The following is a 72,089-nucleotide window of genomic DNA, read 5'->3' as shown; positions in this document are numbered from 1 at the left end:
CCAGGATACAGCAAGTGCTCACCTCCCAGCACACGTGCACACACACACGTGCTCAATCTTCAGAGGCCCAGTCCCAGGGCTAGACCTCCCCACAGGAGCAGCTCCTCTGGTAAAATATATGTCTTCCACACGGGCTCAGTCCAAACACCAATAAAAAGTGAAGACACATACAAAAAAAAACAAAGAAAACTAGAGTCCAAGGGCTAAGCCCTACCACAAAATTAACATTATCCTTTTCTCAAAAAGGAGTGAAAAGAGTAACACACAGGCTGTAACCAGCCAGTGAAGCAACAACCCCCTCATGAGAACTGAGTTACACCTGAAACACATTATGTGCATCAGGAGTTTAACAATCAGTCCTCACTAAAAGGAATGTCAGTTAACAAACTGGCTAAATAATTCAGCCAGTTCAGGAATCAGGTTTCCCCCCTCCCAAAAAGGGAAGCAGTAACTCACAGTAACGCACTGACTGTAACACCAGCCAGCGCAGAGTCAGTCCCCTGAACTGAGGAGACTCTGAATCTCCTGTTTATTTTTTTTTGTTCTTGCTTTTGTTGCTACTTTATTCCCCTCCTGTACAGGTTAGCACAGCTACAATTAGGCGGCATTTTGTCGCTTCAATTGGATAGAATGTTTAACACGAAACGGGTGTTTTATTCCCATATTTGGAGATCAAAATCTTCTCTAATTCAGTCAATTTAATCTCCAGAGTGATTACTTTCTTTAACATTTCATCCTGAATGGCAATTTTTTTTTTCATAGACTTCATGTTGTCGGCACTGTCTCCTATTTATTTTTTTTAATTTATTTTTTCTCTTTTTCTAAGTGAGAGACACAAAGTGCACAAATCTTTATTCAATTTCCACCACCAGGAAGATAGGAAAACACCCGAGTGGCCAGTGACAAGCAAAGCCCTTGTCTCCTGTTTATTTTTTTTTTCCCTTTTTTTCTTTTTGAGACACAGTAAGAACAGTCCTTTTATTTTTCTTTTTTTAATTTAACCCCCACACTACCACCTAAGTGCACTGCGGATGGCGGTGGCCACGTACCGGACGTCTACCGCTGCCCTGCCTGCTATGTCCTGCGGCAGCGTCCAGCCCAGGCCCCCGGCACCCAGCACGTCCCCGACCCTGGTCACCCTCGCCACCGCGGCCCTCCCCTCCGACAGCCACTTGAACCCGCGAGTACGGAGGTGCGGATTCCTGAGCAACGGCTCCCTGACGACAGCCGCTACTCCAGCCGGAGGGTAGGCACGACGCGATTCGACCATGTTCCAGACAGTGATCAGGTCCTGGTAAAAGACAGGCAGCGTCTTGAGGGCGACCTCCAAACCGTCACGGTCGACGAACAGGAGCTGCGCGTCGTAGTTGAGGTTTAGATTAGATTAGATTAGATTACTTACAGTGTGGAAACAGGCCCTTCGGCCCAACAAGTCCACACCGTCCCGCCGAAGCACAACCCACCTATACCCCCACATTTACCCCTTACCTAACACTATGGGCAATTTCCCATGGCCAATTCACCTGACCTGCACATCTTTGGACTGTGGGAGGAAACCGGAGCACCCGGAGGAAACCCACGCAGACACGGGGAGAACATGCAAACTCCACACAGTCAGTCGCCTGAGGCAGGAATTGAACCCGGGTCTCTGGCGCTGTGAGGCAGCAGTGCTAACCACTGGTGGAAAAAATACGTCGCCAGGGCGCACCACCTAGGAGGAGGCTCGACGTAAAGGTATCGCCGCAAGGTCTGAAGGCGGAACGTCGTGACCTGGGTGCGGACGTTGTCTCCTGTTTATTTATTTTTGGGGAGCAGTCCTCTTTGTTGTTTTTTCTTTTTTTTCCCGACACTCCTGTTTAAAATTTTTTTTTTTCCTTTTTTATATTAACCCCCACACTACCACCTAAGTGCGGTAGTGCTTATTTTTTCCCCAGCACCCATGGTGTGTGTGTTCAGGTGTGAGACACAGTGAAAGACACAAAGTGCACGAATCTTTATTCAATTTCCACCACCAGGAAGATAGGAAAACACCCGGGTGGCCAGTGACAAACACTGCCCTTCACATCAAAGGGCAGTGCTGTGTGATCAAAACAGTGAAGGGGAGGGTAGGGACTAAATCAAAATAGAGTTGGAGGGAGAAATGACGCATTCCACTCCCTGCGGCACCCACCTCTCCCTGAACAACTCCAGGGTGTTGGTGGACACCGCGTGCTCCTTCTCCAAGGACACCCGGGCCCTAACGTAACCTCGGAAGAGGGGCAGGCAGTCGGCCCTAACGATCCCCTCCACGGCCCGCTGCCTGGACCTGTTGATGGCCAGTTTGGCCAGGCCCAGGAGCAGACCCACGAGGAGGTCTTCAGACCTGCCCTCCCTCCTCCGTACCGGGTGCCCAAAGATCAGGAGCGTGGGACTGAAGTGCAGCCAGAAACAGAGGAGAAGGTTTTTAAGAAAATCAAAAAGGGAGTGCAAACGCCCACACCCAATATATACATGGTCCACGGACTCCACAGCGCCACAGAACAAGCAGTTGGGCTGGGAGTCCGTGAACCACTGCAATCTGCGGTTGCAGGGGACTGCTGCGTGCAGCACCCTCCACCCCAGATCCCCAAGAGAAAGGGGGAGGACTCCCGCGTAGAGAGCCCTCCACTGGGGATCCCCACCGCCCGGTGGCAAATGGGCACGCCAAGGTGTGTCCGGACGGTGGATGAGGGAGAAGAGGTGGACGGTGTGCAGCAGCAGTCTGTACAGGGCCCGCAGTGATACATCCCTGAAGGGGACAAAATTAAAATTTCGGAGGCGGCTCAGGTTGTGGGGCACAGGCTCCTGCGGGAAGTACGGGACCTTGGGGCCAATGTGAAATTCCGTCCGGGCTGGGGTGAGCGCGGACGGGATCCCACCACACACCTGAGCGTCCTCCAACTGGTGCACTACGTCGGGTCCGAGCACCGCCATTTTGAGGCGTCGGATGGCGGTGGCCACGTACTGGACGTCTACCGCTGCCCTGCTCGCTATGTCCTGCGGCAGCGTCCAGCCCAGGCCCCCGGCACCCAGCACGTCCCAGACCCTGGTCACCCTCGCCACCGCGGCCCTCCCCTCTGACAGCCACTCGAACCCGCGAGTACGGAGGTGCGGATTCCTGAGCAACGGCTCCCTGACGACAGCCGCTACTCCAGCTGGAGGGTAGGCGCGACGCGATTCAACCATGTTCCAGACAGTGATCAGGTCCTGGTAAAAGACAGGCAGCGTCTTGAGGGCGACCTCCAAACCGTCACGGTCAACGAACAGGAGCTGGGTGTCGTAGTTGAGGCTACGCACCTGGCGGAAAAAATACGTCGCCAGGGCGCACCACCTAGAAGGAGGCTCGACGTAAAGGTATCGCCGCAAGGTCTGAAGGCGGAACGTCGCGACCTGGGTGCGGACGTTGTCTCCTGTTTTTTTTGTCTACCAGGGCTCTCTGATTGGACCAGCATGACAGCCCCAATCAAGGAACTCAGATTCTGTGAGGGGTACCTGGCTGACTTGGTCACATACACTCCAGGCACAAGGAGCGAGCAGTGAATAAAGCACACAGTGTGCTCAGCTTTATTAATAGGGGCAGAGAGTACAAGAGCGAGGTGTTGATGGTGAACGTGTACTAGACCCTGTTTGACCCCAGCTGGAGGACTGGGGACAGTTGTGGGGGCCACGTTATAGGGAAGATGTGAGTGTATCAGAGAGAGTGTGGGGGTGATTTACAGGAATGGTTTCAGGAATGAGAAACTTCAGCGATGAGGATCGATTGAAGGAGTTGGGAATGTTCCCCTTGGAGAAAGGGGGCTGAGAGGGGATCTGATAGAGGTTTTCAAACTCATAAGTAGAATAGATAGATGGAAGTTGTTCTCACTTGTAAAAGAATTGAGAACAAGAGCAGTATAGTATTAAAATAATGCGCAAATGTAGCGAGGATGATGTGAGAAAACATTTTTTGACCAAGTGAGTGTTAGAGTGCTCTTTCCAATCCTCCCACTTCCTCCAAACGTCTCTTTCCAATCCTCCCACTTCCTCCAAACTCTCTTTCCAATCCTCCCACTTCCTCCAAACGTCTCTTTCCAATCCTCCCACTTCCTCCAAACTCTCTTTCCAATCCTCCCACTTCCTCCAAACGTCTCTTTCCAATCCTCCCACTTCCTCCAAACTCTCTTTCCAATCCTCCCACTTCCTCCAAACGAAAGGAGTAACCATGGGCACCCGCATGGGCCCCAGCTATGCCTGCCTCTTCGTAGGATATGTGGAACAATCCATCTTCCGCAACTACACTGGCCCCACCCCCCACCTTTTCCTCCGCTACATCGATGACTGTATCGGCGCCGCCTCGTGCTCCCACGAGGAGGTTGAACAGTTCATCGACTTCACCAACACCTTCCACCCCGACCTCAAATTCACCTGGACAGTCTCAGATTCCTCCCTCCCCTTTCTCGACCTTTCTATTTCTATCTCAGGCGACCGAATCAACACGGACATCTACTACAAACCGACCGACTCCCACAGCTACCTGGACTACACCTCCTCCCATCCTGCCCCCTGGAAAAACGCCATCCCATTCTCCCAATTCCTTCGACTCCGCCGCATCTGCTCCCAGGAGGACCAGTTCCAAAAACGCACAACCCAGATGGCCTCCTTCTTCAAGGACCGCAATTTCCCCCCCGACGTGGTCGACGATGCCCTCCACCGCATCTCTTCCACTTCCCGCTCCTCCGCCCTTGAACCCCGCCCCTCCAACCGCCACCAGGACAGAACCCCACTGGTCCTCACCTACCACCCCACCAATCTCCATGTACAGCGCATCATCCGCCGTCATTTCCGCCACCTCCAAACGGACCCCACCACCAAGGATATATTTCCCTCCCATCCCCTATCAGCATTCCGTAAAGACCACTCCCTCCGTGACTCCCTCATCAGGTCCACACCCCCCACCAACCCAACCTCCACTCCCGGCACCTTCCCCTGCAACCGCAGGAGGTGCAAGACTTGCGCCCACACCTCCCCCCTCACCTCCCTCCAAGGCCCCAAAGGAAACTTCCATATCCGCCACAGATTCACCTGCACCTCCACACACATCATCTATTGCATCCTCTGCACCCGATGTGGCCTCCTCTATATTGGGGAGACAGGCCGGCTACTTGCGGAGCGTTTCAGAGAACACCTCTGGGACACCCGGACCAACCAACCCAACCACCCTGTGGCTCAACATTTCAACTCCCCCTCCCACTCCACCAAGGATATGCAGGTCTTTGGACTCCTCCATCGTCAGACCACAACAAAACGACGGTTGGAGGAAGAGCGCCTCATCTTCCGCCTAGGAACCCTCCAACCACAAGGGATGAACTCGGATTTCACCAGTTTCCTCATTTCCCCTCCCCCCACCTTGTCTCAGTCTAATCCATCGAATTCAGCACCGCCTTCCTAACCTGCAATCTTCTTCCCGACCTCTCCGCCCCCACCCCAGTCTGACCTATCACCCTCACCTTGACCTCTTTCCACCTATCACATTTCCGACACCCCTCCCCCAAGTCCCTCCTCCCTACCTTTTATCTTAGCCTGCTGGACAAACTTTCCTCATTCCTGAAGAAGGGCTAATGCCCGAAACGTCGATTCTCCTGTTCCCTGGATGCTGCCTGACCTGCTGCGCTTTTCCAGCAACACATTTTCAGCTCTGATCTCCAGCATCTGCAGACCTCACTTTCTCCTTAGGGTGTGGAAAGCACGGCCTGGAAGTGTAGGGGAGTCATGTTCAATTGAGACATTCAAGAAGGTAATGGATGATTATTGGAGTAGAAACGTTGTGTAAGAATATGGGGAAAAGGCAGGAGATTGGCACAAGGGGATAGAACTGATGCAGGCAGGATGAGCCGAATGGCCTCTTTCCGCAGTGTAACTGGGAGCTTGGGGAAGTGGGCACATTCAGGTCCTGCTGGGCCTGTAGTAGCTGATGCAACCAAGCTCTGTCACCCAGGAACAGAGCACCCCCTCCCCAGTTTATCACCCACTTCCCCCACCTTGGGAAATGGCTCCCATTCCTGGGTTCCTCAGCACCCAGCACATCCACCCTGCCAACACCAAACCCCACCCCCACCGCCCCCAAATAGCTGCTCCATTTGGATAGAGCACAGCAGTCAGGATGATGCAGCACCCCCTGTCTGTAATACACTGCATGGCAGGCAACAATACGGCACGCCGGACCCTTGGGAAGCTGCACGGAAAACGTTTCACCTTCAGTCAGCATTAGCCTATTATAACACTCTCTGCTGCTCACCTCAACACCACTGAGATGTCCCAGTTCACTTTGCAAACCCCAATGACACGTTACAAATCACCTTTGACTAGCACCTGGTGCCTCAGTACCTTCACTCTGCATGGAGAGAAAATGGGTAATAAAACGATTACACATTAAATATAGCTGGACTTTGCAAATGGCTGCTTTGTGTATTTATTGTTTCAATGCCTTGGTGTCCCATGGCATCCCGCCCGCCCCCCCCCGTCCCCAAGTCTGTGATGTCCTCTTTTACCTTGCTCTACACTGACAGCCCGTTTCAGCCTGTTGCACATCCTCCACCCACCACCAAGTGGAGACTTGCTAGCTGTCCTCCTGCTCCTAAACCCTGACATTACACCCTAATGGTGCCCTCCCTCCCCATATGTCTGAGCTTCCCTTGTCGAGGTGGTGGTCACACTCAATAACCAGCTCCTCTCCTCTTCCCCTGCCCACACCAATCTGAACATATTCTCCATGTCTCCCTCCTATAGGATGGATACTCTGAAACTTGAAAAGATTTACAAGGATGTTGCCAGGATTGGAGGATTTGAGCTATCGGGAGAGGGTGAATAGGCTGAGGCTGTTTTCCCTGGAGCGTTGGAGGCTGAGGGGTGACCTTATAGAGGTTTACAAAATTATGAGGGGCATGGATAGGGTAAATAGGCAAAGTCTGTTCCCTCGTGTCGGGGAGTCCAGGACTAGAGGCACAGGTTTAGGGTGAGAGGGGAAAGATATAAAAGAGATCTAAGGGGCAACGTTTTCACTCAGAGGGTGGTACGTGTATGGAATGAGCTGCCAGAGGATGTGGTGGAGGCTGGTACAATTGCAACATTTAAAAGGCATCTGAATGGGTATATGAATAGGAAGGGTTTTAATTGGATGTGGGCCGGGTGCTGGTAAATGGGACTACATTAAGTTACAATATCTGGTCAGCGTGGATGAGTTGGATGGAAGGGTCTGTTTCCGTGCTGTACATCGCGATGTCCTTTCTTCACCTTCCTTTTGCTCACCTCTACAAAGGCCTCTGCTTCCCCACCCCTTGCACCCCGTTGCCTGGATTCCCCCATCACTGTGACAGACACCTCCTTGAACATGCCTCATGGATATTCAGTGTGAGGACCAGACTGATAATGACAAACAGCTCTCCATGTGACTGATTGGTTCCCTGACTGCCCCCTGTCTGCTGCTGCTGGTCCTACAGGACTGACCGCTGATCGCTCCCATTGGTCAGTACTGGCATAGTAAAGCTCACCATCTTGAAGCCCATGGATCGTGTGTTGACTGTGTCCCTGTGAGTGTCTCAATGCAGCAGCATGGAGAGCTCTCGGCTCCAGCTGAGACAGCAATGCACTGAGCGGCGTGCCGGGGTGAGGCAGGAATACTGGGAGCCTGCAGGGAGGTGCTCAGTCTGTGTCAGCCAGCCTGGGCCCACTCTGTGAGCTGGGGCCTGTCCCTCTGCAAGATGTCTCTCACAATGCCCAGCGAAACTGAGTGAGCAGCCAGTGGATCAGAGAGTCCTGTGATTGTGGTGACAGGGGTTGGCAAAGACTGGATACCAATGTCAACATGACAGGTGCATGCTGGGCCACGTTTGGAATATTGTGTTGCAGAGGTAAGTTGATAAAGGTGAACATGATGTTGAGAGAGATAGACAGAATGGATGGCTAGAAATGGCAGAAATGGCTATCACAAGGGGACATAATTTTAAGGTGATTGGACATGTCAGAGGTAGGTTCCTTACGCAGAGTGGTGGGTGCGTGCAATGCATTGTCAGCGATGGTAATGGAGTCAGATACATTAAAGACATTTAAACGACTCTTCGATAGGCACAAAATGAAGGGTATGTAGGTTAGTCTGAACTTAGAGTAGGATAAAAGGTCAGCACAACACCAAGGGCGAAGGGCCTGTACTGTGCTATACTGTTTTATGTTCTAATCACCACGCTATAGTGCTATGGATAGGCCAGACCACTCAAAACCTTCTTAAACAATCAGCCCCAGACCATAACATCCCAATTTGTTTCGGTAAATGTACAGTGAAAATTACCCAGAGTAAGTTAGCGAGGTTGACTACTACGTTTTAAAACTGGCAAAAGTTTATTCACAAAATTACACAATGAAACACAAAGAATAGAATAAAGAATTCCTACAGAACTCCGTCTATCCAAACTAGACTTAATTTTGCTGTTCCGAATATACACAACAGTCCCAATAAGCAAACTCCCTTTAAAACCCAGTATAAATGAGACACACGCTTACAGGTTGAAGTTGAAGGGCAGAAAGAGAGAGAGTTTCCACACAGCTCCCTGTTGAACTTCCCAGTTCAGGACCGAACTAAAACTGCTCAGCTCAGCTAGAGAGCTGACCGCTCCCCTTTCATTATACAGGTCACTTCGAAAGCATGACCACTTTGGCTTGAAGTCTCATCAGTTTACACACAAACAAAACGCCTCTCAAAATCCTTTTCAACTCTGTACCAAGCCAAACTGATTGGAGCTTGGTCTGGTTTATTACCCCCTGTTGGAATATTGCATGCAATTCTGGTCTCCTTCCTATCGGAAAGATGTTGTGAAACTTGAAAGAGTTCAGAAAAGATTTACAAGAATGTTGCCAGGGTTGGAGGTTTTGAGCTATAGGGAGAGGCTGAACAGGCTGGGGCTGTTTTCTCTGGAGCATCAGATGCTGAAGGGTGACCTTATAGAGGTTTACAAAATTATAAGGGGCATTGGATAGGATAAATCGACAAAGTCTTTTCCCTGGAATCGGGGAGTCCAGAACTAGAGGGCATAAGTCTAGGGTGAGAGGGGAAAGATATAAAAGAGACCTAAGGGGCAACTTTTTCACGCAGAGGATGGTGCGTGTATGGAATGAGCTGCCAGAGGATGTGGTGGAGGCTGGTACAATTGCAACATTTCAGAAGCATTTGGATGGGTATATGAATAGGAAGGGTTTGGAGGGATATGGGCCGGGTGCTGGCAAGTGGGACTAGATTGGGTTGGGATATCTGGTTGGCATGGACGGGTTGGACCGAAGGGTCTGTTTCCATGCTGTACATCTCTATGACTCTGAAAAAAGTCAAGGACAGAGTCTCCTTGAGTCAAGGAACAGCTTTTAGAAAAAAAAGGGACTAGCTTTGTGACAAAACAAAGGCTTTGGAGAGGGTACAGAAGATGTTTACCAGGATGTTTTAGCTAGAAGGAGAGGTTGGACAAACTTGGATTGTATTCGCTGGAGTGTTAGAGACTAAGGGGTGACCTGATGAAAGTATATAAAATGATGAGAGGTATGCCCCTATTCTTACTTTCTCCCCATACCCTTTGATCCCTTTAGTTCTAGGAACTACATCTATATCTTTCTTTGGCTTCAACAGCTTCCTTGGGCAGAGAATTCCACAGACTCCCCACTCTCTGAGTGAAGATGTTTCACCTCATAGAGTCATGGAATTATAGAGATTTACAGCACGGAAAACAGACCCTCTGGTCCAACTTGTCCATGTCGATCACTTTTCCTAAATTAATCGAGTCCCCTTGCTGTCCACTACACCTCCAATTTTGATGTCATCTGCAAACTTACTAACTGTACCCCCTATGTTCACATCTAAATCCTTTATATAAATGACAAAAAGCAGTAGACCCAGCACCGATTCTTGTAGCACTCCACTGGTCACAGGCTTCCAGTCTGAAAAGTAACCCCCCTCACTACCCTCTGTCTTCTACCTTTGAGCCAGTTGGCTAGTTTGGCAGCATTATGTAAAGAAAGAACATAGAACAGTACTACACAGTACAGGCCCTTCGGCCCTCGATGTTGTGCCGGCCTTTTATCCTACTCTAAGAACAGGCTAACCTACATACCCTACATTTTACTATCATCCACGCACCCATCCAAGAGTCACTTAAATGTTCCTAATGTCTCTGACTCTACTCCCACTGCTGGCAGTGCATTCCACACACCCACCACTCTCTGTGTAAAGAACCTGCCTCTGACATCTCCCCTAAACCTTCCTCTAATCACCTTAAAATTATGCCCCCACGTGATAGTCTCTAGCTATCCACTCTATCAATGCCTCTCAACATCTTGTACACCTCCATCGAGTCACTTCTCCCTGTATTCTATGAGATCTAACCTTGGTAACCACTCTCCCATGGGGAACCTTGTCAAATTCCTTACTGAAGTCCATACAGATCACGTCCACTGCTCTGCCCTCATCAATTGTCTTCATTACTTCTTCAAAAAACGCAATCAAGTTAGGGAGACATGATTTACATGCATTAGCCATGTTGACTATCCCTAATCAGTTCTTGCCTATCTAAATATATGTAAATCCTGTCTCTCAAGTTTCCCTCCAACAACTTGCCCACCACCGAGGTCAGGCTCACCGGTCTATAGTTCCCCGGCTTGTCCTTACCGCCCTTCTTAAACAGTGGCATCATGTTTGCCAACCTCCAGTCTTCCGGCACCTCACCTGTGACTATCGAAGATACAAATATCTTAGCAAGAGGCCCAACAATCACTTCCCTAGCTTCCCACAGAGTTCTCGGGTACACCTGATCAGGTCCTGGGCATTTATCCACCTTTAACTGTTTCAAGACATCCAGCACTTCCTCCTCTGTAATCTGGACATTTTGCAAGATGTCACCATCTATTTCCCTACAGTCTAGATCTTCCATATCCTTTTTCACAGTAAACACTGATGCAAAATATTCACTTAGTATCTCCCCCATTTACTGTGGCTCCACACAAAGGCTGCCTTGCTGAATTTTGAGGGGCCCTATTCTCTCCCTAGTTACCCTTTTGTCCTTAATGTATTTGTAAAAACACTTTGGATTCTCCTTAATTCTATTTGCCAAAGCTATCTCATGTCCCCCTTTTGCCCTCCTGATTTCCCTCTTAAGTATACTCCTACTTCCTTTATACTCTTCTAAGGATTCACTCAATCTATCTTGACATATGCTTCCTTCTTTTTCTTAACCAAACCCTCAATTTCTTTTGTCATCCAGTATTCCCTATACCTACCAGCCTTCCCTTTCACCTTAACAGGAATATACTTTCTCTGGATTCTTGTTATCTCATTTCTGAAGGCTTCCCATTTTCCAGCCGTCCCTTTACCTGCGAACATCTGCCCCCAATCAGCTTTTGAAAGTTCTTGCCTAATATTGTCAAAATCAGCCTTCCTCCAATTTAGAACTTCAACTTTTAGATCTGGTCTATCCTTTTCCATCACTATTTTAAATCTAATAGAATTATGGTCACTGGTCCCCAAGTGCTCCCCCACTGACACCTCAGACACCTGCCCTGCCTTATTTCCAAAGAGTAGGTCAGGTTTTGCACCTTCTCTAGTAGGTACATCCATATACTGAATCAGAAAATTGTCTTGTACACACTTAACAAATTCCTCTCCATCTAAACCCTTAACACTCTGGCAGTCCCAGGCTTTGTTTGGAAAGTTAAAATCCCCTACCATAACCACCCTATTATTCTTACAGATAGCTGATATCTCCTTACAAATTTGTTTCTCAATTTCCCTTTGACTATTAGGGGATCCATAATACAATCCCAATTAAGATGATCATCCCTTTCTTATTTCTCAGTTTCACCCAAATAACTTCCCTGGATGTATTTCCAGGACAGCTGTAATGCTATCCCTTATCAAAAATGCCACTCCCCCTCCTCTCTTGCCTCCCGTTCTGTCTTTCCTGTAGCATTTGTATCCTGGAACATTAAGCTGCCAGTCCTGCCCATCCCTGAGCCATGTTTCTGTAATTGCTATGGTATCCCAGTCCCATGTTCCTAACCATGCCCTGAGTTCATCTGCCTTCCCTGTTAGGCCCCTTGCACTGAAATAAATGCAGTTTAATTTATCAGTCCTATCTTGTTCTCTGCTCTGCCCCTGCCTGCCCTGACTGTTTGACTCACTCCTTTTCCCAGTTGTACGAGTCTCAGATTGATCCCTTTCCTCAGTATCTCCCTGGGATCTCCCTGGGATCTCTCCCCCCCCCCCCAACTTCACCTCCCTAGTTTAAATCCTCCCTGAGCAGCTCAGGCAAATCTCCCTGCCTGTATATTAGTCCCCTTCCAATTTCGGTGCAATCCGTCCTTCTTGTACAGGTCACTTCTACCCCAGAAGAGATTCCAATGATCCAAAAATGTGAATCCTTCTCCCATACACCAGCTCCTCAGCCATGCATTCATCTGCTCTATCTTCCTATTCCTGCCCTCACTAGCTCGTAGCACTGGAAGTAATCCAGATATTACTACCCTTGAGGACCTCCTTTTTAAATTCCTGCCTAACTTTCTATAATCTCCCTCAGAATCTTATCCTTACTTACTATCTGAAATGGCCCACCCTCTACCCTTGAACTGTGACCTCTGGACTTGGGAAGATGGCAGTGATTCAGTAGGACTACTGTGGATGGCTCTGCCTAACATGTTGATGTTTTTTTTTTACCATGGAGGAATTATATGGAGCAATTGTTCATTTAAAAATTTGGAGAACACATATTCATTGACAATTTGGAGTGGGAAGGATGCCAAAAGGAAGAGGACCGAGCAAACAGCTGCAGGGAGCGGCTGGAGCAGGTGGAGGGTCAAACTGAGGCCTCGGAAGCGGTGATGGAGTCCTCATCCAGGCGGATCCAGGTACTGGAGTGGGAAGTGCGGGCCTTGCGAGATCAGGTCGACGACCCCCTCGAAAACCGAGGCCGGAGGACAAATCCTCGGGCTGTCGGACTCCCGGAGGGTGAAGAAGGTGGGCAGCCATTCAGCTTCTTTGAACGCTGGCTGCCGCAGTTCCTGGGCCCTACAATCGAGTCTGGCAGGTTGCACATTGAAAGGGCCTGTCGGGCCGCTGTGCGCAGGTCTGGGCCGGTACAGCATTCCCGCCCGGTCCTAGTGCACTTCCACACATACAGGGGCAAGCAAAGAGTGATGAAGCCTCCAGATCCCTGGGAAAAGATCCGCAGGCACTGCTGTACAAAGGAGTCAAAAATCATGTTTTTCCGAAAGCTAGTGTGGTTCCAATGAAACCTGTTGGACTATGACGTGGCGTTGTGTGATTTTTAACTTTGTACACCCCAGTCCAAATCATATCCTGACTTTGTCTTCTTTAGTTGACTGAAGGATTATCTCCTTGTTTATTTACATTGGTTTTGCCTAAGGCTGGGGCACAGTCCAGGCCTGAAGGAGCTGTGCTGGAGGGGCTGGGTAGGGTGAGTTCATCTATGGACAGAGGGGGGGAAAGAGTCTCCCATTCAAGGTTTTATAGTTGGTTTTCTTTGTAGCTTTTTGGTAACAATAGTCACTTGTAGTTATGATAGAGTAGTTTTTGTATACATAATTCTGCAACTCTATGAGTCTCCACTTAACTTGTGCTCGGTGCATTACAAGCAGGATTCTCCCTCCAGCGGGTTCAGGGGTCTCTGGAAGAGGATATGGCTAAGTGTCTTGTTAAATGGTACACCTGCAACATCATCTTGACACCAAGTACAGCTACGTAAGAATCCTACTCATTGACTCCAGTTCAGCCTTCAACACTATTATCCCCTCAAGACTGATTACTAAACTTAGTGATCCCGGACTAAGCCCCACTCTCTGTAACTGGATCCTCAGCTTCCTGACCCACAGGCCACAATCAGTGAAGATTGGGAACAATATTTCATCCTCACTAACACTCAACATTAGAGCCCCCCCAGGAGTGTGTACACAGCCCCCTACTGTACTCACTGTATACCCATGACTGCATCGCCAAATACCAGACTAATGCCATTTACAAGTTCGCTGACAACATCACCATAGTCGATTGAATCTCAGATGGCAACGAAACAGACTAAAGGCGGGAGGTGGAAGACCTGGAAAAATGGTGCACTGAGAACAACCTAGCTCTCAATGCCAGCAAAACCAAGGAACTCATTATTGACTTTTGGCAGGATATTACTCATGTTCCCCGACACATTAACAGCACAGAGGTGGAATGAGTGGAGAATGTCAAGCTCCTGGGAGTGGTCATCCACAACAGGATTTCTTGGACTCTCCATGTGGATGCACTGGTTACAAAGGCCCAACAATGTCTCTTCTTCCTCAGGCAGCTGAGGGAATTTGGCATGATGGTGAATACCCTGGACAACTGTTATAGGTGCACCATTGAGAGCATTCTGTCTGGATGTATCACTACCTGGTATGGCAACTGTGCCATTCAAGATCGGAGATGGTTACAGAGAGTGGTGAACTCGGCCCGGACGATCACAAAGGCCAACCTCCCATCTATAGAATCCATCTACCAGGCCCCGCTGTCAAGGAAAGGCCGCCAGCACTCTCAAAGATCCATCCCACCCTGGCAATGTTTTTCTACAACCTCTACCATCGGGGAGAAGGTACAGAAGCCTGGTCACATACACCAGCCAGTTTCAAAACAACTTCTACCCTACCGTTGTTGTTGGAATACTGAATGGACTCACAAACTCTTAACATTTGCCTATATCTGTGGTGTTGTTTTTGCCGCTGTTTACCTATTATTTACTATCTATGCTACTTAACTCTGTGATCTGCCTGTATTGCTCGCAAGACAAAGCTTTTCACTGTGCCTCGGTACACGTGACAATAAATTCAATTCAATTCAATTCAAGGGAAGTCATTCGCCTGTTAAAAGGAAAAAAGGTGCTTTCGAGCCTTAAGAGGGAAAGGGTTGATATCACTTTGTTGCAGGAAACCCATCTTGATGATGGGGAACACCTGAAATTACAACAGGGGGGTTATGACTGGGTATTCTTTTCATCCTTTACGACTAAAAGTAGGGGAGTGGCGGTACTTATCCAGAAAAATCTGCCGTTCACATTATTGGAGCAGGTGAAAGATGAGCAGGGATGGTTTGTGATACTTAAAGCCCTGATACATTGGGAGGAATATGGTATTTTAAATGTCTACTGTCCTCCGGTGCATCCCCTCAAATTTTTGATTAGTGCCTTTTCTAAGTTGAGTGCTTTTGGAACACGGCACATTATTATAGGGGGGGCGGATTTTAATTGTCTTTTGGATCCGACTGGACAGGATGCCTTGTGGGCCCTCACTATCCCTTCGCAGGCCAAGCAGGTGGCTGACTGATGTGAGGAGTTGGGGCTGGTGGATATTTGGAGATGTCCTCAGCCTACCGGCAGGGACTTCACCTTTTTTTCAAACCCACATAAATGTCACACAAGGATTGACCTCTTTCTGGCTCCCTCGGCCCTTCTGGATTCGATTATGGGTTGTAAAATTGGGAATATAGCTATCTCTGATCATGCGGCAGTATATTTGGAGGTTAAGGCTGGGTGTGTGGCACTGTTTTCTCCTCAAGGATTCCAAATTTGTGGAATGCTTTTTGAAGGAGTTTCAGGAATTCTTGATTGTCAATACAGGCACGGCTAGTAGTCCATCCATGCTATGGGAGACTGCTAAGGCCTTTGCTAGGGGATTAGCTAATTCCTATTCGGCTAGCCGGAGACGACAGAAGGAGGAACAGCAGTGTCTACTTGAGACACGGTTGAAAGCTGCTGAGGCGGCACGTTTTGCGCAGCCCTCGGTGACCAAGCTACAGCGGATCACGGCCCTCCGGGCTGCCTTGAATTCAATACTGACACAAAACACAAAGAAAGAACTTGCTTTTGTTAGACAAAGGCTGTTCGAATATGGGGATAGGCCAGGAAAGTATTTCGTGTACCTGACTAGGAAAAAGCGTGCTCCCTAATCCATTACTGCAATCAGAGATAGCGCCGGGGACCTTACATACGATACTAAAAAGATTAATGAGGCTTTTCAGAGCTTTTACTCTGAATTGTATCGGTCTGAGGGGGACAGGAGGGCTAAAGTGGAGACCTTTTTTAAGAACCTGGACCTCCCAGGGGTAACCTTGGAACAGGCCTCACTCCTTAATGCCCCGTTGACAGTTCAGGAAATACAGGAGGCAGCTAGGCAACTTCAGAGTGGGAAAGTGCCTGGCCCTGATGGTCTTCCGGGTGAGTTTTATAAGGAGTTTATAGGGATTCTGTCAGGGTCGATGTTGGAGATGTACAATCACTCCTATATGCATGAATACCTACCACCATCTTTGAGAGAAGCTAATTTTTCCCTAATTCTTAAGAAGGGGAAGGTTCCTGAGGATTGTGCCTCATACAGGCCCATCTCTCTATTAAATTCAGATTTCAAGATTCTGTCTAAGATTCTGGCGCTGAGACTGGAAAGGGTGTTGCCCCATATTGTTAAAGAGGACCAGACAGGCTTTATAAGGTCCTCTAATAATATTAGAAGGTTGCTGAATGTGGTCCAAGTTTGTCAGCAACAATCGATTCAGGGGTTGGTGATTTCCTTAGATGCAGAGAAAGCATTTGACCGGGTGGAATGGCCGTATCTTTTTTATGTCTTAGAACAGTTTGGGTTGGGTGGAGTCTTTGCTCGGTGGGTGGAGGTTTTATATCGCCACCCTCTGGCCGCGGTCATCACCAACGGGGTGAAGTCGGGAATTTTAGGATTGGTAGGGGTAGTCGGCAAGGCAGCCCCCTCTCACCTGGGTAAAAACAAGGACTGCAGATGCTGGAAACCAGAGTCTAGATTAGAGTGGTGCTGGAAAAGCACAGCTGGTCAGGTAGCATCCTGCTCCTCAGATGCTGCCTGACCTGCTGTGCTTTTCCAGCACCACTCTAATCTAGCCCCCTCTCACCAATGTTATTTACGTTGGTAATAGAGCCGCAGGCAGAGGCCATTCGTCCGAACATCCACATAACCGCTCCAGAAGTGGAATTAAGGGCACCCAATATTACACTGTATGCGGATGATGTCCTTCCGTTTTTATCAAACCCGATGACCTCCGTACCCCATTTGATATAATGTATCAGTTCATTGAGGGCTATTTCAGGACATAAGATTAACTTTACAAAATTAGAGGCTATGCCTTTGGGGAACCTTAAGGATGTGCCAGAAGTTGAAGGTGGCCCTAGGTTCCCTTTTAAGTGGTCACAGGCAGGATTCCAATACCTAGGCATTTTTATTACCCCAAAGTTTGATCTGTTATTTCAGACTAACTTTGCTCACTTGCTTGACAATATTAGGCAAGATCTCCAGAGATGGGAGGCTGTTCTAATTTCATGGCAGGGCCGAATATCTCTCATTAAGATGAATGTTCTTCCTCGTTTGCTTTATCCCATGTGTATGCTCCCTATAATGTTTCCCAGGTCAACGCTGCAGAAGCTTATGGGATGGTTTGGTTCCTTTGTCTGGCATCATGGGCAGCCCCTCATCAAACTTACTAAATTGCAGTTGCCTCAAGGAGGGGGAGGAGTTGATTTCCAAGACATCAGGAGGTATCAATTGAGTTCCCTGCTGTCCTTTGTCTGTGATTGGGTAGGTAATGATCCAAACTCAATATGGCTGGATACAGAGGCCTCCCAGGCAAAGTGCCCTCTTATTAACCTGTTTTTCATGGATAAGACGAGGACAGTAATGGCCCACTGCCGGAACCCCATTGTCATTAGTACAGTCAAGGCATGGAGGGCGAGGCGTCAGAGTGAGGGTTGTTTATCCAAGACTTCACCACTTACACCCAGAGTTGGCATGCCAGGGTTCCGACCAGGGATGATGGACTCAGGGTTCAAACTATGGGCAGTGAGAGGAGTTTCTAGTTTGGGAGACTTGTTTGAGGGGGAGGTTATGATGTCGTTTGAGCAACTGAGCTGCAAATACGGGTTGCCCAGCAGAGATCTTTTCCGTTTTTTTCAGGTTAGGGATTTCATCCAAAAGAAGACTACGCTTCTCACTAAGCTTATAAGCCTGATACAGAGAGGTTGTTGCTACGCTCCATAAGCACCCTTTCAGTTAGTGCCCTCTATCGTCTGCTGGGTGGCAGGGCCTAGCAGGATATTAACCGGTTATGTGAGGTCTGGGAGCAAGAGCTGGGAGTGGAGATCTCTTCTGAAACATGGGAGAACATATGGGAGAATACTGGAAAGATCTCAATCTGTAATAGGACATGCGCTACGCAGTTAAAAGTTTTGCACAGGGCTCATCTGGCACCAGACCCTCTGGCGAAGTTTATAAAAGGGGCACCTTCAATGTGCCCCAAATGTAAAATAAGTGTAAGTACTCTTACCCATTGCTTCTGGACATGCCACAGGCTCCGTGTTTATTGGAGCTCTGTGGCGGGAGAGATAGGGAGGGTATTGAGGACTGAAGTCAAAGTAGACCCGATATCTCTCCTCTTAGGTCGACCGAATTTACCATCTTTAGACGGGCATGGGAAGAAACTATTTAATATTCTTGCATACTGTGCACGGAAGAATATTCTGATGAATTGGGTGCCTGAGAACCCACCAGTTTGTTAGGATGGTGGAAATTAATTTTGGAGCACATTCCTTTGGATTTTTTCACAAAAATGGTGCATCACACAACAGACTTTCTTTATAAGACATGGCGGCCCTTTTTAAGTTATTTGGACACAGATCTGTCTGCTATCTTAACTCGGGTGTTCGTTTAACCAGGATGGTGAGGCTTACTGAGCCCTGGGCCCTGGAGGGGGGCCTGGCTTTTGCCCGAAACGTCGGGTTCGAAGCTCCTCGGATGCTGCCTGAACTGCTGTGCTCTTCCATCACCACTAATCCAGAACCTGGAGGGAGGTCTCCTGAGTTAATACAGATATACACACAACACTCACGTTTATTGTCTGAATTGAATTGAATTTATTGTCACGTGTACCCGAGGCACAGTGAGAAGCTTTGTTTCATGAGCAATACAGGCAGATCACAGAGTTAAGTCGCATAGATAGTAAATAATAGGTAAACAGTGGCAAAAACAACACCACAGGTACAGGCAAATGTTAAGAGTTTGTGAGTCCATTCAGTATTCTAACAACAACGGTAGGGTAGAAGTTGTTTTGAAACCGGCTGGTGCGTGTGTTCAGGCTTCTGTACCTTCTCCCCGATGGTAGAGGTTGTAGAAAAACATTGCCAGGGTGGGATGGATCTTTGAGAATGCTGGGGGCCTTTCCTTCACAGCGGGGCCTGGTAGATGGATTCTATAGATGGGAGGTTGGCCTTTGTGATCGTCCGGGCCAGGTTCACTACTCTCTGTAACCATCTCCATACCAGGTAGTGATACATCCAGACAGAATGCTCTCGATGGTGCACCTATAAAGGTTGTCCAGGGTATTCACCGTCAAGCCAAATTTCCTCAGCTGCCTGAGGAAGAAGAGATGTTGTTGGGGCTTTGTACCCAGTGCTTCCACATGAAGCTTCCAAGAAAGCTTGTTGTGGATGACCACTCCCAGGAGCTTGACACTCTTCACCCGTTCCACCTCTGTGCTGTTAATGTGTAGTGGGGGCATGAGTAACATCCTGCCGAAAGTCAATAATGAGTTCCTTGGTTTTGCCAACATTGAGAGCTAGGTTGTTCTCAGTGCACCATTTTTCCAGATCTTCCACCTCCCGTCTGTAGTCTGTTTCATCGCCATCTGAGATTTGACTGACTATGGTGGGTGTCATCAGCGAACTTGTAAATGGCATTAGTCTGATATTTGGTGACACAGTCATGGGTATACAGTGAGTACAGTAGGGGGCTGAGTACGCACTCCTGGGGGGCTCCAGTGTTGAGTGTTAGTGAGGATAAAATATTGTCCCCAATCTTCACTGATTGTGGCCTGTGGGTCAGGAAACTGAGGATCCAGTTACAGAGAGTGGGGCTTAGTCCTGGATCACTAAGTTTAGTAATCAGTCTCGAGGGGATAATAGTGTTGAAGGCTGAACTGTAGTCAATGAGTAGGATTCTTACGTAGCTGTACTTGGTGTCAAGATGTTCTAAGGGAGGAGTGAAGGGCAAGGGATAGGCATCCGACGTGGATCTGTTGGTCCGATAGGCAAATTGGAGTGGGTCAAGAGGAGTGGGAAAATGTCTTTATCCAGAGAGTGGGGAGCCTCTGGCAATCTCTGCTACAGAACATAGTTCAGGTCAAACCATTAAACGTTTCCACGAAAGAGTTAGATCCAATTCATAAGGATAAAGGAATCAAAGGCCATGGGGAAAAAAGCAGGAACAGGAAAGGTGTCAGGAACAGGAGTAGGCCATTCATCCCTCTAGCCTGTTCCATCATTCAAATGAATCATGGCTGATCTGTGGCCTAATTCTATATACTTGCCTTTGGCCCATATCGCTTAATACCTTTGCTTAACAAAAGCTTCTCTCTCTCTCTAGGGTTTAAAATTAACAACCGATCCAGCATTCACTGTTCTTTTGGAAGAGAGTCCCAAACTCCTCCCACTCTGTGCATGGAAGTGATTCCTAACATCTGGCCCTCATTGTCAGACTATTCCTCTATTTCTGGAATCCCCAACCAGTGCGAATAGTTTATTACTGTTTTCTCCTGTTAATTGGACAATTAGTCATGATCATATCAAATGACAGGGCAGGATCAGAGAATGGAATGGCCTATTCCTATTTTCTAATATTTGTTCTCAATTTGTCCATTGATGCTGTGGATTACGGATCTTTTTAAAACAGTACTATAGACTTGAACAAGAGGATCATTTGTGATCAGGAGCAGGAACCCTGGCTAATTTCCCTTAATTAAATGCCCCCTTAGCTGCCATAGACAAACTGAAATATTCACAAACTGTGGGCAACATGGTCATGGATACCATGTGACTTTGCACAATGCACTCTTGGTATTGACAGAGATTTCTTGAGGTAACATCGTGACTTAAAAAGACGTCAATTGGAAGGGAAATCACACACAAGCAAAACAGAAAGGACAGACATGTTGCGTTGGTGATAAGGTAGAAAAGAATTGTGGAAGCCTAGTGCTGACAGGGAGATAACACTCTGGGCCTCGCTGCAGGATACAAATCAATGAAGGAAAGGAAGTGGTACTTGCTGAGACTGCAGTCATGTGACCTCTCATAGGAAATGGAGTTGATTGGTCACCTGACTCAATTGGACCAAGACAGGATTTAGAGGCAGCTGTGGGAGTTGTGAGGTATGGTCAGTTGGACAAGGGTCTGGTAAGTTGTGTTTCTCTGAGCTGAAGGCTGTGCTACCTTGTTGGGTTACTGATTCAGAAATGTGTTTTTGCCTTGTATATTAAGAAAGGATGTTTCTCTCCCCCCCCCCCCCCCCCCCCCCCAATGTTGTAGTTAACCCATTAGCTGTAGGAATGAAATTTACTGACTTGTGAGCTGATATGGTGAGTTGTTTTCCTGACTGTTGTATCACTCTGATACTCCTTCAACTGCAGTCTACTCCATATCTCTTCAGTGACTCATCCTGTTGCTTTCAAGGCACTAAATGACTTGCCTTACACAGAAGCTAAAGTGGCAAATAGTATCTTTATTATATGGTGGTTGATGGCAGTAGATGGATTTGTAATTGACCTGCTTAAAATTCTCCCAGGATAATTTTCCCCTCTTTGCATCCACCTCTCAAAGTGCACTTTCCAAACTACTTGATGTAGTCCTTCAAGTATGGCTTTTTTCTTTACACTTTAAAGAGCCTAACTCTTATTCCTAATCTTGCCTGGATATGGTGGGATTCTGCTAGTGACCACCTGTTTAAGAATTTAAAACCACTGAACTCCTGTAGCTTTCCATCCCAAGGGATGGGTAGTGAATGTATTGACAGATGTGGTTGAGAGTTTAGAAGGCTGGGGGTCTGGGTCAATACTCAGCATTGAGGCCTAGATAGTGTCTCCATGGAGAGGCTTTTCTCCCCTCTTGGAGAAGCCAGTTATTTGATAGAAGATAGTGAATCTAGGACTTCTTTCCATGGAGGAACACCTCATTGTGTCCTAAGGCAGGCTCTTGACTTATGGGGGTTAAGCCTTCTGGGAAGCAGGTAACTCAATGGAGTGGAATAACATCTACTACTATGACTGAATGGTAGAGCAGACTTATGGGCTGAAATGTCAGATTCTGCTCCTGTCCTGTTCTTATACTCAGGAGAGTGAATTAAACACTACCAGGACAAGGAAATATCATCCAAATGAAATGGGGCTCTCTCCATAACCATCCCTGAGGATGTTACTTGCATCCCTGATGGTCAGATATGTATAGATTTAGTACTCTAATTCTAACAAATTTAGTCTGAACTGGCTTCCATTGGAAGGACTGTCAATTTTCCTTATCTTATCACTCAGGAATGTGAACTTTATGAAGCTTTCTTTGGAAAGACTAACAATCCAATTTTATAATCTCCTGTTTAAAAAATACTGAAGTGTTTTGTCTAGAGTTCAGCAAAGTCAACTGTTCACTTGACACTCAGCTAAGATTTGCAAGTAGTTTTGTTCACTTTGAATCTTGGTCAAGTGCCATATTAACTGTCCAGTTTAATCTTAGCCTCTTAATCACTCCTTCAGGCTGACAGACTGAAGTGGTTTTAGTTTGAACTTTGTCTGTAATATTTCTTAGTCCAGTGTTCTGTTATTTCAATAATGAACTTTTTAAATCATTGAAAATTGAGCCAAAAGTTGGCCTCTTGGTGACAATCAAGTTGAGAATCACTTTGTTCATGAGTCATCTCCTCTTCAAAATTTAGATCTGGCCAAGAAAGCATAACCTCATTGACCTTGTCCCAGCAGTTAGAGTGGGGCAGTGAATCCTGGCCTAGACAATGACCTGTTTATGAACTAAGTTAATCTCACTCCCAGAACCCTAGCACATGCAGCTTGTGTCCTGACTTGTCTCTGCAGGGACCATTCTGTCTAAATAGACACTAGGCCACCCTCCTAGGACCTGCAATAGGTCTAATTTGCTTATTGAAGTTAAATTTAACTCCTCACCCATCTTTGGGTTGGTTTCAAGTGTACTTAACACCAATGTGTTTGAACATACAAATTCAAGTCTTATGAAGTTTGAATACAATCCACTTTAGCTGGCTAGCATCTCTAGTTTTGCACAGGATCTCAACTTGGCAAAATTTTAGCTCCCCCTCCTTTCTGATTCCAGCTGTTGCCTGGATACTGGTCAATTTTGACAAGATCTACCCTCCATGGTGCAGGCTAGAATAGATCACTGAATAAAGTAACCTGTAGCCAATGGCTATAGAAAAATAAGATTTGTTGCTCCAGCTTTCCTTAAATGTTTGCCTGAGGCAATAGCAATTCATCAGTCTCTAAGGGGCATTGTCAAAGGACTGTCCACTTCTAGTGAAACTAGATTTGGACTCCTCCCCTCCCTGAGGATGTTCACTCATGAATTGCTAACTTATTACAATTTGGCAGCTTTTATGGTCATACTTTGAACTTGAAGTCTGCGTTTTTGGTATCCATTTCACAACCCTCTTAAGAGATTTTGAATCATCACTCTGGATAGTCTGTCGTTAGACTTGTTTATTGCCCCTTTGATTTTTTTAAACCTCCTGAATAAGCTCTTTTTGTAAAGAGCCCATTCAGTTAGGGCCAACAGCTATTTTTGCTGTTATTTACACTCCTGAAGGAGTGCAGCCTAACATTGGGGTTATAAGTCAGCACACTCCTAATCCTGAATATTTTCAGGCATGGAAAATGTGCATTCCTAACACTGAACTGTAAGCACTGTTAAAGGCAGTGGAGCCAGAGCAGTCTCAATCATGTGTTACCCCTTCAATTCTCAAGGGATACTGACCCACAACATTTTTACATGTAAATCTTTACTGGGACTTCTTCAGAATTTGTGTGGTGATAGGAAATGGTTGTATCATACAACTAGATACTGTTAGAACATCCAACTGTGTCAGTTTAACAAAATTCTATGTCAAACACCCCATGGTCCTGGGCACTGACCCTCCCCTGCATGGATTGGACTACTTCTGAGGAGCAGTCTTTTGTTTTTTGCAATTGATGTCATAAATCACAAGCCATTCAGCCCACTATTGTTGCATCTCAAAGATATAATTTGTCAGATGTACAGCATCGAAACAGACCCACTGGTCCAATGTGTCCATGCTGACCAGATCTAGTCCCACCTGCCAGTCCCTGGCTCATCCCTTCCTATTCATTTACCCTTCCTTCTAGATGCCTTAAATGTTGCAATTGCTTCATCTGGTTTAAAATTGCAACTTTAAAAGGCATCTAGAAGAGTATATGTACTGGAGGGATATAGGCTGGGTACTTGCAAATGGAACTAGATTAGATTTGGATATCACATCAGCATGATGCATTGGACTGAAGGGTTTGTTTCTGTGCTGTAAGTCTGACGCTCCCTAACTGACAGCACAATGGTTTCCATCCCCTTCTGTGGGGACAACACTCAGTGGTGTATTGGTTGGGTGCATCCCATTCATCTCTATTCCAGGGTGTTCTATACAATAGGCTGTTGCATCTTTCAAACTGAAGTGTCTATAAATGTTTCCTGGTCATGCTGTACCACAGCAAATGTGGCTGTTCTTTCTTATACAATCGCTTGGCATGCTGCTATTTAATCTGAACACTGCAAATTCAAGTAATAACTTGGTCTCCCATTGGGTGATCTGCAATCTGAATTCTAGTCTTGCTGCCTCACACCTTTGGATGTGTGACTTTCCTGTCTTCGCCAGGTTCCCAGTTCAAACCATATGTTCATCTGTCTTCAGAAAGACATCAACTTTCCCCTCCAGGTAAAACAGCTCCATCTCCTGTAGGAGCTGACCAGGTCTTGGCATAAATTGTCCATCTCAATTGCCCACCTGGAAGTGATGGTGACACCAGGATCTGCCCCAGATGAATACTGCATGGCTGCTGAGCTCCAGTGAGCTTCATAGCAGGATTTCTCCTCTGGCTGGAGACAGTTACCTTGACTGAGGTTAACTCTGGGTAGCCACCAGAACCCCCCAGCACAAGGATCTCTTCAATTTGGATGTTTTAATGGGTGACTTTACTGAAGGTTCACCTCTTTGGTTACGTGGGTCACGCAGACTTGATGTAACCTCTGGAGACCATCCTCCAAGGTTAATACTTCATTTTAAATCCTGCAAGTGGCTTTTGTCCAGTTATCTGCCTCTTGCCAATATTCCTTTCCTGTTCATAATTGAACAGGCACTATCCCATTCAGCCCTACAACTTACCCCACCCTCAAATGATCATGTCAGTCCCTGGTCCTAACTTATTCCCATGCTCTTGAGCCCTAGGCCCCAAGTTAATCTAACTAAAACAGCTGATGTTTCATCCTACCACCTTCCTTGCAGAATTCAAAGTTCACTTCTCCCCAGGTGAATGAACTTTTCCTAAATAGCCTGCTCAAGATCCTTAAACTGAGCTTGACTAACACTTGCCAACATGTCACTGACAGGGTTAACATTACTTTATAGTAATTCATTCCTTTGAATTATTCAAAGCAAGGAATGCTGGGGGAAGGGCCCCACTACTGCATTCCCCTGTTCTGTCAAAAGTATGAATAGTTATGAAACCAGACCATGCTCAGCTCCACTTAATTAGTTTCCAGATGAAAGCTGGAGCTGATACCTACCAGTGTCAAAAGCACAGCGCACACCATGGCATGTGCTACAAGGCTTGTACTGTGTGCTTGTGGCTGCACTCCAGTTTCCTGTACCTATTCTGCAGGAACAGGATACAAACCCTCCTTTGTAAAGACTCAGTTTCTGTAACTGGAGTCTGGGTTGTTAAAACAGCCATCTATGCTAAAATTCTTCTGGGAGAATCTAGGAGTTCCTACAGCTATCAGGACAGATTAGAAGGTAAGTCTTTGTTCATCCAGCTCCAGTTTAAACTGAAGCAGGAGCTACAGGCTTAGCTTCTCCAAGCTAATCTTCACTTAAGGGCAAGTCTCCAGTGCATGGCTTGTGTAGTGTCTCTTTCTCCCTCAGCAAATTCCTAAAACAAGAGTCCCACAGGATCTGCGGGATGACCAGTCTTGATACAGCAAGAGCCTGTATCCCATTCTCTATCCACAATGTGGATACTAGTGCCCAGGGCAAAATTATTTCTCATTCCTAATCTGACAGCTGAGGCCAGTCCATTACAATGGGTCTGGAGTTGCATCTCTTCCAGACCAGAAGGATGGCAGATTTTTCTATTAGAATTTAGATATGCCAGTTAATGACACATTGTCATTGCAGTTTTCATTTTCAGTGAAATCAATCTCTTTCCAGAATAGGATTTAACCTGGCATTCTCGGATACTAGTCTAATGACATTACCAATGCCCTGGCTAAGTAAACATCCCCTGGATGTAGCCAGTGAGTGACAGGTCACATTCAAATTTGGAAACCTCTCCAGGGAGCAATTCAGCCACTTCAGCTGAAAGCCTTTTTCAGGAATGCCCCTTGGGACTGAAATTACCCCTAGAAATGTTGACTCTTTTGTTCACTAATGTCTGCCCTGCTGTGCTTTTGTCCAGCACCACACTGATGAACTGACTCTCCAGCATCTACAGTACTCTCCTCCCAGTCTGCAACTTGACCCTGACTATAGAAACACAGTAATAGGAGCAAGAGGAAACCATTAGCCCTTCACCTGCTCTCCCCCCACAATGATTGATTGTGGCTGATCATCCAATTGTCCCCAGTCTGACCCTGTAATGTGACTTCCTTGCTCAAGGTCACCTGAGCTGTATCAGTGTCATCTGCTGTTTAGATTCCAGTTGGGTGTGGACACACTGGCAAGTGCAGAATCAACTGGCAAGAACTCTGCCAGGAAAGAGATCCCAGCTGAAGTTGGGATACTTTGGAGAAGGCTGAGGAAATTCTGGGCTGGAGGGGCCCCTCCCGACATAGGGAGATGCTGTTTCGGATCTACTCCAGTTAGTGTTTGAATTGTAGAAGCAAGAGTGATCATAGCGATGAAGGATTGGAATGTACTGCCTGGAAATAGGGAGGTAGGCTGAACTCTTACTTTGGATGGAAATGTGCAGGATATGGGGAAGGCAGGAGTGGCACTGGATGGAACAGGTGCTGGCATTATGGGCTGAATGGCCTCTGCTGTAACAGTTCCTTCAGGGAACCAGGGGGCTGGACAGTTTCCAGACTCGACTGGCGTTGTAACAATCTCCTCTTCCTTTCCCCCCCGGGGTAGTCCAGCTCCCAGCCTGATTTCCCTCCCTCCAGCTGAACTGGGTCACCCCTTGCCGCCTTTGTGATTTTTAAACCGAGCTGCATGGGAGAAGAGCTAAGCACGTAGCAGCTTCCACTGCTGTTTAATTCTGAAATCCCCAAGAGTTGGGGACCACTGTTACCCACGGGGTTCCCTCACTCAGGAGGCGGGGGGGGGTACCCGGGCTGAGCTGTCTGCAGTGGCAGTGCAGGGGTTAATGCTGAAGGCAGGGTTAATACGGGGAGGGATGTTCCTGTTCGGACTCTAGTACATCCTCCTGAGCTGCTGGGAGCCCTCCCAGAGGTTGGGGGGTGGGGCTCAGTAATCTCTCACCCCCTCCCTCCTGCAGCTCTTCCAGCAAACCTCCCCGGAGCTGTCTGCTTCCTAACTCCTGGGAGATGGGGGTCATTCCCAGTGACTCGGGGCTGGCTGGTAAGATCTGTTCTCTGACCCTCTTCCCGATGCAGTCGCTTATTGCATTAGCTGGAGGAGTTTGCCCCCACCCACCGCCCCTGTTATCTGCTGTCTCTCTCTCTCTCAGCTCCGTCTCAGATACTGCCCCCAACCGTGTCGGGGGGGGAGGGAGGGTTGGCCAGTGCTTTCTCTGGAAAGTGTTTGCTGTCGCTAAGTGCGTGTCAGTGGAGGGATTGTAGCTGTTGCTAGTGTCTGCCTGCCTGCAGTCACTGTTTCTGCTTTAGGACTTGTGCTCAGCGGGGTGGTCCCATGCTGTGCTTGGTGTGACCTGTTCTCTTCTCCCCCACCCCCTCTGGGCAGGGGAAGGATGTGAAGGACAGTTTCCCCCCCCCCCCCCCCCCCAAGTTGTAAAGGTTGTCTCTCTATTCTGAGCAAGGCTCTTGTTCCCCTCTGCACTGCTGAGTCCAGGCACCTCAGTAAATGCAGCCCTCCTCGGGGCAGGAGGCCAGTTTGAACTGTAAGACTTTGACTTCTGTTCTGAAATTCACTCGGTCCTTTAGGAATTTTCAAGCCTACTCCTCCCAATCGGGGGGGGGGGGGGGGAAGGGAGAGAAAGAGAAACGTGAGGGCTGCAGACTAGTCGTGTGGTGCTGGAAAAGCGCAGCAGGTCAGACAGCATCCGAGGAAGAATAGGCGTTTTGAGCAAAACTCGTGTTTTCCACTGCCCAGTATGTTCCCACCTCACCTGTATGGATGAATGAACTTTCCATTTTCCTTTAAGACTCTGCTGTTTGTCTGACTTTGTTTTAAAAACCACAAGTGACTTAGCTAGTCCACTTCCCCTGGTGTAGGTATTAACTTCTAGTCTAGGCAGCAACTTCAACACCTGTTGAAAACTTCAGAACCCTTCTAAGTTTAACTTGAAGACTTACAAGTGTGTGCTAGAACTGGAGGGTTTGAGCTATAGGGATAGCCTGAAGCATTTTGCCACCTCCATTGGAGACTGAGGGGGTGACCTTAAGATTATAAAATCATGGGCATGGCTAGGACAAATACCCAGGTCTTTCCCCTGGGGTGGGAAACACGGCTAGAGAAGAGGGCTTAAATTTAGGGTGAGGGCAAAGATGAGACCTCACTCGGGTGGTACATGGAATGAGCTGCCAGAGGAAGTAGAGGCTGGTACAACTATATTCAAAATTCATTGGAATGAGCATAGGAAGAGTTGAGGGATATGGGCCACATGATGGCAAATGGGATTGGGTTAGGATAACTGGTTGGACTGAGTCTCTCCTGTATGTAGGATTCTATAAAAACTATCCACAACAATCTACTTTAATGGGGGGGGCATAACACCTAACCTGTTCTGGGGCTCAAATGTTGATAAGTATAACTTTTTTTAACCTAACTTCAAATGCTGGCATTACTATGCAGGCAGCATTTTAAATTAATCTGAAGACTAACTGGACTCTGCTTTTTCTCCTTGGAAGCTCAGACCTGCGTTTCTTCCATTAATGCAAACCCTATAATGGGTTCAACCCAATGAAGTTGGGTCTTGTGGGATTCAGGGTGAGCCTGCCAACTTCCTACAAATATTTCTCAGGAGACAGAGCAAGGTGGTGGAAGGTTATTTGCCAGACAGAAGGCTTATGACCAGTGGTATTCCACAGGGATCAGTGCTGTGTCCATCTGTCACTTGTATTGTCAAATCACTTAGTTTGTAGATGACCTCGATTGGTGTAGTGGGCAATGAAGGTTAGCTATGACTTTAAAACACTGATCAATGGACTGAGTGACAGATGGAGTTTGGATTAATGTGAGGCATTGCATTTATTTAAATATAGGACTTGCACAATTAATGGTAGGGTCCCAGGTAGTGTTGTACCTGAAACCCAGGTCTCTGTTCCTGCCCTTGTGAACCTTCCTGGCCCAGTTATCAAAACTGGGGCGTAAGCTCCCACTCTGAGCCATGCCAACTATTCATAATCAAACCCTAACTTTCCAAATGCATCTATCTCCATCTAGTGTAACTTACCCACAAATGTTACACTTACTGGTCTATAGTTCCCAGGTTTTTCTTTGCAGCCCTTGATGGCACAGCATTCACTACCCCTTTCGCCCCACCCCCCACCCCCCACAGTTGTCTGGGACCTCACCTGTGGCTAATGATGCTTAGCTTATGGGGCCTAGCTAATTTTTTTGCCTCTTGCAGTATTATCTGGTCAGGATCAAGAGACGTATCCACCTTCATGTATTTTAATATATCCAATACCTGTGTGGACTGTTCCCACAACTACAATTAACTTCCCAGTCATCTTTCACATAAGAAATTTATTGCAAACTTCATATCTCTGGTTTCTACACATGTCCATTTTGGTCCAGAGGGGTCCTTTTTCTCAAGTTTTTCCCTCTTTAATATACTTGAAGAACCACTTTGAACTCGCTCTCCTCAACCAAGGCTCTAATGTCCCTTTCACCATCTTGATTTCCTTCAGTGAACTTTTTTCCCCAAACCTCCAGCAATCTGTACTGAACCATGCCTCCTTTTGTAGTCAAAGCCTCACTACCATCCAAGGTTCCCTACTCCTGTCAACCTTGCCTTTCACCCCCTCAGGAACATCTAGGCCTTTTAACTCTAGCATCTCTTTAGAAAGCCTCCCACTGGAGATTTCTAAGAATTCACATGGGCTAGTGTCAGGCTAAACATGATCAGGTGTTGCCAAAGATTCCTTTAATGGCACAAGGGGTAGTCCCCATGGAAGTTACTAGAGTTACTTCAGAGCTCAGTATTACCTGAGGCTCATACAGCTTCATGCTAAATTGTTGGATCTGCTTGGGTTCACACTACTCCCATGGGCACTTCTACTGGGCTTCAACTCAGACTTGTACTTTCGTAAATCAAATTCTCAGCCTGCTCAGGTCAGCAGGAACTGAGCTGAACTTCAACACTCCAATCTCTAGCTGCTCCAGAATGCTTATTTATAGCAGTCCCCCTCATTTTGACTTCATCTGCGAGTTAGTCATGGACTAAAATAGTTTGTCTTAACCTATTTTTAAGATGTGTCAGCAGTAATTGTGGTTAAATGAAGTCATTGGAACAAATCCTTGTCCTGCCCCTCCCTTCTGAACTTTCACTGAACTAACACTTGAACCTGGAAAGTCAAGATTACAAATCCATTCACCACATCCCTGTTTCAGAAAGGAGCTAAATATCCTTGTTCTAAATGTCTATGGTAGCTTTTTCTCCACTTTGCAAGACTGACCACCTCAGCCACCTGTTAACAATCGCCTGGCTTACATTCCTCTCCACACTATGGTGCTGGTCTCCACCATGTACTTTTGGTCCTTCAACTTTAATCCCTATCACTGGCAGTTAGTCTTCAGATGCTTAGTCTAGCCATAACCAGACTAGGGCAAATTTCTGATCATAGGTTCTAGTTGGCACCTGGCCTCCTGATACAAAGGGGGGGATGATGTAATACTCCATTTCTGGAGAGCAACAGATTCTAAGCCCTTACTCCCAATATTATCAGACTTTGTTTCACTGCAGATACTCGAGTTGAGGTGATAGTATCTGCTTTCTCAGTTGGAAATCTTGAAGATGACTACCAATTTAGTTGCCGCCTGTGCAAAGATCAGTCCTGGCTCCAGGAGTTCCCAAAGATTCTGATACAGCTGATCATTCAGCTGCTTATGATCCTCTCTTCCCCCCCTGCCCCCCCCCCAATATCTGAACTGCAGATGTGTACTCGGTGCAACTTGACAATTCTGACACTGAAGCAATAAATGTCTGAATGCAGCACAACCCAGAATTAAGGCTTGGGGCTGAAATAGACAAAGGCCACAAAATGGCTATAAGCATCTAACCACATCCCTTGGCATTATCATTGAATTCCCCTGTCAACATCCCAGGGATTGCCACTTTTCCAGAAACTCCACTGGTCCCAAGAGCAGGTCAGAAGTTAAGAATATTGCGGTAAGTAACTTACACTCTCCTCTGAAGGTGTTTATGCTTTCCTTTATTGGTCACTGTATTGAGTACAGGAGTTGGGAGGTAATGATGCAGCTGTACAGGAAATTGGTTAGGCCACTGTTGGAATATTGTGCAATTCTGGTCTCCCTATCAGAAGATGTTGTGAAACTTGCAAGGGTTCAGAAAAGATTTACAAGGATGATGCCAGGGTTGGAGAGGCTGGACAGGTTGGGGCTGTTTTCCCTGGAGTGTCAGAGGCTGAGGGGTGGCCTTTATAGAGTTTTACAAAAGAGGGGCATGGATAGGATAAATAGGCAGTCTCCCCTGGCATCAGGGAGTCCAGAACTAGAGGGCATAGGTTTAGGGTGAGGGGGAAGATGAGATATAAGGGGCAACTTTTTCACAGGATGGTACATGTATGGAATGAGCTGCCAGAGGATGTGGGGGTGAGGCTAGTACAACCTCAACTCTTAAGAGGCATTTGGATGGCAATATGAATAGAAGGGTTTGGAGGGATATGGGCCAGGTGCTGGCAGGTGGGACTGGATTAGTCAGCATGGACAGGTTGGACCGAAGGGTCTGTTTCCATGCTGTACATCTGACTCTCCAAGCCTGTCCACTATCTACAAGCACATGCCAGGAGTGTGATGGAATATGGCCAACCTGTCTGGATGGGTGCAGCTCCAAGCACCATACAGAACAAAGTAACCCAGTTGATTGGCATTAATTTTCTGATCAGTAACAAAGTTGCATCTCCAAGATGCACTAAAGAAATCCAAAGATCCTTGGACAGACCATTCCCAGCCCCTGAAATGCCACCTAAAATGGCATGTGGGAACACTACCTGCATTATGCCTTTTGAAGGCAGCTAGGATTGGAATAGGTGCTGAACCAACCAGTGGTGTCCCACATTCCCATGAATTGGTTTAAACTAAATTGGCACTAAGACTTTAAGCTGAATGACCCTTGTGCCCATCTTTAAGCCTTGATCTTGATTCCCTCCTCCCTGGATATATTGGTACATTCTGATAGTTCACATTGTGAAATGCTAGGTCCTGTTAACATCAATGACTAGACATTAGTGAAACAGGATTGATATGGAAGGGATTAAGTTTGAATTGTTGAACCAGGGACAGTTTAGAGGGCTATCTATCAATTGAAAAATAATCCAAGGCCAGCAAAGCAGTGATAGCATGTGACTCCAGTCAGGACAGAATTGAATAGGCAATCCTTTACCAGATTGTCAAGGGAAAGGAATTGTAGAAATGTAGCCATTTGGAACTCCTATCACAGGATGTGGTTAAAGTGAAGAATAGCCTAATTTCCCTGAAGGGACAGACTAACAAGGGAGGTTAAATTGAGTCAGTTACAATGATCTCCTCCCTCAGATGGGCAAAATTCACTCTTCTTAGAGCTGAGTGACCTGCCACCAGACAGGCCTTCAGCTATTTCCCCCACTACCCACAATGCAGTAAAAACAAGTTTTAATTCCATCTTTGTCCTGACCATGATAGTTGACATTCCCATGTTGGAGTGTGAACTCCCTTCTACATGAAAGGATAGGGTCTGTCTTCACTCTAGATCAGTGGTGCTGGAAAAGCACGGCAGGTCAGGCAGCATCTGAGGAGCAGGAAAATCAATGTTTCAGGCACAACCCCCTTCATTCTGAATGAATCAGATGTTGCCTGACCTGCTGTGCTTTTCCAGCACCACTCTAATCTAGACTGATCTGCAGCCCTCCCTTTTTTGCTCAGTCTGTACCTTAACTGGTCCTTGCATGAAAAACCATGCCCCTGTATCACCAGCACTATTAATCTTAGCTAGTTTCTCCCCTAAAGTGATCCCTGCTGGGGTGAATGCTAGGAGTAATGCGAACCACTGGCACTAAAGGTCTCTGGTTCCAGATGTCGATCCCCTCCAGTGTCCTACCCTCTGATAGGGATTCCAGGATCTGGAATTTGATAGATTGACAGATGGAATCAACCAGTTTGTGGCTGAACTAGCCATTCATAAATCAGTGGGGTCAGACTGACCAGTGAATTTGACATGCTACTTTTAGTGACAAACATGGAATAAACTAACTAACCTGTGCTTATTATTACAAGCTTCAACTTACTGGTCCTTGACCTGAAAACCTGTACTAACTTCAGTGTTATCAACTTGATTTAAGTCTGTTCTTTGCTCACTTGTCTATATTTTAAAAATGCACTGACCTTGAGCTGTTATCTTTGTATTCAGTGTTTTGACTCCCTAATATGCTTTTTTTTAAAAAAGGGCTATAGCCAACATCACTTGCAGCATGCTGCCCCTGGCAGCCTATGCTTTTTTTTTGAGCTTTCTGGAGTGTGGTTTCTCAAAGCTATTAAGTGGGACTTCCTGATCAATGTCAAGGGACTAGTGATGCAGAATCTCAAACCCTGGAGACATTGCCTTGGTGGATTCAAACCAGAAATTTCCAGTTTTAATAGAAGTTCACCTTTTGTAATCACTAGGTTGAAATAGATGGTGTCCTATTCCCTTCCCCATAAACGGCTCTTGCAAGTCTGGAGCCAGGTCTGGGTGTTGCCAGGGAGCCCACTGCCATGGCTATAAATCAAATGGATGAGATTGTGCCCCATCCTGGGCTGACCTGGCTTCTCTAGTCAGTAATACTGAATTGGACACCAGTGAGTTGTCTAACCTCCTCTTCCCTAAAACTTTCATGACTCAAGATTTGATCATCTAGTGATTACTACTACAGCCCTAAGACTCTATTACAGAGTTTCACAAGATTGACACTTCCTAGTCAACCTGAACAGGTTTACATTACCCACCTCCAGCAAGTGGGGCTTGAACTCCAGCTCCTGCCCCTGCTTGGAGCATGGGGCCAGGGTGCACCAGCTGACTGTTCCTATCCCAATCATTCCCATGCTTCAATCTGGAGGTCTGAAATAGGGATGTCGACCAAAAGTCACTTTGCAACTCTCTAGTGAAGCAATACATGTCCCAATACAAGTGGCCAGTTTATTAGATGAACAGCATGAACAGATCCTTCAGTCCAAGTGCCCAGGCCTCTGCCACTTTAAAACTGGGACAATGACACATGCCCCACAAATACCAATGCATGCTGGCTAGATTATCTACAGACACATTCATGGCATTACTGCCACTACTGACCTTCAGTTACCACTGATTAAAACTAGACTGCCCACTGCTACAAGAGCAGTTAGGAATACAGCAAGTAGCTCTCCATCTGGCTCCCCAGAGTCTGCCCACCTACCTGGCACAGGTCAGGAGTGTAATAGAATACTCTCTGCTTATCAATGAGTGCCACTTCAAGAAATTAGGACACCACCTGATTGTAACACACATCCTGAAGGGCTTGTGCCCAAAACATTGATTCTCCTGCTCCTTTGCCTGACCTGCTGAGCTTTTCCAGCAACACATTTTTAAAATCCACTCTTTTCCCCACCACCTAGTAGCAATACCATCAGCAAAATAAAGGATGAATTCCTGCAATCTCCTTTGCAGATGCCCTCACCATGACTGACCTCCAATCCGTCTCCCAGCTAGGATTCTAGTCAGCAGTTCCCAGATTCCAACTTTTCAGGGCTCCTTTTTTCTCTTACTGTCATGTTGCCATCACATCAAAGGGAGCACAATGAGCCAGTATGAGGTGTGAATGTTCAATCCGCTCTGAATATCAAATGTGCTAACAGACCACAGCCAGTGAAGGGTTTGCGATGATCTCTGGGTGAAGGTTGTATGCAGTCAGTACCATAAGATCTGCACTTTCAGGACAAGGCTGTCCAACCCTCTTAACCAGCAACTATTGAAATCTGATCTGACTTTATGTCCCACTTTTCCCACCAAGATTCTAATCTTCTATTGTAGCTTTCATGCCTCTGTTTGCCTAGTTGCCATAGAACATAGAAGAATACAGCACAGTACAGGCCCTTTGGCCCTCGATGTTACGCCGATCCAAGCCCACCTAACCTACACTAGCCCACTATCCTCCATATGCCTATCCAATGCCTGCTTAAATGCCCATAATGAGGGAGTCCACCACTGCTACTGGCAGGGCATTCCATGAACTCACAACTCGCTGAGTAAAGAATCTACCCCTAACATCTGTCCTATACCTACCCCCCTTAATTTAAAGCTATGCCCCCTTGTAATAGCTGACTCCATACGTGGAAAAAGGTTCTCACTGTCGATCCTATCTAAACCCCTAATCATCTTGTACACCTCTATCAAGTCACCCCTAAACCTTCTTTTCTCCAATGAAAACAGCCCCAAGTGCCTCAGCTTTTCCTCATATGATCTTCCTACCATACCAGGCAACATCCTGGTAAACCTCCTCTGCACCCGTTCCAGTGCCTCCACATCCTTCCTATAGTATGGTGACCAAAACTGCACACAATACTCCAGATGTGGCCGCACCAGAGTCTTATACAACTGCAACATGACCTCCGTACTCCAGAACTCAATTCCTCTACCAATAAAAGCCAGTATGCCATATGCTGCCTTCACCGCACTATTTACCTGGGTGGCAACTTTCAAAGATCTGTGTACATGGACACCAAGATCCCTCTGCTCATCCACACTGCCAAGTATCTGACCATTAGCCCAGTACCCCATCTTTATCCAGGCAAAATTCTTCTAGTTTCTGTTGCAGTTAACAAACTGATTGGAACACCATTTCAGCCCTTCCAGTCAGGTACTAAAACAATCCTAGGGTCTGGCAGTATCAAGAATTCATGATGCTTGGACTCCTCCCTCCCTGATAAAATCTCAAAACAGCATTTGAGAATTCAAACAGTTTGAGCTTGCAACCCCTCAGTGGAACACTGCAGTAAATTTCTATTGTAGAGCAGCGTGGTTTGTGGGATGTGGCTGGAGCTGCTGAAACTCCACATTGTTTAACAATCTGATTAGCAGGACTGCCATCCCCTTGTCTTCAAGTCCTTGACACTATAATCTCTTGGCACAATAGATCAGGTTAGCACTGATGCCTCAGCACCAGGGACCTGGGGTCAGGTCAAGTGTTGGATGACTGCAGACTTTCATGGATTGACCATGCTAAACTACCTATCTGATTTGCCAGACCTGTTGAGAAGGTCAATTTAGCATTTTCACAGCCAATGACAGCTCACTAAACATGACTATGCAAGAAGACTAGCTTTGTTTAATGTGGTCAGTCCACCTGCACTGTCAGCAGTGGTAGTCTTTGTGCCAATGAATCTAATAATGGAGCTCTTCTCCTGGTCCAGTCATCTGTCTGAGGTGGTGATTTTGGAGATGCTGGTGTTGGACTGGGGTGTATAAAGTTTTAAAAATCACAACACCAGGTTTTTGTCCAACTGGTTTAATTGGAAGCACTAGCTTTCAGTGTCACTTCATCAGGTGAAGGAGCGTTGTTCCACAAGTGTGCTTCCAATTAAACCTTTTGGACGAACACCTGGTTTTTATCTGAGTCAGTGCTGGTCAGATTAGCTGCATTCCTTGGGCTCCCTATACCTATTCAGTCCAGCCTGAATCAATGATTCAGCTCAATTCCCCTCCTAGTTAATGTATAACCAACATCATTGTTACTAGGTTAATAGTGCTAGGAAAAGTGATTTCAAATCACTACTGTCCTTCAGCTCTTATAGCTTAAAGTCTGTGTGTACAAAGTCCACTCCAGAGGCATGCACTAGTACCATTAAATGGTCTATTCCTAGCTGCTACACTTGAGGGATATGTGCCAAGTGCTAGCAGATAGGACTAGATTAAGTTTGGCTATCTCATCAGTAAGGATTAATTGGACCAAAGGATCTGTTTTCTTACTCTACATCTGGTTTGTAGAGTAACTCCCTCCTTTGACCCAGCTCAGTCTAGCATATTAAGATCTTGCTCACAGGATGACTTTGCCAAGCCTACAAGCAGTCACCCTTGGTATAAAACCACCAGCCCACTTTCCAATCTCATATCTTGAAAGGTATGTCTACAGTTTCCACTCATGTTCCTGGGTGTGCTGATCCTGGTGACAGTCAAGATGAGTGTAAATTGAGTCTGGCATTCTCCTCCTCCTGCAGTCAGTGTGGTGCTGGAAAAGCACAGCAGGTCAGGCAGCATCTGAGGAGCAGAAACATCGACATCTTGGGCCAAAGCCCTTTTTGGGGTTGACTTTGTTAACCCTCTAGCTATTCACTGCTCACTCTGTCGTATAGTCAGCAATGGCCAAATCCCATGCCTCACTAACTTGACCTGGGTTAACTCTAATCAAAAAATCCATCCTTTTATACTTCAGTTCAAGAACTACAATTTGTTACTCTTCTGTTCTCATTCCATCTGCCAATTCTCTTCACCTATTGGTGTATTCCCACTAAATGCTTTAAATAGTGACAATTGAGTAGTAATGTTGAATGACAACTAACAACATTGTCCCATGTGCTTATATTAAAGTAACATCTGAGCCATCAAAGGTGGATAATGGTACACTAGGCTTTAACTTGGAATACTGAGCAATTTAGTATCCCTTCCTTCTATCAGAAAGATGCTGTGAAACTTAAGGGTTCAGAAAAGACTTACAAGGATGTTGCCAGAGTTGCTGGATTTGAGCTCTAGGGGGAGGCTGAACAGGCTGGGGCTGTTTTCCCTGGAGTGCTGGGGTAAGGGGTGACCTTTATAGAGGTTGATAAGATCATTAGAGGGCATGGATAGGATAAATAGACAAGGCCTCCCCCCCCCCCCCCCCCTGGAATGGGAGTGTAGAACTAGAGGGCCTAGGTTTAGGGTGAGGGGAACAATGGCACCCAAGGGGCAACCTTTTCATGCAGAAGGTGGTGTAGGTATGAATAAGCTACCAGAGGAAAAGGTGAAACTGGTACAGTTACAGCACTTAAAGGACCTCTCAATAGGTACATGAATAGGGAAGGACTTAGACATATGGACCAAGTGCTGGTAAGTTTGACTAGATTAAGTTGGGATATCTGGTTAGCATGGATAAGTTGGACCAAAGGGCCTGTTTCCATGCTGTATATCTAAGTGAAACACTTCCTTTAACTTCAGTCTTCAATAAAACTTCAAAACATTCTGTTACTTGGTTTGTGGGGATCAGTAGAATCACTGATCAATCTTCTGCTTCTGTATCCTCTTCTCCACCCCCCTGCTTTGGGCTGCTTGTCAGCCCTATTGCCCTTATCTCCAGGTGCTGTCTATGCACTTTCCCTCTCTCAGCATCTATTAATCAGAACTACTCAACAACAAAGTTAATGTTTTTTCACTTTAGAAGCTATTGGTTTAAACTTCATGGTTTAACCTTTGAACACAGCCTCATCCCCTTGCTCTGCCTCAGTTTCTATCCTCTGCAGAAGAAACAGGAGCTTTACCAGGAGCAACTAGTTTTTTTTTGAGACTTAAGGTAAGTAAATTAGACTTTATTTCCCTCAGTGTCTGCAGGCTATTTGACCACCTTGATCAGCTTGTGCTAATTTCTCTCCTCATAGTAGTTCCTACTGCAAGGTCACAAAGTCCTGGTTAGCTTTGGGTTTCCAAATCTGTTTTGACTTTTGTCAGCAGCTTCTATTGCCCTTAGGTGAATGGAAGTTGTAATAACCTGGGAGCTGCCCCTAGCTGTGGGCAGCATTGATCAGATACCTGCCCTGAATTAAATTTCATTCAAGGCTCAAATGTAGGGGTCACTGGGTGGGCCACACTCTGTCCCTAGTCCACCTTGAAGGTGGGGTGAGCTACCATCTTGAACCACTGTAGTCCAGGGGCTGTAAGTAGACCACAATGCCCTTGGGGTATTTAAGGATTTGACCCAGCAATAGTGAGGAATGGCAGTTATTGCAAGTCAGGGTGGTGAGGGGCATTTGCAGGTGAGGGCATTCTCCTCTACCTGCTGCACCCTAGATGGAAGTGGTCTTGGGTTTGGAAGGTGCTGTGTAGGGATCTTTGAATTTTCTGCAGTTCATCTTGTAGTTGGTACACTGCTCAGCAATGGTAGATGTTGTCAGCAAGTAGGCTGCTTTGTCCTGGATATAGTTAGAACTGCCTCTAGGCAAGTAGGAGGAGTTTCATTGACTTCTGCCATGTATAGATTTTGGGCAATTCCTTGCTACTGTATTCCTCACTTCTGACCTTTTTAAAGGTGTCCCTACTTTCAACCTTTCCAAACAGAAACTGCTGGAAAAGCTCAGGTCTGGCACTGGAGAGTTAATGCTTCAGGTCCACAGATGCTGCCAGACCTGATCGTTTCCGGCAGTTACTGCAAATCAAAACAAGCCGAATCTACAACTTTCAATCTTCAAGTCATTGAAGCATCCAGACACTTTTCACTGGTGTTCATGACTTCCTGTTTCTCCTTGGCACATGCTCCCCAAGACCCTGTAACTCCAGGCCAGTTTTCTGACTCTCTGGCTAATGTTGCTCTGGCTCCTTCCTCAGTCTACCATGGTCAAAATAACACTTAGTAATTACTGTCTCTTCCTTCAGTCCTAGTCCTGAACACCAGTGCAGCTCCTTCCTGACTGTCTCCAGGCATGGAGACAGTGACACAAATCAGGAAGGCAGAACTAGATTCCTGAAGGGCTTATGCCCGAAACGTCTATGTCCTAGAACATAGAACATAGAAGAATACAGCGCAGTACAGGCCCTTGGGCCCTCGATGTTGCGCCGATCCAAGCCCACCTAAACTACACTAACCCACTATCCTCCATATACCTATCCAATGCCCTCTTAAATGCCCATAAAGAGGGAGAGTCCACCACTGTTACTGGCAGGGCATTCCATGAACTAACGACTCGCTGAGTGAAGAACCTACCCCTAACATCAGTCCTATATCTACCCCCCCTTAATTTAAAGCTATGCCCCCTTGTAATACCCGACTCAATACGCGGGAAAAGGTTCATACTGTCGACCCTATCTAACCCCCTAATCATCTTGTACACCTCAATCAAGTCACCCCTAAACCTCCTTTTCTCTAGTGAAAACAGCCCCAAGTGCCTCAGTCTTTCCTCATACGATTTTCCTACCATACCAGGCAACATCCTGGTAAACCTCCTCTGCACCCGTTCCAATGCCTCCACATCCTTCCTATAGTATGGCGACCAAAACTGCACACAATATTCCAGATGCGGCCGTACCAGAGTCTTATACAACTGCATCATGACCTCAGGACTCCGGAACTCAATTCCTCTACCAATAAAAGCCAGTACGCCATATGCCTTCCTCACCGCACTATTTACCTGGGTGGCCACTTTCAGAGATCTGTGTACATGGACACCAAGATCCCTCTGCTCATCCACACTACCAAGTATCCGACCATTAGCCCAGTACCCCATCTTGTTGTTCTTCCCAAAGTGAATCACCTCGCACTTAGCTACATTGAATTCCATCTGCCACCTTTCTGCCCAGCTCTGCAGCTTCTCTATATCCTGCTGTAACCTGCCACATGCTTCCTCACTGTCAACAACTCCTCCGACTTTCGTATCATCCGCAAACTTGCTCACCCAACCTTCTAACCCCTCTTCCAGGTCATTTATAAAAATGACAAACAGCAATGGTCCCAAAACAGATCCTTGCGGAACACCGCTAGTGACGGCACTCCATGAAGAAACTTTGCCATCAACTACTACCCTCTGTCTTCTTCCATCCAGCCAATTCCTAATCCAAACCTCCAACTCACCCTCAATGCCATATCTCCGTATTTTCTGCAGTAGCCTACCATGGGGAACCTTATCAAACGCCTTACTAAAATCCATATATACCACATCTACCGCTTTCCCCTCATCAACCTCCTTCGTCACCTTTTCAAAGAATTCAATAAGGTTTGTGAGGCACGACTTGCCCTTCACAAAACCATGCTGACTATCCTTGATCACATTATTCCTATCTAGATGTGCATAAATCCTATCCCTTACAATTCTCTCCTTGGATGCTGCCTGACCTGCTGCGCTTCTCCAGCAACACATTTTCAGCTCAGAACTAGGACATAACCAGGAAAAATGTCTACAGCCATATGCTCCAGAGTCAGACCTCACCAGGCTGAGCAACAATCTATGGTTAGACAGGTCTCTTTTTTTTTTTTTCCCCAGATCCTAGGAAAGAACTCCAACATCAAGGGAACAATCCACTGACACCTAACTCCATCCAGGACAGATTGTCTGGTTTCATACTTCCTGAAACTGGATTTCTAATCCATTTCAGTTTAGTTGGAGCATTGTAACTGAACCCATTGGTTCCCAACTGACCATGGTCATTCTACGTTAGATGTACATATCTAGCATTAACTTCCAATTGCAGTGGGGTATTCAAACCAGGTCCCCAGTCATGATTGGCTGTTGCCTGACAGTAGGGTGTGGCAGTATTGGAGAGTGGAAGAGATTGCAACAGATGTTGCATGGACTGAAGATTCAGCAAACTAGCACCTTACCGTAGAGGTGATATCATGAACCACTAAGTTATTGACAGGAAAATATTCCCTCCTGAGAATTGACTGGGGCATAGTGAAGAACAGGAACATTTGGAAGGTGGGAATCAAACTCAGGCAGGAACCTTTTTATGTACTTGGATCTGCATCTGTGAAGCTAAGGTAGAAAATGAAGTTACAAAATGGTGTTAGAATCAATTGGCTTTTGACCAGTATGGATCTGGGAGGCTGTTCAGAGCATCCTGCAGTAGAGCTGAATCACTAGCTGATTCTAGCTAGTCAGCTGTTGACTGACATTATCTTAGGACTAAAATTCCTTTGAAAGGAAAAGCACTTTGGTAAGTACATCCTGGATCACTGGACTATGGCAAAAGATTGACCATATGATCTGTGGCACCCCCCCCCCCCAGTCCTTTCAAATCCCATGTCTAGGTACTAAGAACAAACATCAAACACCTGGAGGGGTTTCAACTAACACTTATCTACTGATCAGATCTGTCCCTCGAGGATGGGATTGGATTCAATGACAATTGGGGCACAGCACAGTTACAAATTTGACTTGAATCTAAATAGTCAGACCTCAATGGCAAGACTTGAGGCACCCAATTTACTAACTTCACCTGATCTTCAAGGAATGAGGCTTTGTGACCGACTTCGTTTCTTGACTTAGCAATTAGGATTGCAAGTTTCCACCTTGGATACTGAACATGAGGCAGCCCATGCCCTAACTGGGGCAGGACTACATCCCCCTCAGATGATCACTTGGTCCTGCCTGGCCCTCAGTCTTGCAAACCAGTAAGCTGCAACTTTTAAGACTTGGCACTGACCTGTGTAAATTGTAGTACAGATCAGACATGATGTAATGAGCAGAACACATTGAAAGCTGTTAGAACCACTTGTTTTCTCAAGTTCTGATCTTTATCACTGACAATCCTGGTGTCTTGATCAGCTTATGTACTGGAAGTGGGTTTATAACTAACTCTGCTGATTTTTCAGATACTACAAAGTTCCTGCTGCTTAATAGCTTTTTTCCAGTGACTGAGGCCAAGCAGTAACAAGGCTTTAGCTTCAGCACAAGAGTTGGACTCTGATCTCTGACCCCTGTCAGATTGTCTGTAAACACATCTAAACAGACTGCCCTCAATACTGCTATTGCTAGGCATTCTGACATGGAACAGAAGGCCCCCTGCCAGGTGCACTCATGCACCTAATTAGCAATCTAGGCTAACAAAGCCAGGTACGATGCTAATCTACACTGTTTGTTTTATTGCAATTTTCCACCTGGTGTGTAATAGCCAAGGCCTGGCTCTAGACTGAGCCAGAGTCCTTGTTTCCTTTTCTCTGCTTTCTAATGAGATGTCTAGGGGAGGTGGAATCTAAACACCCCCTCCCCCCCCCCCCCCCCCCAGAGGTAGTGACACTACCACTATTCCTTTAAATTTCCTTGCACAATGGATTTCTATCTGGAACAACATCAGGCTCACTCCTCCCATTTAGTGAGGAAACATCTGCAGCTTTGTGGTCTGACCTGTGACTCCAGTCCCATCCTTAATTGCATAATAGCAATAAAGATGTGACTAAGGTCACATGCATCCCACTAGCTTAAACTCCACAAATCAACATTAGCTTTTACCTTGACCCCCCCCCCCAACGCACAGTCTGACCACTGTCAGCTTGACTACTATACAGCACTTGGCTTACCTCGAGCAAAACTGGGGTGATTGTACCCTGTCCAACATCAGATTTCCACAAAGTATCACCTTCGCTTAGACACCAGTCCTATTTCCATCTTGCAGCATAATACCAGCTGAGACCATACACCTGGACACATCCCCCTGATGATGAAATCTGACTTCCATTAACTAATGGAAAAAGGTGAGACACTGGTTATAAATATATACAGGCCTAAGCTTCAACAATCAGGAAGCCAGTTAACTTGAGATTTCTTTCTAAAAATCTTGCTCCTGTTAAATTATCCTGATTGTTTTCTCGGGTTCTTAAACTTCTCTGGCCTGGAGACTTTAGAATCCTTGCACCTGAATTGGTGGCTAGAATTGCTGCCTCAACACCCTGGACCCAGGTTTGATTCCAGTCTCAAATGCCTGTCTGGGTTTCCTCAGTGCTCAGGTTTCCTCCTACAATCCAAAGATATGCAGCTCAGGTGAATTGGCTGTGCTAAATTGCCCATAGTGTTAGGTGCATTAGTCCCTACAAATATAGGGTAGGGGTGTGGGTGGGTTAGTCTTCAGAGGGTCAGTGTGGATTTATTGGGCCAAAGGGCCTGTTTTTTTTTGCACTAAGGAGTCTAATCTAAATGAACACCATCACTCAACCTACAGATGTCCACCCAAATTAAAGTTAAGCCTTCAGGATTTTGAAGCCATTGGACAGAATAACACTCTCTGCTGTATTCTGAAATTGGTATTGCTCAACTAAGTTCTTAACTGAGCATTGAGATGTTTACTATTAAAACAGTACAGCACTCTTCCACTTAATACTAGTGCCTATAATTAAATGCTAGATTCAAGTCCCTCCCAGATGTAATCAACACCTACCCTAATTTGAAATCCCAAGTCAAAATTGCAAATATTTACAAATGACATGTTCCACAATGCAGTGACATGCCTAACCTGCCATGTAGTCTTTAATGGTGTCTAAAATAGTTGAGCTCTAGCCATCCAATTAGCCCTGTGCTACCAGCCCAGTTTCAATAAACGCTATGCTCTCTCTACAGGCTGAACTGACATGTCTTGATTGACTCAACCGCTTCAGGACATCTTTTTATCAAAGGCAAAGGAACTTGGGGATTTGAATGCAGATGGCGGCCATGTCTGAAACAGCTGAGATCAACGTTCCCAGCCAATTGGAGGCTTCACCTACAAAGGGATCAAAGAAGGATAAAAAGAAAGGTAAACTGGACCCCATGAGCTTAAACCATCTACACAACTAAATCTGGCAGAACCTTCAACCAAAATGGTTGGTTGAGTCATCCAGTGGCCTGGATGATCTGAAATGCTTCATGGTGATTTGGTGAGTTGTTGCTCAGCCTTGTAACTTTAGTCTAAATTGGAAGGACACTTTGGGTAAGAAATAGAAGCTACACTTGTAGCAAGTCGTACAATAAAGCACCATCCTGGAGTTTTAAACTTGTCCCCAATCTCTGTGCTGTTGCTAATGAGGATTTATTTGATTACATATCTGGCACTAACTTGTACCTCTTCACTTCACTTAAAGCTTCCATCAGTCACCTTTATTCCAAGGAAACAAGCCTGCCTTCTGACCTTTCAATTGTCTAATCTCCCAAATTTCCCACTGGACCCAGGCTAATATGGGTCAGTTTTAAGAGTCCTAGAGATGTTCAGCGTGGAAACGGACCCTTCAGTCCAACTCATCTATGCCAACTACATATCCCAATCTAGTCCCACCTGCTAGCACCTGGCCCATATCCCTCCAATCCCTTCCAATTCATGTACCCATCCAAATGCCTTTTTAAAATGTTGCAATTGTACCAGCCTCCACCACATCCTCTGGCAGCTCACTTCCATACCCATACCACCCTGTGCATGGAAAAAGTTGCCCCTTGGGTGTCTCGTATCTTTCCCTCTCTCCCTAAACCTGTGCCCTCTAGTTCTTTCCCTGGTGTGGCTGAGTCCAGACTGTCTATTTGCCCTATCCATGCCCCTCATGATTTTACAAGCCTCTAAGGTCACCCCTCAGCCTCTGACACTCCAGGGAAAACAGCCCCAGCCTGTTCAGCCTCTCCCTATAGCTCAAATCCCCCAACCCTGGCAACAGCCTTTGTAAATCTTTTCTGAACCCTTTCAAGTTTCACAACATCCTTCTCATAGGAAGGAGACCAGAATTGCATGTAATATTCCAACAGTGTCCTGTACAGCCACAGCATAACCTCCCAACTCCTGTACTCAGTACTCTGACCAATAAAGGAAAGCATACCAAACACCACCTTCACTATCCTATCTACCTGCAACTCTGTCAAGGAGCTATGAACCTGCACTCCAAGGTCTTTGTTCAGCAACACCTCCAGTACCTTGAGTGTATAAGTCCTGCTAAGATTTGATTTCCCAAAATGCAGCACCTCCCATTTATCTGAATTAAACTCCATCTGCCACTTCTCAGTCCATTGTCCCATCTGGTCAAGATCCCATTGTAATCTTCACTGTCAACCTCCAATTGTGATATCTTGAGAAATTGTCACATTCCCTAGCAAAGGTAAGCAACTAAACTCCTGACTTGAACTCTTGAAGTTAAAATATTATCCCCTCAAAGCACCTGCACATACAGACTCAAACAGGCAAGACATCAGCTATAACTTGAGAATGAAACTGAGGGGTTGCAATGGTCTATTACAAGATTAGCTGATCCTAAGACTTGCCATTCCCTTCTGCAGTACTTATAGATCTTGACCCAACCATCAGCTGCTTCATTAGCACCTTTCTGGATCCAAACTGACTTGTTATCTGTTTGGCACAATTTGCAAGAGCTAATACTGATCAGTCTGTCCAAATAGCAAAGTGTAGACTCCAGTTCCAGTGCAAATATTACAAGTGACTTTTAGCAACTCTCCATACTGACCCCAGGAGATCTGGGTTCAAGCCCCAAATACTCCAGGAATGTTTCAATACATTACTGAACAGCTTTTAATTGGGCAAAGACCCTCCAACAGAATGTGCCAATGAACCACTAACTATTGTATTCTGGGGCTGCCACTGACCTGAACTCTACACCAGGGCAGGTCAAAGATCACAAATCCTAGAGCAAGTAACTCTCCACCTGACTCTTTCAAAGCCTGCCCACTCAAACACTAGTGTGATTGAATAATCTACCACTCAAATGAAATACCTTGAGGACAAAGCAGCCCATTTTATTGCAGCATGACCACCAATCCAGTCCTACTCTTCTAACACCCAGTGTACACTGCTAGCTATAGCTACAAGGAGCACTGCAGAATGCCGAAGCTCCTCACAGCACCTTCCAAATCCACACCCTCCCTAGAGGACAAGCAAGGTGTGGTTGTCTCCTATATATCATCCCCACCCCCCCTCACCACCCTGACTTGGGAATGTATTGCCATCAGTGTTGCTGGATCAGTGCTGGGGTTCCCTTCCTAAGGGCATGGCTACCTCTAGCTGTTGAAACTTTCTGGTCTCAATTGAAAGTTTATTACTTAACCATTGTCATATAGGCAGGTTGGTTACACTAGTACGGGTAGAATTGTTAGGCAAATAGTTAAATTTGACATCTGGATTAAATCAAGTGACTGGATTGATAACCAGAGGACACTAAAAGGAATGTCTAATTTAAGAAATGCTGCTTTTGAAGAATTATCTACCTGCAAGGGTTCTTAATTTCACTGGAGATTGACATCAACTATCCTGTAGCTGGAGTGTACCACCTGGGTCAGTTAGAACTTGTAATTGGGTTTTTCAAAACTGTTGTCCATTTCCCCCAGAATTGCTAGGGAGGAATGGGTGGGTTTGAAACATGAGTTAAACTGGAATAATCAATTTTCACACTTGCTATTCCCCCAAATGGTTAAATGCCAAGTCCAACTTCCACTAACTTGAAACTAAACCACATGCTGAGTGGCCTGTTTGTGTCCACCCAGTGGACACATGGAGAGCTGCAGTGAATAACTGTATCTGGGACTGCTCCAGTGCACAGACCAATCCTTGTCTCAAAGGGTTCCAGTTTCAGGGGGAATGTGAATATAAGAACCTGGGGCTGAATGGTGCTTGGGATGCAATAGCTTAATGACCCAGGCTTGGCTGATCAAGCAGACTTTAAGCCAGATTTGTCAAAGTACCCACTTAATCCTAAAGAATAAGGCCGGCATGAAACCAGGATTTGACTGGAATAGGAGAATTCATTCCTGTGGGAGCATTCCACAATATGGAAAATGAGGGCCCTTCTGGCCTTCATGGTGACCAGTATACACTGTCTAGCTGCAGCTCCATCTTTGATTCTTGGAGCTGTGGATGAAGCCCTTATCCAGCATTCATGAGGCAGGAGATGTCACTCTACTGTTTTAGAAAGTTGGTACCTCTGAGGGGGACCACAGGACAAGTGCAGCAGTCCATGATCCTCTGCAGCAGTCCTCTCTGTATCTACACTTAGATACTGGGGGAGGGGGGACTGAATGGATAGGTGGCAGCAGCTATAAGATTATTTTCACCTCCTTTTCCTGTATAAGGAGGAGGGTTCCAGAAGGGCTCATGCCTGAAATGTCAATTCTCCTGCTCCTTGGATGCTGCCTGACCTGCTGTGCTTTTCCAGCAACACTCTTCAGCTTTGAAGTATAGATGAGCCAGTCATGGCAGGGGTCCTAAAATAGGCAGGTATTTCTGTGGCTGCAAGTTCAGAATGGTGTTGCCTCACTGGCATGAGGGAGGCTGCTGAGCAGGCACAGGATATCCTGAAGGGAATAATGAGCAGCCAGAGACTGTGGTCCATATTGGTACTCATCCCCAAAGAATGAGGTCCCAGTGTTGTCCCAACCAGGATCTTGAGGGTTGTAAGTCCCACAACACCTTTTGTTTCAACTCAACCAGACCCCCCCTCCTCCACACCACCCAGACCCCCCCCCCAACAATCTAACCTGTCCCACTTGCCAGCATTTGGCCCATGTCCCTAACTTTATTTTGTTAATCAAGAGCTGCAGATGCTATGAATGAAACCAGCTGTTAAAGCTCAGCAGGCCTGGCAGTATCTGGAGAGAAATTGGTGTCTGTTCTAGTGACCCTCCCCAGAAGGGAGAAAGGCTAACTGAGATGCTAACTCTCATCTTGGATGCTGCTAGGCCTGAGCTCTTTTGGCAAGTTTGTTTTTCCTGTTTTAAATGTGTTGTACCTGTATCCAACTCTTCTGATGCATTCCGCATACAATCCTATGTGTAATGGTCCCCTCTAACCCCTCAGTCTTTCCTCACTTTGCCTAAACCTATGCCTTCTGTTTGTAGAATCTCCCACCCTGGGCACTGGCAGACCTTAGCTAGTCATCTTCTCCATGACCCTCTGGTTAGACCACTGCTTCTACTCTAGGATCAGTGGGAGAATAACTCCAAGCTAAGCCTCCCTTTAGCTCACACTAGTCCCAGCAACATCCTAAATCTCTTCTGCATCCCCAAACCCTCTTACCTGTAGGAGGGTGACCAAGTGGCCGTGCCAGTGTCCTGTACAGCCACAACATCCTGCTCCATAGTCCATTCAAGGCAAGCATACAAAACACCACCTTAACCACGAGGAGAAAGTGAGGACTGCAGATGCTGGGGATCAGCTGAAAAATGTTGCTGGAAAAGCACAGCAGGTCAAGCAGTGTCAAAGGAGAATCAATGTTTCTGGCATAAACCCTCAAGGGCTTATACCCAAAACATCGATTCTCCTTTGCTGCCTGACCTGCTATGCTTTCCAGCAACGCATTTTTAACCACTGTTTACCTGTGATTTCACTGAAAGTAACTATAGATCTGGCCACTCACCATTTCCTGAGGACCTACCATTGTCTAAGTCCTGCCTTGTTTGGTTCAAATACAAATCTCTAAATGATACTGTCTACTGGCTCAACCCATCAGCTCAAGTCCTGTATTGCTCTTGGATAGCTTTCACTCCAACAGCACCTAGTAAGCGTGCAGACAACACCATAATAACTAATCCTATATTCTGATCCTGATCAGTCACAAATCCATGCACTAGCCCCAGTGCTGCTCCTTGTGGGCTCTTTAAAAAGGGGGCTCAGTTACTGAGGTTTTCCAGATCAGTTGGATCACTCCGTGGGACAGTAATTGCTTTAACAGTTTTACTTAATGGTAAGCTTAACCACTTCCTGTGCCCCACATCAGTGGAGCTCGGAGTTGGAAGATACATCTGCTTTTCGCATCAATAAAAGTATGAAGAGGGAGGGCTTCAGGTATGGGATCACCGGGCTGCCTTCAGGGCAGGTGGGATCTGTACAAGACCAGTTCCATCTAAACTGGAAAGACTTTCATATCCTAGCAGGAAGATGGCTAAAACCTGAGCAGTTGGTCAGCAAGTGAAATGACTAGAAAGAGCCACTAAGGCAGAGGCTCTGATTACTGAACATGGCAGGGCTGGTCTGAGGCCTAACTTTGAGTATGATGGGTAAGGCAGATGAACTTGGTTACATGCATTAACCCCCAACTCTGATGCAGATATTGCTGAGACTTGGTTGAGAGGGACAAAACTGGCAGCTCAATGTCCTGGGATTTGAATTTCAGCTCTACAGTTGGGGTAGAGTCCCTTATCAATTTCTTAGCACCAGGGGCTTGGTGTGAGGCCCAGAGACAGTTTAGAAACAATATCTAAATATTTCAACTAGAAACAATTAGAGCTGGTATTGGGAATTAGACCAGCCAAGTGATCACTTCAGTGAGGGAACATTTCTTTTGAACAGTAATTGTTAGTTCCTTGGAAAACTAAGTCTCCAGTTGAAGGTAATAAACCAATACTAGGCAGGACTAGGTGCAGCTGTTTGGAGGGTAAAGCCACATCTGGCATATGGGAATCTTCCAAGTGGTAGTGTTCAGCATTAGCATTCTGTCAGGGGAGGGTGAATACAGGGTCAGGAGCCTTCATTTTCTCCCCATTGGGAACTTAAAGAGGCTTACGTAGGGTTTAGAAACTGAAGACAAGATAAGTAAAAAGGTATGAAATGTCTTTGGCAAACATGATTAATGAAATTGGGAAAGGTAGGGCCACTCAAGGGCAAGAGGAATTTACATATGGAGCTAAGTGGGTGAAGTCCTTTAATGCAAATGATCAATATTTGCTGAGAAGGATATAATGGACAGGGAGTCTCCAAATGGATGTATTCTTGGGTATTGGGTGCTCTCAAAGCATTAAGATAAGATTCTCTTCCCTGCCCCCCCCCCCACCTCCTAGAAGGCTGAGGGAGCCAGGTGAGGAAATTGATTTTGGAATGTCACTAGAGGCTGCAGCAGGCTAGAGTAGCCAAAGGAACAGGATAATCCAGGAAATGACAGACCAGTGATATTTCACTATTAGGGAAATTACCCAAGCAAATATCTTAGCACTTTCCCAGATTAGATAAATCTATTAGCAATAAGGTTTTTCTCAATCTGGCTTTCTGATTTATCCAATAATAAAGGACCAGGTTGTGGATGTTTCCTAAATGGATTTCAGCAAAGCCTCTTAATTCTAATACAAAGGTGAGGCCACTTGGGACCAGTGAGCTGTTCAGATGTTTACACTAACCTAGTAGCAGTGGAAGGGTCTCTTTCTGACTAGAGATGACCTGTGGTCAACAGGATCAGTTGAGACCCTGGTTTCCAAATGTGCACATGAGTAGCCTGAATCTGATTGATTTGGAAGGTACAGCAGGGTAGGGGCTGGAAACTCTGCCAGAGAAATGGCAGATGGAGCTTCCTCTGGGCAACTTTGATCTAATGCAGAGGAAAGTGTACAGTAAATGGCAAAACACTTGGAAGCACTAATAGAGGGATGTGTGTATACAGGTCCACACTCCACTGGAAGTGGCAACATTGGATAAGGTGGTTAAAGAGTATGGCTAGCATGCTTTTAGACAGGTATAATTTGATTCAGTCTATTTAAGGTAACTTTTTTGGAATACTTGTACTGTTCCAGTTGACACTGCACCTGGTTTGTTTTCACTTAACCTCTGGCTGTTCCTTTCAAGATTTCCAAATGAGGAATGGATTCAGTCTTTTTTCCCCCAAGGTAGAAACATCAAATACTAGGATGTAATTAAGAGGATGAGGTAGCTTTAAGCTGTGTGATTAGAATGTGTTGCCAGAGAAGGTGGTGAAGCAGATCCAGAATGTCAGTGGCCCATGTCACACCCTTGGGGCAAAGGGCCTGTTTCGGTGCTGTGCTTGCTCCTTGACTAAAGTAAATCAAATTGAAGTTGATGGGAAGCATTAAGTGGAAAGCAGCAGCAAACTGGAATCCAATTGGAGGTGGATCTTCACCCTGTCCTGCATCCTGACTGACCGGATCTGTGAATTGCTCATGTTTTTGAAGTAAAAGGGAAATGGTTTTGCCTCTGGCTGGAGGGTGACCAAGTCTGAACTGGCTACTTGTGTCCTTTCCTTGAGGCAGGTACAAAAAGGGCCACTACTGAGGATCTAGGAGTGTTTGACCAACCAGTGCATTTAGAGTCAAACAAGTGAAACAATATTATTCACTTTGAGAAGCACCCCATGGGACAGTGACAGTAAACACAATTGCCTGCAATTCCATGCACTCCAATATACTGTCATGGATTGGCTACAAGAGGGGTATGGTGAAGAGACTGTCACTCTAAATTTGCTTGCCTTATCGATGGCCAACAAAGGATCAGTGCTTGGGAACCCAGTTTGTAACTTTAACAATTGGTTCAGACATCCCAACTTATTCCAGCCAATATTAAAAATAACACTCTTGAGGGACTTGGACTCAACAAAAGTCAACGTTGGTTGTTGGTAGGGTCATCCACCTTTAGTAGGGATGAAGGGGAAGTAAATGTCATTGGCTCAATGACTAAGAGCTGACTCAATGCCAGGAACAGGACATGTACCTTTTCAAATGTTCTGTACAAACTGAAGCCACCTGCTAGTAATTCTCCAAGGTTTAACCTTAGTGTTTTCATTAAAAAAGTTGTAAAGAAATGTTCTCCCTCTTAGTCACTCTACTAGACTCTCTAGCACTTTTCCTCCTGTGTCTTGCTAGCAAGATGACTAATTGCCCAACATTGATGACCCGGGGAGGGGAAGTGGCAGGTAACTGTCAGATATGCTTGCCTTTAAGTGTAGAGGTTCCTGCAGTGCATCTTGGTCAGTCATGCCCTTCAACTTTTTTGGCCCAGACAATGTCAAGCTACTTGTGTTCTTGGGGGCTGCACACTCCATGTCTCAAGCTACCCACTCTAGTGTTCTAGCTTTGGGACCAGGAGATTATGTAGTGTGACCATGTATTGGATATGATTATGGCTTGGTCTAATGACCTGAGCAGTTTGAGGCTTCTAATATATCATTGAACTGCCATCTCTGGGGGAGGGTGGGGGTGGCGAGGAAGTAGTACACAAAGTTAATGACTTGATGTCTTCACCAGGATCAGAGAAGACTGAAGAATATCTATTAGCAAGATTTAAAGCTGATGGAGTTCGCTATAAAGCCAAGATAATTGGTGTTGACGATGTGCCAGATGCCAGAGGGGATCAGATGTGCCAGGATTCAATGATGAAACTGAAGGTAATGTCTAGGCTTTGGCACCATTCCTTTGCCCATGTCACCGAGTTAGTCCAAGGTGACCCAGAACTGGAACAATCTTAGTTTCCTTAGTCTCAACTCAGGGTTTATTCTAGTAATCCTCTCCCCGAGATCCCTTCTAATGTCCACTCCTGTCTTGGTATAAACATCAAGTCTTGACACTCTAACAACCCCAATTCACCAGGTCTCTAGTCTCAGTAAAATGGACTTTATGAACACCAAAAGCTTACTGTAATTCTGTGGGGATATGGGCTTCAGAAAGCAAAACCAAATTAGCCAGGTTTTACAGCATGAGGACACAGTCCTCCAGGCCACTCTATGCCAATCATGAAGAATCTAATCTCATTGGCCAATAGCCTTGTAAATACTACTACATATTCCCCTCAATACAATGTCTTGGTGGTTCCTACCTCTGCCACCCTCTAATCTGGGTTCCTGACACTCCCATGGAAAGATTCCTTTTAATCATCATGCTCCTTGCCTAAAATGCACCAGTTTACCCAGAGGCTTCCTCTTTTTCTCCCCCCCCCCCCCCCCCCCCCCACCAATCAGTCCTTAAACTCTGCACCTCCATTGGCACCCCCTCCTAGGAAAAACACTCAGCCTGTCTAGACCACCTCCAATAGCCAAACAAGTTTAATGTAATCTGTTCATATGCATGCACCTCACTAAGCAGGAACTGTACAAACTGTCGCACTGCCTACTTTTTAATGCATCTTGTTACTGAATTCACTTCCAACTAACCGGGTCCTTGGTCAATCTTGAACAGAATTAACCCATTAAACTCTAGAGCAGAGCCCTCCATTCAGTTTAAACTGGTTCTTGTGTAAATGTCTAATGGAATTGTTTTCATCCCCTTTAGGGTATAGCAATAGCTGCTCGTGCACAGGGTCAACACAAGCAGAGGATTTGGGTCACCATCTCTCTATCAGGAATCAAGCTAATTGATGAGAAGACAGGAGTAAGTAACAACACTGTAGACCCAGTGGAATGGGAGTCTCTCCAACTTAATGAGCTGGGCATAGACCAGAAAGCTTCCCTTAAAGTTTAAACCCAGATAACCCCATTTGAGAATCACTTTGGTCAGTCTGCCATAGCAAAGTCTTTCCTCAAGTAAGGAACCCAGCTGTTCTCTGAACAAATCTTTCATACCCTGAAACTAAGTACTTGTGGCTGAATTTACATAGTTGTCAAATAGCATTTTGCGATGTAAATGATAACATTCCTACAAAAACCTCTATCTTCTGAACTGACACTTCCCATTTGGGATATTGAACTATCACTGAATTGTAGCTAATTGGGTTAAACTTCCTACAGATCCCATTCCTTTAAACCAGAGGGCATTTTTAACTTGCACTCTGTGGGGTTTTTTCTTTTCAGGTGATTGAGTATGAGCATACAGTCAACAGGATCTCCTTCATTGCCAGAGATGTCACCGATAACCGTGCATTTGGATATGTCTGTGGTGCAGAAGGACAGCATCAATTCTTTGCCATCAAGACTGCCCAGCAGGTAGGGTAACCGAATCCGAGAAGTGCTAGGCACCTGAAACCCAGTTGCCATGGCCCAGTCAGCTGGCTAAGGTGTCCACACCATGGTTCAGTCACTAGCCTTGTTTACCTGCTTGTGGCAGTCTGTACAAACGTTTGTAGCAATCCCATTGGGTAACAAATGTCAACTGTCCACGTTCTCTTCCTGGAAGATAACGGGAATGACGTTCCCATAGTCCTGGCTGAGTTTGAGGTTAAAGCTTGAAGGGGCATCAGTCTAATCAATGAGGGGTAGACCTCCTTACTATTATGGGATTGGACCATGTATGTTCTGGTTCCCATGTGACCAACCCACTGGCTGGGAGTGTTGCATTCAACTACACTATAATTCCTGAGATTGTGGGTGACTTGATGTCATTATGGATACTTAACCAGGCCTTTAAGTATCCCATGTGGGAAATGGGGTGAAGACATGGAATGCAGTATCTTAGCAAGTGGGATCCAAAACTGGCTTAACAGTGGTAAGGCTGGTGCCCACTAGTGCACCATGGAGTCAGTCCCTCCATCTGGTTATCAATGAATATGAATCAGTTGTCAGATTTACTAGTGAGGAGTAAGGCCCTTACAAGAATATAAAGGGGCTGGGCAGATCAGTGGCAGAGATGTGAAGTGATTCCCTCAGCCTAACCAATGGCACCCTGGGGGTTGAAGGATAGGGTTCTCTGGTGTTACCTTTTGGGCAACACATTATAGGGTAATTAAGGAATAAGATGCTTGCTTTTACCAGTTTTAGGATTCAGAGCAAGATATATTGGAGCTGGACTGACTTTGGTTAGCTCAGTTGAGTGCTGTAGTTCTGATTGCAGTGGGGAGGGTGCAGAGGAGATTCTTTCAGCTCTCCAGTTAGAGCACCTTCTCAGGGTAGGAAATCTCCCTGATCTAGAGTAGATCAGAGGGGACCAGAGATGCAAGATTAAAGAGCATGGGTAGGGTGACTAGAATACTGCTGCTCCCCTTTATCAAAGGGGCACTCTTTCAAGTGAGGCAGGAGGCTGAGGCCAGTGGGATTCTTTACCAGGAGGGTAATTACAGTAGCAAACACTCCTAGTACTTATGACCAGGTCTCCTATTCCTAACACTGAAGAGTTCATGATCAATTTCCTAATTGACTGCAGTCAGAAATGTGGTTTTTTTTCTCCTGTCGATAGGCTGAGGCACTAGTTGTGGATCTGAAGGATCTCTTTCAATTGATCTACAATCTGAAGAAAAAGGAAGAAGCTGAGAATCAGTCTAAGGTGAGGAATATGCATCTTCCTTTGAAGACCATCCCTTGCTCAAGTGACTAGAGCAATGTGGGGCCTGCATAGAATGTGATTCTTGGAAGGGAACAAGTGGGGTGGTGGTGAGGTGGCTCAGGCAGTGAGGCACACCAGGACCTATTGGTCCTGTGGATTAGGGTTATCTAACTTGGACTAATCAGTAAGTGCGAGATCACCTTGAATTTAATGAGGTGCATTGATCACTGGTCTCTCCAGATCCTCTTCCTGTGAAGTCCCTAAATTGTCCCAACAGCATCCAGACCATAGGCTTCTTTCAGCAAACTTCACTTCAGGAGTTGGCTGCTTTAAACCTTGTTGGTTCTTGTGGGCTGACTCCTAGCAGGAGAGCCCTGAGGCTGTACAAATGCCACTGGCTCTAGCTACTACCTAATATCCAATGGGATCAACTGTCAGCAAATCGCTTTCATTCCTGTAGTTCAAAGCCATTCAGCTCCTTGAAGCTCTGTCCTTAATCTATAACTAAACCTGTTCCTGCCTGCCCATGTACTGTTGCTGACTAGTCTAAATTATCCTCCTTCCATGCAAGGTGTAAGTAAATGCATTCTCACCTCATTCCTCTACCTGTTTGTCCCTCTTGCCAAATATTTAACAGGCCACATACTGACTCCAGCATAAGTCTCTAATTTTGTTGTTTCTTTCCTCTTGCAGGAGGGCCAACCCACTGAGGTAAGATCACTAGCAGTGGTACTGCTCTCCTTTCCCGGAGGGAGCCTATTCCCCTCACTAGAGGGATACCTAGTGGTATCAGTGTTAATCCAGAGACTGCAATATTCTGGAGACCCAGGTTCACATCTGGCAAATGGTGGGTGTTTTAACCTAACGAATCCACTAAGCCTAATCAAACCTTTTTTGTTTAAAACCCATCTAGTTCACTCACTTCCTCAGTCTGTCTATACCAGACCCCACCATGACTGACTCTTACCAATAACTGGGCAGGGATAATAAAAGCTGGCCTACCTGGTGATGTTCCATTCCCCTATTTGATATCTAGCTCATTCTGCAGCAGGCCCCTGGATGGTGTTCAACTCCGCAAGTGAGGATTGCAGATGCTGGCAGTGGTCTAGATTAGTGGTGCTAGAAAAACCTAGCAGGTCAGGCAGCATCAGAGGAGCAATTTTAATTAGGCTTTCGCCCAACTGTCAATTTTCCTGCTCCTTGGATGCTGTCTGACCTGTTTTTTTCTAGCGCCACTCTAATCTAGACCTAGGTGGTGGTCACCCACCCTTGCTGCTGCTTCAAAGGCATGAGTTAAAAGTGCAATACTGGCTCTTACCATATCTTGGGGGTGGGTTAATTTGTCTGATCTAATTGCACCACCTGAAATTCCAGTAATCGCTCCCTCCCAGGTTTTGGATCACTGTCTTGTTTAACTGGGAAACTCTAGCTAACCTGGAGCTTGTGTCTAATGCTTGTTCCTTGTTTCTCACAGAATGGTAGTCCACTGCTGAACTTTGACCAGGTATCTCAAATTAAAAGTGTAAGTATTCAGCTTTAACAGAACTCTGTACATGTTGCTAGGGTGGATGACAAGAGTCAATGTAATTTAATACAACTGCATGGATGGTCAAGGCAAAGAGCCCTTGGTATCTAAAGCTGACCATCCTCTTACCTGAGGGTTTACCTTTATGGTGCAGCACTTGAATGAAAGAGTTGAGGCATTAATTGATGCCAATACTGGCATGATCGGATTAATCTTGATTATACTTAATGGCCTAATTCTGTTCCTGCAAGTGAGATATGGAATAGCCACAAAGGGTTACAGGCAGAGACAGTGAAGATTCATTGCTCATGATTTTACTATGGAGTTTCCAGTGTCTGGAATGCTCTTGTCAATGTAAGTGGTAGTGTTTGAAACCCAGAGGGTCATAATACTCAGTCAAGGCCAAGAGGGTGGGATCTTTGTGGTGGTCTTAGCTGGTACATGAATCAGTCATTCTGCCATACAAATGCAGGCTGCCAGCTAAGCTGACCTGTTCTTCTCAGGAACATACTTGTGGTCTGAAAGGTCTACCTCCCTTTTTTAATGCACCTATTGGGATTAATCTCCATTCTTCTATTGCTAAAGCTGGGTGGGCAGCAACTGGCAATCTCTACTGTAGCTAGGTTGGTCTGTTTTGCTTAGGTCAAGTAGAGACCCCAGTGCAACAGTTTCAACAATAAGCATGGTCTATATTTGAGATGTAGTATTCACTGGATACTATTCAGCTAGTAGGTGCAATACCTCCCTCTACTTGAGGGAAACTTCTCGAGTCTCTTTTTTTTTTTTTTTTGCTCTGACCTTATAACCACAACTGATGCCAGAAGTGGCTAATGTTGAATGTTCCCACTGACTTCCCCTCATTGTCATGAGCATTAAAGTAAAAGTCCAATTCTTGAGGGTGGCTGAATTCTCCCTTCTAGAGAATCTTTCTAACTCATCTTTTTTGAATCTGCTTTTAAACAGGATATCGATCAGATGCAGCTGTTTGGAGACATGTCAACACCTCCTGACATCACTTCCCCAGCAGTAAGTTAATTTGTTTAGGTCATCTGTACCACTAGCAGACAGGACTGTCTCAATAGAAACCTATTTTACCAAGCTGTGAATTGGTTTTATATCTCTAAAGCGAGACTGAAGAAATCTGGTTAGATATTTCCAGGGTCTTAATCTGACCCCTTTCAGACTTAATGGAATTTGGATTGCTGACATCTCATGCTTCCAGTGAGGTGGTTAGCCCTCTAATGTCAATTCTAACAGAATGCTGGCAGTACTTAGATTTACTAAAAGCTAACTTGTGCAAGTAGCTAGCCAGCAGGTGTCTCTTTCTGACCTCCCACTTTTTTAAACCTCTTCGCCCTGAGATGTTTGGATTACATTGGAGTGTGTACTTGTGGCTTATGTTCCAAGGTTAGTGCTGTTTTAAAATGGGAAATTATGCCAAAGCTGGACTGTCACAAAATAAGTTTGCCTGTTCTTGGCTCTTGCCCAACCCAACTTGTGGGAATTACTAAATGATTAACTGGAGCAATGGTTTCCCTCTTTGACTCGGTCTGTAGTTGCTTTGGATTTAATGTGACACAGCTAAATCTGTGTAATGTTGCACCAGGTCCCTAACCTGCAAGGCTTAATGGGTTAAAAATCACTATCAAGAGCATTGTGGGTCAACCTACAGCACTCAGGTTGCAGTAGTTCAAGGTGATAAGCTGTCTTAAGGGCACGGTGGCTCAGTGGCTAGCACTGCTACCTCACAGCACCAGGGACCCAGGTTCAATTCCCACCTTGTGCCAACTCCAGAGTTGCCCATTCTGCTGGTGTCTGGTGGGTCTCCTCCCACAGTCCAAAGATGTGCAGGTTAGGTGAATTGGCCATGCTAAATTGTCCAGTGTTCAGGGATGTGTAGATTAGGTGCATTAGTCAGGGTAAAATGTAGGGGAATAGGTCTGGGTGGGTCCCTCTTTGGAGGGTTGATGTGGACTTGTTGGGCTGAAGGGCCTGTTTCTACACTGTAGGAATGTAAACTACTGGAAATAAATGCTAGCTCAGCCATAACCTTCCCTAAAGTGAATCCAACCCTAACAACCTGGGGATTTTAGCTTGTACAAAGCTGCATTCAGTTCTGGTGCAGAGGAGACTGCTCAGGATGCTGCCTGGACTGAAGGCATCTCTTGAAGGTTGAGGGAACAATAGGCTTTTCTTGCTCTCCAAGGCTGAGGTGTACACTATAGGAATAGTCAGACTTTTTCCCAAGAGTGGAAATAGCTATCAAAGGATGTGATTTGGAGGAAGGTTTAAGGCAGATGTCAGGTTTTCTTCTCACTCCCACTCAGGCACTACCAATGGTAGTCAGATACACTCTGGATGCTGACTCTTGCATAGGCACATGGAAGCTGGTACAAAAGTTAGCACCTGAGGGCTGAAGGGCCTGTGCTATTCTGTTCTATTCATGGCTACAAAGCTGAATATCCAGAATCTATATGCAAGATGTTGGTGTAAATAGCATGTTTGACATCTGGCAAATCTTCAACTTTGGCTTTCATACACTCCTGAGTTAGGAGTTTGAAGGTGATATGATTTACTGATCACTAACTGGGTGCATGTCATGTAAGTGGATGAGTCTTTCAAATTTCCTGAGGCCTGGTCAGTCAATCATGGCCTGGCTCTTCAATCACTTTCCTGGGTGCCAACCGATCACTAATTGCAGCACCCTACACTTTTTTAACTTCAGTTGAGAACTTGTTCACGTTAATAGCTTAACTTTCAAACATCAAATCTATTTCTAAATCCCATGGCATCTAAAGAATATTTAGTTGATGCACCAATTTTTTTCCAAGTTCTAAATTGTACAATTGCAGGAATTGTGGCTAGACTGGTGACCAGGCTGAGATGTGAGCACAAACTCTCTCCTGCCAGCATTTACCAGTTTCAGGGTCCACATTAAGATCTGTGGAAAGGATTTTCTTTCCAAGAATGTTGTACACTAGGAAAAGATTGTATTCTTATCCTGCTAACTACTTCAAATAATTCAAACTTTTTTGTATTTGTGTTGATTAAAATTTTTCTTTTCTGTCAATGATTAGGAATCAAATGGCTGTTTGCTAGACTTGTCTTCTCCTGAAATGGACCCTTTGAACACCTGCATGAAAGATCATCTCCAGGAAGTGACTCCTGCTTCCTCACTTCACTTCTTCCCTGCACCTGATCCTAACCCTTTTGGGAATGACCCTTTTTCTGAACTTAACCAATCAGCACCACCTAAACCAGTTGATTCTGTAAAACCTTCTGATCAGAAAGATGGAGCTCTTCCCTTCCTCTCCAATCAGAGTGGAGACCACCTTGGCCATGACTTTGACCAGCCCCCTAGCCAGGTTGCCACTGGTGTGAAAGTTGATACTCCGTCCTGGGGACTGAATGGAGCAGTGGGGCAGGATCCAGCTGAATTGGGTAGCAGAGTGACCACTGACCCCTTTGCTGAGATCTCAGGGGCCACACCTCCAGCACAGAATGGGTTAAAACCAGGCTCCCTGGGTGCTGCAAACATCAAGCAAGTGGACTCCCTCCTGATGCAGAACTTTGATGCAGTGACCTTGTCCCCTCCACCACAAAATGCAAAAGGAGCTCGAGGCAGGAAGAACAATCAGGTGACCAGCATGACCTCTAACCCCCTTTTAACAGGCACTTTTTTATACTTGCTAACACTCTCTCGCTGAACAACTAGATCCTAATTTTCCAGCTTTGGGGATTCTTGAGGCATGGCTTTTTCAAACAATCTGGTCAGCATGGCACCAACTAACCAGGCTGATGCTATGCTGTCAGACTTCCATTGGCATGTATCTTGGATGCTCCTGGGGGAGTTTTGGGAGGCCATTACTGAATCCTCAGTCTCCATGAGGTGAGGCACCAGCTCCTGTTAATGGAGAATGTAGAGAGGTCACCAACTCCAGACCCTGGGGCATCCTGAGCAAGACTGAGCCAGGAGTAGTTGGGTTATTTGATGTGACTCTGAATGAAATGACCTTTTCTTGGCTTTTCTCTTCAGCTGGCCAGTGAGAATTTTGGACCCAGCCCACCTGCTTCCAGTATTCCACCCTCGGGCCAGATCCCTCTGGATCTTTTCAATGTGCCAAGTTCCTCATCACACGTCAGCCCAGGTAACTCCTTTCTAGAAGTGAACTACAACGTTTGCAAATTGGAGAGCTTGTTTGAGCCAGTGCACTTGTAAAATGTTGATATTTGATCTAATTGCAGTCAGTTCATGTTCAATAGCTATTAACTCCATGCTGTTCAACTAACTCTTCTCCTTTGTTCTAACATCCATTGTACCTTCAGTTCATCAATTCTACTCCCATTTTTCTAGCACTTAGCCTGTAGACTTATTCTGATTTCAAAGTGTCACTTAATGTTGGGCCCTGTCCCTCAAGTAGACTAGATAGCCCCCACCCCAGCTCTGAACTTGTTTCATTCCTGTCAACCTCTTGCTGATCACATCCATTCCCCTCCAAGGGAAACACTTGCCCATACTCTTTGTTAATTCTGCCCTATCTCCAACACCCCAGCTGACTTACCTCTTTCCCCACAGCTGAGCCACTGGCCCTAGTCAATCCACCCTGTAGTTTTGGTTCCCTTTATCTGACTCTCGAGTGTTATGAAGGCTTACCAGATTGAGTCTCCTCAGCACTTGATCAGTTTTACTGTAATCCAGGAGCTGCAGATGCTAGATCTGACACTGCTTTCCGCCCACAGATGGTGCCAGTACTGTAGACTAAGTCCAGTGACTCTTCAGAACTAAAGTGATCTAGCAGAAATATTTACTGTTGAACCTATTGAAGTTAGTCCAAAGCTACTTGAAATACTAAGTCCATTCAAAAATACAGCATAGGCCATTTTAGAACTCTGTCAATTCTCTGCATAAAAGCATTGTGGGTTCACACCTGATCCCAGCAGGTGGACTACAGTTCAAAGTAGCTCCACCCAAGCAGCTAAAGACCCCCGGTCCAGCCTGTGACCCCTATAGGCTACAAATGAATGTTACTGTTGTACTTGAGCTGAGCTAAGCACTTGCTCCCAAATTGTCCACTGTTACTTGTCATCACTGAACTGCTATTTTCAGCATCACCAAATGTCATGTTGTCTTTTCTAGGTTTGTCTGGACCACCTCCTGCTGGACCTTCTCACCCAATGCCATGGGGACAGCAGCCTCCAGTTCTTCCTCAGTCTGGCTCCATGCCCCCAAGACCTATCTTTGGCCCACAGCCTCCCTTTGGACAGCCCAATGTCTTTGGCCAGCCAGCTGCAGCCTGGAGCCAGCCAGCTCCATTTGGAGTCCCACCTGTACCCGCCACTTGGGGGCAACGTAGCCTAGCCCCACCCAATGTCTGGAGTCAGCCTGTTCTGCAGACCACTCCTTTTGGCACCAACCCTTTTGCTGCCTCCCTTTCTATGGTGCCACCCATTGTAGGTCTGGTCCCTTCTGCTGGGACATCACTGTCCCCACCTCCCCCACCACCAAGACCCAGCCTGCAAGAATCCTCCAAGCCTCAAACTAGTGCCTTCACTGCCTTGGACCCACTAGGAGAGAAGGAAGAGAAAAGTGTCAAGGAACTGTTTAAAGACTTCCAAATCACCAAGCCCCCAACTATTCCTGCTCGGAAAAGTGAGCAGCCAACTGTTGCTGGGGCATCAGGAGCATTTGGCCAATATTTCACCAGCAAAGTAGGTGTTCCCCAGGAAACTGCTGACCATGATGACTTTGACATCAATCAACTCTCATCTACAACAAATGGTAAGTTTTCGTAGGGAGGGTGAAAAGTTCTCAGAAGGCTTTGGTTAATGTTAACTGTTCCAGTAGTCCACCTCCCCTTGCCTATAATCACTTGCCTTACTACAGCCTGTCAGAAAGACATAAGCTTCCCATTCTCCTTCTAATCTGGTAAACTCAATGTTGCGTTTTAGTTCCCAGAAATAGGGTAATCCTGGTCCATGCCTATCCTAGAGTTGGTCAATGCAGCTCAAGGATGAGCTGCCAGAAAGGTAAGACTTGAACCAGCAGCTAAAGGGCAATGGAGGCTCTTGGATTGTGGCAGATAGGAAATGCAGATGACAATTCCAGTCTTGCTGCTTAATGAGCAGTGGTTGAACAGACTCAATGGGCTGAATGACTTGCTTCAGTTCCCTTCTGGTCAGGAAGATTAAGGAGTAATTGAGATTAACTGCAGATTGGAGTGGTGGCTGGGGGCCTGAGTGGTTATGAATTTTCTCAATTCTGAAGCTGCTCAAGATACTGCAGTCTGCAAGTGTACTTCTGCACTGAGTTGATGGGTATTGGGTTTGAGACAGATCCCTTCCTGGTGAGGGAACAATAGTCTCCATGTGCCTCTCCAAATCTACTAATACTTGGACCTATGTCAAAGGGCACTAATTCTGACCTTTCCCTTTCAGCAGCTCCAGCAGCACCGAGCCAGAGTTCGACACTGAATCCTTTTAATACCAGTGGAGATTCAGCACCAGTGAGTACAAATTAACTTGAGGAATGATCTTGGTAAATCGCCACCTGCAGTGACATCAACTGTACATACTAGCATAGGCAATGGGCCAAAGGAAACCCATGCTGTATAAACTACCTTTGAACAACTCCCTGACTGCCCAGCCAATGCTAGGTGGACTTTAAGCCTTGAGTATTCCCCTCCAGTCTGGGTAGTCCATTGAATTGTCACTACCTTCCTATACTACTGACCCAAATACTTAACACTGCCCTGAGATGGCACTAAAGACTGTTCACTTCCGTCCTGCCCCACCTCAGTCCAATGACTGAAGATTTTGGGACTTGCTGTTGAATCTAATATCCCCATCACCTCTGGCCTGCCTGCACCAAGAGCACCTTGTCTCCAGCTTGCAGCTGTTCTACATTCTCTCATCCCTTACTCCTGACATCTCACACCTTAGTCTCTAATTCCTGTTTCATGTGTATTCATGACTGAGCAATTTTGGCCACACCTCACCTAAACCCCCAAGCTTGCTCCTCCCTGTCTCCCCACATCCATCAGAGATGGGGCTAGAAGCCATCAGACGAACAGTGCAGGGAAGAAGTCTGCCTGTGGACTCTGGGTAGTGTTTTGTGTGCATTCTTAGTGACTGATCACAGCAACTTGTTCTCAAAGAACTCCACCTGGTGCCGATGTTCAAATTGTAGACCTTAACTCTCTCCTTTAAACTAAGTGAAGTGCCCTTGGCACCTCCATCTCACTCCCAGGACAGGTTAGAGTAAACATTCCTGTCTCATTTATACCAGGTCCATGAACTACAAATGTAAAAACAGGAAGCAATCCACCTCTGAGCTGTGCTGAAAGCAGTTGACCAGTGCTATTACACTAACAAATAGTATCACTGTTATACCTCCCCCTGAAGGTTCTAACCTTTGATTTGTGACCTGCTTCATCTACCAATGTTCACTGAAGTGGAGCATCTTGTGCCTTGCTAGTCTTGTCTCCATTACTCTAAACCATTTACTCATGATGATTGGAATTGAATGCTTTGCTCTAACTACAAACTACCTTTTTTAGGCTGTTCCTGCTCCATCTGACCCATTTGGAGATCCCTTTGGAAACCCATTTGTGTAACATTCTCTACATGGTCTGTAAGTATCGCTGCTAATACTGACTCTCAACCCTGTCACTTCTAAGGACCTCTGCAACCAAAGCCTTCAATCATGACCAACCCTAGAAAGAGTTGGTATAAACTGTTCAGCTATTCAATAGGATCATAGCTGACCACAAACTCAGTCCCCTGTTACTGCTTTCTCTAGATCCTTTGAACTCTTGGCATTTGGAGAAGTCTGTATGGCCCTATTCCCTATCTGGTCTATATTTAAAGTGACCCTCCAGTCTCTTTGCAGCAGAATTCCATAGGCTCACCACTCTGAAGAAATGGCCTACCCTGTGTCCATAACAGGGTCTAAGTCCTAATGAGACCAGCTGATACCCGATCAGCAGTAAATGCAGCCTGAATAAAGTAATATTGGAATCTTTCACTAGGTTAGTGAAAATGCTTTACTCAGCAATTAGTTGGCTGTATTGCCTGATGTGTCTCTGCCAGAAACTCCCAATTCTGATTACCTGATGCTGTTAATGCTGCTACTTGAGTTATAATTGGGCAGGAACACAAAGATTCAATTTTGATCAGCCTATACAGAATTCTTCAATCTAAAACTTCTTCTGTTTAGTATTAACTATCTTAACCATCTAGTTCAGTAGCACCTAGAGAGGGATACCCACTGACTCTTGATTCATATCAGACTTGGTGTGACTTTCTCCATTACTGAATCAGCAACATGTGCTTTAATCCATTAACTATTTGATTTTAATATGATCAAACTGGCTTACTTTGATTCATCAACTGGACTTTTTCCATTAAACTAGTTTTATGATCTGGTCAAAGGATCTGACCACAGGGTTTTTGATAAAATGGCTTTCTTGACTGAGCTGGGACTAGGAGACCACTGACCAGTGGCTGTGGTATCTAACATATCAGTAGATTTGACCTTATTTTAAAAATGGTAAACTTTTTTCCTTCCCAGGTATTCCAAATTTGATCATCTGGCTTTGACGAGCAGCAGCCTTTGCACAGAACAGAAGGGTTAATGATTGTACCAGGTTTCCAATAAGTGGGCCTTTGTCCTCCAGGTTTTCTGACTTGTTAGTGTTTATTGTCATTGAATTTTAATCCTGTGACCAGGAAGAAAAATTCAAATGTTTGTGTAAAGGCAGCTCTACTGTCTAGCTGCTACAAGCCAGCAAATCCTTCCCTTGAAGCCAATGCTTGTGACTGGTGTTTAAGTTTTCTTTTAGGCAATTTAATTCTCACTTGCCTTGCTGTTGTAACTGGGTGATCTTTCATTTTGACTCCCATCCTGGACCTGTCTGGTCACCTTTTTTATACACCAGTGCCTTGATTAGACAGTGTCTAATCCCTGTTTTTGAAAGGATCAGTATAACATGGGAGTGAAGTCTGATTCTAAATGTCAGATACTAGCTTTTTTTACTGACTTGTGACTGTATGCTGGCACACCTTTTTTTTTTTTCTTTTTCCAAGAGTGTTAAAGTATCTGTCAGTGGCATCCTAGAATTGCAGCACCTGGGAAAACCCAACACCTTTTTTGGGAGCTCTTTGAAACCAAGAAATGCAATTTTGCACATTCTTAAGCTTAATTCAAATGGAAGGTTGGGTATAATGAAGTCCTAAGCCAAATAAGTACTTGTACTCTTGTTATAAATTGGCTTCATCAATGTCACTAACTGGGATAAAACTCTGGCTCCTGAAATCCCCTCTCATCCAGATGGAGCAGTATTCCTGTGCCAGTTAGATACTCTACAATGCACTTGTCCCCACAGGCCACTAGTAATGTAGCACATTGCACTAAATATTTTTAATGTTTTTATAGTTCACAATGACACTATAGCATGGTTTAGTCAGCTCCTGCAATGTTTTGTCCTTGTGATCTTTTTAACCTGAAGCATACACCACCCTGAGCTGGCCACTCTCTGCACAGGTGCACTGCAAGTATTACCTTGCATCTCAATACAGATCACATGTCAGCCTTTAAGGCATAAGGCTTGGTCTAATACGATCAAAGATCATCTCAATGTTTCAACAACCCTTGTCAAATCACCAGCAAAAGTATTGTAACAGTTACTGCAGGTCCTTTATTACCTGATCTCATTAATCCCCTCATCTGTCTATCTAAATAGTAGCTCACCTGGAAAGTTGTTTATAAGCTGTAACTATTTCAAATGTAATCTCTGTACTGTGGTCTTTTAATAAACCAATAATGCATTATTCTGACTTGTTCAATTCTGATCACCACCTGTGCAAGTTTGAACCAGTTGAATGGAGAATCCAATGCCATTGGATACACCCTCCTGCTCTGAAAGAGGGACAAATGGTCTGTCACTGCTATACCTGAAGTGAATACAGACCAGGGGCACAAAGGAACAGGAAACTTCTAAGAACTGGGCAATTCTTTGAAGATCAGTGAGTACAAAGCAAATGCTAAACCTGGTTAGTTTATTCTCAGGGTAGTGAGATTGAAGCTTAGGATTGGAGATTCTGATCCAGTGGATTGGAGTCTGGCAAATACACTGGCCAGCCTGGAAGCGGTTATCTGCACAAGACCATGTAAGTACACCAATCCAAACTAACCACCTGCCAAAATGGCAGCATTGGGTCCTTAACTGTGTATGAGGCTGTCATCAGTACAACTGACTGGGAAGCTTTACAGCCACAATCTCTAGCTCAAATGAGGAGAGAATTCACACTGCTCATGTGGAAGCAGGCCACTTCGCCTGCAGTTCTGTACCCACTCCAAGCATCCTAGCCACATCCACTCCCACTTACTCTTGGGGTAAGGCAGGGCAGGTGACAGGTCAGTGGGGGAGCACTCTAGAGCCAGTGACCATAATTCTATTAAGTGATGTTTTTCCAAAGTTGAAAGGCAACTTAGGTTCTGACCGTATTAGGCAAGAACTCAGATTGGGGGCATCCCTTTACAGGTAAAGGGATGGCTGGAATATGAAAAGCCCTCATTTGATAAATGAGTCCAGAGATGCTTTAGTGACAGGAAAGGCTGTTAAGTGTAGGTAATGTTGGATGAGTAGATGAAGTGTGGGGGCAAAAGGTCCTGCTTTAATGTATAGGATTAAGGAGAATCAAAAGTATTAAATCCAGAAGGGTAACCAGAGAATAGTACCCCCCTCTAAGATAAATAAAGCAGCCTGTGTGGAACTGCAGGAACTGGGAAATTGGTTTAATATGGGGCAATAGTATCAGCTTGGACTATATTAGAGGTGGTGGTGCTGGATGTCTTGAGGCACATCTGGAACTTCTGGAAAACTGCATGTAATTTCTCATCTTATTGGAAAGATGTTGTGAAACCTGAAAGGGTTCAGAAAAGGCTTGCAAGGATGTTGAAAATGTGTTGCTGGAAAAGCACAGCAGGTCAGGCAGCATCCAAGGAACAGGAGAATCGACATTTCTGGCATAAGCCCTCATTCCTGAAGGGCTTATGCCCAAAACATCAATTCTCCTGTTCCTTGAATGCTGCCTGACCACCTGCACTTTTTCCAGCATTACACTTTCAGCTCTGATCTCCAGCATCTGCAGCCCTCACTTTCTCCTTGCAAGGATGTTGCCAGGGTTGGAGGATTTGAGCTATAGGGAGAGATTGAATAGGCTGGGGCTGGCCTCCCTAGAGCAGTGGAGGCTTGGGAGGTGACCTTATAGAGATTTACAAAATCAGGAGGGGCATGGATAGGGTAAATGAGTCTTTCCCTGGCGTGGGGAGTCCAGAACTAAAGGGCATACCTTTTTAGGGTAAGGGGATGAGGGAGAAGGGAAACCATTTGACTGTGGAAGCCATCCTCTTAAAGGAGCTAAACTGGCTGGCTGTCCAGCCAACTCCTGTGAATGGCTTTGGTTGAGCAGGGTTAATGGGAAAGATTTAAAAGGATCGAAGGCACTGCTTTCTGTACAGAGTGAGCTGACAAAGGAAGTGATGGTGGCTAATATAATTATAGCCTTTAAAAGGCAGCTCTGGATGGGTATATGAATACAAAGGGTTGAGGGATATGGGCTGGGTGTTGGTAAATGAGGCTAGATTAGGTTGAGGCGTCTCATCAAGAATGAGCTGGACTGAAGGGTCTGTTTTCCATGTGCATCTGACACAATCTCGTATGTCTGATCCAGCCCTTCTGCATCCCAAACCAGCACATCTCTGGACTGGGAGGAAGCCAGGTTAAATAGACTCCTCCCACAGACAAATGTGTAGAGCAGTTCAGTTGCCTGAGGCTGGAATCTAGCCTAGGTCTCTGGTGCTGAGGCAACAGCTAACCACAGCCTTCATACTGCTATTATAGATTCAGTCATTGCCACCTACTGTATCCATTGCACCTGATGTGGTCTCCTCTACAGTGGAGATGGCACCAGCTGGCAGATCTTTTCAGAACATCTCTGGGCCACCCATAACAAACAAATGCCATTGCCCTGTGGCTGAACACTTCAACTTCCCCCTCCCTACCCCAAGGGCATGCCAGTCCTAGGCTGCCACCTCTGCCAAACCCTGACCCACTGACACTTGCAGGAGAACACATCTGCCTTGGAGCCCTTTAACCACATGGCATCAATGTGGATTTCAGATGTTTCTTCATTTCTCCTCCCTGCACTTATACCAGATCCAACCTTCCCAGTGAGGACCGTTGATGCTGGAGATCAGTTGTGGTGCTAGAAAAGCATAGGTCAGGCAGCATTTGAGGAGCAGGAGAATCAACATTTTGGGCATAAGCTCTTCAGGAATTCCTGACCAAAGGACTTGTGTCCAAAATGTTGCATCTCCTGCTTCTCCGGTGATAGTGGACTTGCTGCACTCTTCCAGCACTAACCTTCCCAATCAATAGCACCCTCCATGACCTGTCCTAATTGTCAATCTTCCTTCCACCTATCTGCTCCACCTTCTGACTTATTCCCAGCTACCTCCCCCACTGCCTCCCATTTACCTCTCAGCCCCCTTGGCTCACTGCCTCATTCCTGATTGCAGAGGAATCAACTATTCTCCTTGGATGTTGCCTGACTGGCTGTGTTTTTTTCCAACACTGCACTCCTCGATTCTGCTCTCCAGTCCCCGCCTCCCATTATTGGTAAAGGATTGGTGAGGGCCAAGTGTAGAGTAAGGTTAAACCTGAATTGATTGACTCTTTTGGGGGGTGCTACAACGGTCTATGTAAAGCATAGGCCATACCTACATCAACATCACTCCATTCAATATCTGGTTTCAAACTGGCTGAGTGTAATTGAGGGGGCTGAGTGAGTAAGGTGCCAGCTAACTCACTCTCCCACATCATACTTGACTCTTTTTAACCACAAGAACAGAATTCTATAAGGTGGCAGCTCTGACTGACCAGGACCCTGTGGTTGGTGGTACAAGTTAACCCCCCCTGCCATGCAGTTACAGCTTTCATGTTGGAACAGATAGCAAGCACCTGTTCAGGGCCTGGTTGTGAGGTAGTGTTGGCTAATGGGTGAAGCCGAATACACTGGGCATCTGTGTCTAGGGGTTAATGGGGAGGGAATGGAAAGACCAAATTCTATCCCTGCCAAAGCAAGCCTGGCATCTTGGAATTAAAGGCCCATGTGATTAGAATGGGGAAGCTTTATCAAAGAGGGGCAGAGTTGGACTTCTGCTGGAGGGTGGAGGCTGCCTGTTTGATTGGATCATGGTGGAAGTGAGGGATGTACTGTTGGCTGTTTGAGTAGGCTTGCTTTGTCTATACACCTTGCTCTCCCTTTGGAAGGAAGAATTAAGATAAACTGAAGAGATCAAAAGGATGCAGGATTGAAGACTTGGCAATGAACTGCCAGTTATTTGCAGATCAGGCTGAAAGGGCTTCCAAAAGGCTTTTAACCAAAGTATGAGCCCTATTAGAAACCTGTGCCTTTGAACAGTTTCAGGTTACAGATACAATAGAATTGCAACCCTGATGATGGGCCATAATGGGCTATGACTTTCAGTTCACTACTATTCTTTAACTGGAAAAACATACAACATCATTGACCAGAAACTCGACTGGACTTGCTCCACACAGGGGCTATAAAAGCAAATCAGGTTAGGAATACTGCAGCAAGTAACTCCGCCTGCCTCCCTAAAACCTGCCTATCATCTCCAGGACACAAGTCTAGAGTGTGATGGAATACTCCCCACTTACCTGGATAGGTGCTGCTCCAACAACACACAAGACTCTTGACATGATTCAGCCCACTTGATGTGCACTGCATCTGTCCTCTCCTCCAATGTTCAGTAGCAGCAGTGTGTGCCATCTGCAAGATGCCTTACTGAAATTCAATAAGGCTCCTTTAGCCAACCCCTTTTACATGTACACCTGATACCACACAATGGCTGAGTGACCTGCTCATCTGACTCTAACCTAGTCCTGCTGTTCCCCATAATCCTTTGAACGCTTTAGCCCCAAGTGCTGCATCCAATTTAATCTTTCAATGTTTTGACCTCAACTTTTTGATGGAAACTCCACAGCCTCACCACTCTCTAGGTGAAGAAATTTCTCCTCATCTCAGTCAGATGCAGCCTAACCCAGTGGTTAGCACTGCTGCCTCACAGCGCCAGAGACCCGGGTTCAATTCCCGCCTCAGGTGACTGACTGTGTGGAGTTTGCACATTCTCCCTGTGTCTGCGTGGGTTTCCTCCGGGTGCTCCGGTTTCCTCCCACAGTCCAAAGCTGTGCAGGTCAGGTGAATTGGCCATGCTAAATTGCCCGTAGTGTTAGGCGAGGGGTAAATGTATGGGTCGGTTGCGCTTCGGCGGGTCGGTGTTGACTTGTTGGGCCGAAGGGCCTGTTTCCACACTGTAAGTAATCTAATCTAATATCATTAGATTGTGACCCTGGTGCTA

The 72,089-nt window shown here is 45.9% G+C and overlaps 1 protein-coding gene across 5 annotated transcripts; it reads left to right on the top strand.

The window, feature by feature from the left end:
• Positions 1–27,585: 27,585 nt before the first annotated feature.
• On the top strand, positions 27,586–67,471 carry dab2 (DAB adaptor protein 2). Of its 5 annotated transcripts, none has more exons than XM_087975134.1 (16): positions 27,594–27,726; positions 38,931–39,062; positions 44,809–44,983; positions 53,176–53,315; positions 54,196–54,294; positions 54,714–54,845; positions 56,032–56,118; positions 56,812–56,829; positions 57,593–57,640; positions 58,607–58,669; positions 60,721–61,281; positions 61,680–61,791; positions 62,781–63,422; positions 64,079–64,146; positions 65,200–65,273; positions 66,213–67,471. In XM_087975134.1, the coding sequence occupies exons 3-15, from the start codon at positions 44,887–44,889 to the stop codon at positions 65,254–65,256; spliced, it is 2,124 nt and encodes a 707-aa protein (XP_087831260.1). In that variant the 5' UTR covers positions 27,594–27,726; positions 38,931–39,062; positions 44,809–44,886; the 3' UTR covers positions 65,257–65,273; positions 66,213–67,471. The 5 variants fall into 5 exon arrangements, with proteins under 5 accessions (XP_087831281.1, XP_043558961.2, XP_087831260.1 ...); XM_087975142.1 differs by lacking the exon at positions 38,931–39,062 and adding an exon at positions 31,447–31,681 and having other exon boundaries at positions 27,607–27,726; XM_087975149.1 differs by lacking the exon at positions 38,931–39,062 and adding an exon at positions 43,871–43,949 and having other exon boundaries at positions 27,666–27,726.
• Positions 67,472–72,089: the final 4,618 nt, after the last annotated feature.

The sequence above is a fragment of the Chiloscyllium plagiosum genome, unplaced genomic scaffold (genome assembly GCF_037043375.1).
Source record: "Chiloscyllium plagiosum isolate Xiang-an unplaced genomic scaffold, Cpla_swu_hap1 HiC_scaffold_2, whole genome shotgun sequence".
Lineage (NCBI taxonomy): Eukaryota > Metazoa > Chordata > Chondrichthyes > Orectolobiformes > Hemiscylliidae > Chiloscyllium > Chiloscyllium plagiosum.
Note: the sequence above shows the minus strand (reverse complement) of the source record. Positions and strands in the feature narration are given on the sequence as shown.

What these genes read in the sequence shown, in the direction of transcription:
- dab2 (XM_043703026.2), top strand. Translation starts at nt 44,887, where the DNA reads ATGCAGATGGCGGCCATGTCTGAAACAGCTGAGATCAACGTTCCCAGC. An exon ending in CTGACATCACTTCCCCAGCA is followed by an intron (nt 58,670 to 60,720) that starts GTAAGTTAATTT and finishes GTCAATGATTAG; the next exon opens with GAATCAAATGGCTGTTTGCT. An exon ending in CTCATCACACGTCAGCCCAG is followed by an intron (nt 61,792 to 62,780) that starts GTAACTCCTTTC and finishes TGTCTTTTCTAG; the next exon opens with GTTTGTCTGGACCACCTCCT.